At 43.4% G+C, this 71348-nt stretch overlaps 1 protein-coding gene and 1 long non-coding RNA gene across 6 annotated transcripts in view; both read left to right on the forward strand.

Annotated features, from left to right (window-relative positions):
- Positions 1 to 14629: 14629 nt before the first annotated feature.
- MINPP1 (multiple inositol-polyphosphate phosphatase 1) lies at positions 14630 to 44851 on the forward strand. 4 transcript variants are annotated; one of them, XM_031956977.1, is made up of 5 exons: positions 14630 to 14687; positions 21342 to 21539; positions 26589 to 26686; positions 30112 to 30245; positions 40961 to 44851. In XM_031956977.1, the coding sequence occupies exons 1-5, from the start codon at positions 14645 to 14647 to the stop codon at positions 41355 to 41357; spliced, it is 870 nt and encodes a 289-aa protein (XP_031812837.1). In that variant the 5' UTR covers positions 14630 to 14644; the 3' UTR covers positions 41358 to 44851. The 4 variants fall into 4 exon arrangements, with proteins under 4 accessions (XP_031812837.1, XP_031812836.1, XP_031812835.1 ...); XM_031956976.1 differs by lacking the exon at positions 14630 to 14687 and adding an exon at positions 16146 to 16289; XM_031956975.1 differs by lacking the exon at positions 14630 to 14687 and adding an exon at positions 16709 to 17354.
- Positions 44852 to 66719: 21868 nt separating this feature from the next.
- Positions 66720 to 71348, forward strand: part of LOC116422004 — a 7453-nt gene continuing 2824 nt past the window's right edge. The window contains exons 1-2 of one of the 2 annotated variants that reach the window (XR_004232611.1): positions 66720 to 67127; positions 70102 to 70232. This is a non-coding gene — a long non-coding RNA (uncharacterized LOC116422004). The remainder of the gene's footprint in view (positions 67128 to 70101; positions 70233 to 71348) is intronic. The other variant, XR_004232612.1, reaches the window with a different exon arrangement.

Genomic DNA, 71348 nt, shown 5'->3' on the forward strand with positions numbered 1-71348 from the left:
TAATGCTCGTTTTGAATTTTTCACATTCTGAACTGCTCTCCCACCATCTGATACTTCATCACTACTAAATTATTCCTATTCCTTAGTGACAAAATTCCAAACATTTTTTCTGAAGAAACTTTTACCGCAAACCCAATTGTAATATTCTCTTCTCTAAATTGTAATGTTCTCTGGGAGCAGGTTTCTTAGGGAGCTTCTGGAGGCAGCCTTAGCTTCAGTTCAGTGTAATAATCACCTCAAATGCAGCCAGCTGTTAAAGTCCAATCCTTTATTGTCTCTTCCAAAATAGCCTGGTATCTTTCCTTGGTTCCAGAGTTCTTGTTGTTAGTCCTTTGCCTCTGCCAGCTTCGGTCTCCAGCTCTCTCTGAATCTTTTGTTCTGCCCAACTGAATCCTGGCTTCTCAATCTCCCAGAGTGCTCCCAGTGGGCTTGTCCTTTTATATGTTCTTTTAGAGGTGTGAACTCAAAGGTTGACTCCTCCTCTGAGAGTGGGATTGTGGGTTTCTGACTTGTGAATCTTCTTCACTCCTCTCTGACTTGTGAATCTCCTGGACTCCTCTCTGACTTATGAATCTTGTAGAACTCCAATGAGTTCTAAATACATTAGTGAGCTAGAGAACTGTACCATGCTAAATTAGATAACTGACTTAGCACCTTGTAAGAATTCTAACACCCAATCTCAAAACAACCCTAAAAATGAGGGAAGGCACACACACCCCCCAAAAAACCCTACATAAATAATTAGATTATTTCAGAAAATCCTATCTGGGGAGTTCTTAAAATTGAGGGGAGAGAAGGATAAAATAATCATGATTGCCAGGATCAGTATCAGTTATCAGTATTATCAGATTTTCCAGGTGAACTGTCTGACATTGTTACTGGTCTCCATCACAGTTCTAGATTATTGGAATTCTCTTTGATGTGATCTCCCATCCCTTGTCTCTAATGATCCTCCAATTGATCTAAGGCATCTGACACTACAGCCTCATGTGGTTCAGTCAGCATTACATCCTTAATATACTGGCAGACATTAAGTCTCCTTAGAAATGAAGATCCTTTTGGACCTCTGCTCACTAAAATGTGGCAATATGAAGGGAGAGATCTGGGGAAGAATGGTAAACAAGAACTGAACTTCTTAGTTAAACTGATCCTGATTGGTCTGAGGCAAAGAAGCTTTGGTAAGAACAACAATTCCATACTGTTCATCTGGGGCCTGAACTCTATTTGAGCTCCCTTGCTGGCAAGATTGGGGACAGTTGTGGCAATCTTCATCATTACTTTAATCAACTCCATAGTATTCAACTGTTAATTACTTAGTCCATCTGCCTTCTTCCATTACTAGGAAAGACATTCTCTCTCCTCATTCCACTCCTATTATTAATATTTACTATGAAGGATAGTTCTCCTGATTCCCATTTAGCCCTCCCCAGTAATTGGCAGAGAAGCTATTCTAAATGTCCAGAAGTTCCTGACTCCCCAAAACTCATAGCATCTATGTTCGTGTTCATAATTCGCCACCTCCCCATCAGTTTCATCAGAGACCCAAACAAGAGATATTCCCCTTTCTCACTTCCCCCCTTAAAGCAATCTTCCCCTCAGTGATTTGCCCTGCCCCAACCTCAATAGAAATGAGGTTTTGCCTGACAATTTGGGGTCCAATGGATGTCAAATCTAGCATCTCTTCACCCATCCTTTTTTTTTTAATACCACAGTAACTCAGGCATATTAAAACTGCCCAAACTAAAGGAACCTTGGCTTTCATCACAGGGGAAATCATTCTAATAGTTTCTCAAGTCTCAGCTTGAAGCAGGGGACTGTGCAGGTTGGATAAAAAGTTTTTAGAGATGGGCAAAATATTGGTGCATGAGGAGAATTCTTATTACCCTGGTCCCTAATGTATAGTTTTGCCAATATGTTTGTAGGTTATTTATCCTGTTTATCTGTTACCACCAAAGTTCATAATGGATGAGAGTATCATTACCCTCTATTCACCTAACAAACACATCATTAGGCATCATGTCCCTGGGTGCCTGTATATGTGAACACTGCTTTTTAACTGAACTGTTACTGAGCTACCCCAATTATCCACTTAAATTTCACCAACTGGCTGCTAAGGTTTGTATGTGATCTGATAAAAAAGAGCCATAGCTGGCTCCAGAGACTATTTGAGTCTCTCAACTCAAAAGGCACGATTTGCCTGGGCCCGAAGTGGATTGATCATAAGAAGTTGTAGGGAGAAATTAATCTCTTTAAAAACTTTGAAACTGCCGCCTCCAACCTCCATCACATAATTGGGCACTGAGGAAATTAATCATCATAAGGCTAATAACAATCCCCCACTTTATCCAACTGAGAAGAGATAAAGGGCGATCTTCACTGAGACCTCCAGTTGATTCAAATGATTTTTCAAAAACAAATCATTTGTAGGCTCTTTTTGGAAATGGGATAGATTTCTGCCCTTGACAAATGCTAATTTGGTAAGCTGACAAGTACCAAATCCAATTAGTTGTTGTTCAGTCATTTCTATTGCATCTGATTCCATTTGGCGTTTTCTTGGCAGAGATACTGGAATGGTTTGCCATTTCCTTCTCCAGTTCATTTTACAGAGAAGGAAACTGAGGCAAACAGGATAAAGTGACTTGCCCAGAGTCACACAACTAGCAGATGTCAGATTTCCACTCAGGGAGATGAATCTTCCTGACTCCAGGCCTGGCACACTATTCACTACACTTAGCTACTCTACCTCCCATTTAGAACCTACCCTAATTAAGGTATCATTAACTTGTTTCAATTTCTCTTGAAAACTTATAGCTTTTTTTTCCCACACCAAAGGCTGGCTCATCTATCCCTCCCTCCTAAGAGAAGGCATTCCCTATAGAAAGTATCCCCCTGGGGATAAGGAGATACACTAGGGCAGGAGGGATGTGAGCCTCAAAAGAGATAATGCATGTAAACCTTTTGCTAAAACTCAAATATAAAGGCCAGGATTGTTTAGTTAATATTCTTATTATATTAGCCTTTGTATCCCAGCCTCCAGTCTGATTATAACTACATTCCCTGAATTTTCTACTTTTCTCCTGCTGAGCTCAAGCCATGTTTCCAGAATACAGAATTCTGGGAAAGTTTCACAACTAGCTTATGATTGCACATTCATTTAATCTCCATCATAACACTTAACTCTGCATAACCAATAAAACAATCAATCCCTGATTTGGAGGGCTTGCCAATTTGAGATGTAAATACTCATAGTGAAAACTTAACCATCAGCTTCTGGTTAGAGGTGGCTCAGGCACCCAAATCCAGTACCAGGACATTAGTGCCCAAACACTTCTAGTTTGTTGCTTTTAATTCCAAAGAGGCTGATATGGAGCAGACAGCATCGTTTCTTCTTGCATCTTAGTCTCTGTCTACACTGGAGGGACTCAACCTAGAAATCAACAAACCCAACTGGCTTCAATACCTTAGCTTTAAAAATGAAAAAATCATTTTCAACAGTGAGATGATTCTGGCCAGTTCCAATGCTCTTGTGATGGAGTCATCTGCACCCAGAGAGAAGTCTGTTTGGGGATCACAACATAGCATTTTCACTTTTTTGTTGTTTGCTTGCATTTTATTTTTCTCATTGTTTCCTTTTTGATCAGATTTTTCTCATGCAGCACAATTATGGAAATATGTATAGAAGAATTGCGCATTTAACATATATATTGGATTGCTTGCTATCTAGGGAAGGGGATGGAGGGGAAGGGAGGGAAAAAAATTGGAACTCAAGTTTTTGCAAGGATGAATGTTGAAGACTATCAATGCATATTTTTTGGGGAAAAGCTTTATTTTTAAAAAATGAAACATCTACTTGTGTCTGCTTCTAATTGCTTGATTGAGACCAAGTAGGTAGGTAGGATTTATATAACCAGCACTATGTGCTTTAATAACCTCCTCATTTGATGTTTAACAGACATGGGAGATAGGTGCTATTATATCCATCTTGCCAATTGGGAAACTGAGGCAGAGGCTGTGACCTGCCCAGTTATACCATTAAGGAAGGAATTGAATTCAGGTCTGGTTCCAGCTACAGTACTATTCACTGCAGCATCTTCCCGACGCCTTGTTTTGGCAACAGATTTTCCCTATATGACAGAAAGCAAATAGCACTTCTGGTGTCAATTTCTCCCATTTTCAAATTTTGATTGCATCAGTGGGAACCTTTTTATTCCAAAATATTCTTTTAATCGTCCAAAGGAGCTTGCGCGGTGGGGGAGAGAAAACCACTGGAAAAAAGGAATCTGGTTCTAAGTAGCCCATTATTTGGAGTGTCCTTTCTTTTCTCCCTTCCCCCATTTAAGAAGTTGGGGGCAGAGAGCCATTGGAAAAAAGGAATCTGTTTCTAAGTAGCCCATTATTTGGGGTGCCTTTTCTCTTCTCTCTTCCCCCCATTTAAGAGGTTAGGGAGGAGAGAGCCATTGGAGAAAATGAATCTGTATCTAAGTAGCTCATTATTTGGGGTGCCCTTTCTTTTCTCTCTTCCCCCATTTAGGAACCAAAGGCCACTGCAAAACCCCAAAGGAACAAAGAGCACAGCACCCGGCCCAACTGCTGCAGGCTAAGTCTCAATTTGGCTTAGTCAGGAAGGTTGGGTTCTGCTGTCTAAAATAAGCACTCATGAACCACAAAAATCTAATTGCAACTACTTTAATGGTGGAGTTTTACAACGCGTATCACAAGAATAAAAAGGAAAACACAAGAAGCACAAGCCTATCCCCTTCCGGTCAGGAGCCCAAGGAAGCATCCCATGGGGTAGCTGGATGTCGGTCTGTTCTTTCAGGTATGTCACGAGTAACTTATTCACACCCAGAAATACTAAACACGGAAGAATGGGAGCACACGGACACGGCCGTTTAATAAGCTGCAGCTACAAACAGGGGAAGGTGATATGGAGAACTTATCAGAACAGAGCTCCACTTGGCTGCCAGCTCCCGGGCAGGCCCTCCTCCGTCCAAGCACGCCTGGCACTGTGCTGGTGGATGTGGGCTCGGGAACCACAGAAGCTTCCCCTGCTCAGAACCATGGCTGCTTTGGGGGCAGAGGAGCCATGGTCCTGGCGGGCTCCTGCCATCTTCTGGCCTCTGGGAATCCCTGAGGCCTCTCCAGTCTTGGGACCTGCACTGCGGGATCTGGAGTTACCTAAAACTACCAACATTCACCTAAGATCACAGAACGCAAACACACACACACTCACTCACTCACACACACACACAGACAGGGACAGCCATTCAAATGGCTGCATGGGGGCCAGGTGGGAGGAGGGGCCAAGCCCTACCCCCCACCCAACACTGGGGACCAGCTGGAACCAGCCTATGTGATTCCCAGCTGGGGAGATAGAAAGCCCTTGCTTTTGACACCTACTTTGCTCTCATGGCCCAGTAGTGGGGAATCTTTCTTCAATCAACAGGCATTCACTAAGTGCTTACTATGTGCCAGGTACTGTGCCTGGTGCTGGGGATTCCAAAAAAAAAAAAAAAAAAAAAAAAGGAGGGGAGGGGGAAGGAATATACCAGCTCCTACAAATACAGATAACAAGGTCGAGGGAGGGGTCCATCCCCCCCACACACACACACTACTAATGCTACCAAGGGGCAGAGTCACTCAATCCGGGAGCCAGAGATCACCAAGGCATCCAGTCACAACCATTTGCTGAACCAAGGTGGGGTTGGTTTTGGAAGGAAAAGGTAAGGGCAGGAAGCTGAGTTGGGAGAGGGGTGGGCTTTGCAGAGTCCAGTGCCCCCCAATTTTTTCTATATGAAGGGTTCTTAATGCAGATCCACAGACCCACAAAGTGACTTAATTTAGATGGAAACAAAGTGATGCTCTTCTTTCACTAGCCTCTCACTGAACTGGAGCAACTCCGATCCTGAATTTAAAAAATAAATCATTCTTAGGTGGGCTGTACAGCTGCCACCACCTTCCTGTGGGCACTGCCAGGGCATCTTAAGCTCTCTCATCCTCCTGGGTGACACCTGGGAGATGCCTAGGGCAGTGGTTGTGGTGAGAAAAATGAGTTGATGGATTCTAATCTCAACCCTGGCTTCCTTTATCACTTTGGGCAAAATCCCTTAGCTGCTTGGGGACTCAGTTTCCCACCTCTGAAATGTAGAAGAAAAGGAGGGTTGTGACACTTGACCCGCAAGGTCTCCTCCAAGATTTAGGATCTCTGCCACAGTTTTCCTCAACATCGTAGTGGGGGAGGGAAGGGCACCCAAACAATCCCCGGCTCTCGGAGGGTGGGGTGGGATTCATTTTGGGGTGTGTCCCCAGCACCGGGCACAGAACAGAAGCACTTGATGGACGCCTGTTGGATTGAATTAACTAGAAAGGGGGGAGGAGATAACACAGGTGGGGAATCTAAAGACTAAGGAAGGATAGAGACAGAAGCCTCCCGGCAGCCCCAGAGAAGGGGCAGGAGGGAAGGGACGGAAATCTAACATCTACGCCGTCGGCAGGGTCGCTCCCGGGGACACAGCGAGGTGCCCCCTCGTCCACTCGCAGAGGCTCCGCTGGAGGCCGAGAACCCTGAGCAGCCGAAAGGGGAAGAGAAGGAAAGGAAGAGGCCGGGCCACACGAGGGGCCAGGCCGGCCGGCTCGGCAGAGGGCCAGCTTCCGCCAGGCCGGTGGAGAAATCCTGGAGCGTTCAGGGCCAGGGCGAGGCGTCCGAAGGACCCCGGGGGCTCCCTGCTCCCGGACCCGCAGGGAGGCTGGAGCCGCCACCGACGAGGCGCTGCAGAGGCTGTGAGATCTTCGGCCACGCGGGGCGGACGCCGGTCACAGGCCGGCCCGAGGCAGCTGCTCGGCCAGCGAGAGGCCCCGATGGTGGACCTGCGGCCCCCCGGGGTCGCTGCAGTGGGGGCGGGGGTATGTGCAGCGGGGGTGACGCTGCAGAGGAAAGGGTGGGGCCCACATCAGGGACAGCGCTGCAGGGGCGGGGGCGGGGCTACAGCAGGGGCGGCTCCAAAAGGACGAGGACTACAGCGGGGTCATCGCTGCAGGGGGGAGGGGGGCGGTGTCTCCGGCTAAGTACTCGCAGACAATGGGGGGCGGGGCCCGCGCCCCCGCGGAGCCCTCTCTCACTCCCCAAACCCCCGGGCCTCGAACACCCCATCCGGGACCGCCTGCAGGCCTCAGGCCCGAACGTGACCCCAGCGAGGCTCAGCCCCGGGTCCGGGACCACTGGGGGTCTGTGGGCGCTGCCTCCGGGGGAGGGGCGGGGGGCACGGAGGGGGAGGGGCGGGGGGCACGGAGGGGGAGGGGCGGGGGGCACGGAGGGGGAGGGGCGGGGGGGCACGGAGGGGGAGGGGCGGGGGGGCACGGAGGGGGCGCCGGCGGACGGCAAAGCGGCGGCCAAGGGCACGACTGCCCCCAGACCCCGTCCGCAGCGGCCCCGGAAGTGGGGGAGGGGCCGCCGCCCTTCGGAGGCCGGGCAGGAGGTGCGGCAGCGCGGTCCGGTCCCGTCTGGCCTGGGGCAGCAGCTGGACACCGGCATGGACCTCTAGCTGAGCAGGGCTGGACACCCGGCGGGGCTCGGCTTGGCCGGAGAGGGCCGGCCGCCGCCCCGGAGCGCCCGGGGCCGGAGCCCGAGGCTGGGGCGACGGCCGGCTCAGACAGCGATGGCGATCGTTCTGGCTCTAGGCGGAGGCTGCGGAGAAAAAGACCGCAGAGGTAGTGGGAGGGGCGCGTCATGCGCTCTCTTAAAGGGACCGTTCTCTTCTGTCGCGTAATCTACCTTCCCGGGGCCGCTCGGCGCTGACCCTCCGCAGCCGCCGTTCTACAGGGGCGGACAACGGTCTCCATGGAGACGGGAAGAGTCCTTCTGACCTACGCCTTTGTCCAATCCAGAGAAAGCAAGCTTCCCGAAGCCTCGGGCTGGGAGCCGGAGCAATTACCGCCCCGCCTCCACCGGCTCCGCCTCTGTTGCCTAGGTTACTCGTTCCGCAAAGGCACCGGGGTGAGGTTGTCCGCAGTTGCGGGTAATGCTCCCTGCGGAGGACCCGCCTCCGCATTCTGAATGACAGCGCATGGATCCAATGGAATCTAGAGAGGCCCCCAGTTGGGTTCAATAAATCAACACGAAGTTTGAGGGTAAAAACCCCTTCACCTGGGTTCAAGAAACAGAATCAGTCAACAAGCATTATTAAGCATCTACCACGTGACCCTCGCTGTGGTCTGAAAAGACAACCCCCCCCCCCACCCCCCGGAGTGGCGGATGACCTGGCCCTGGACTAAGGGGAAGGCGGACGCTGGCGGGGGCCCAGCTCTGGGAAGGAGGAGACAGCGGGTCGCTTTTCTGGGGCCTCGGAGAGCGCCCTCCCGCAGCGCCGGGTTCGGGCCCGAAGCCACAGTTAGAAAGGCTATTGATGAGCGGGGTAGTGTCCCCGAGAGAAACCGGGATTGTGGAGGCTGCAGCCTGTGCCGTAAGCGCCTCTGCCGAAGGAACTGGGGATGGCTGTCGGGGAAGACACAGCTGTGGTCACAGCTGGCGAGGGATCATCTGGCCGCTGTTGGGCTGAGCCACGGCCGTGGCTGCAAGTCGCAGGCAAATTCCAGCCGGACGTCAGCAGGGGCTTCCTGGAGCTCTCCCAGGGGAATGACAGCACTTTTTGTGGTTATTCCTGGGGGGTAGAGCTCGCCCCCCCCCCCGAAATCTTCAAGAAAAGGCTGACACTTGTCAGTTGTGATGTTGGGGGGATTCCTTTTCCAGTATAAATAAAACCCTGGGTCTGAAGTCAGGAAACTCTGGAAATCCAGCCTCAGACACTTACTAGCTGTGTGATCTTGGACAAGTTAGTTAGCCCCCATTTGCCTCAGTTTCCCTAACTGTAAAATTGGGGTGTTCTGCTTCCCAGGATAATTGTCAAGATCAAATGAGCCAGTATTTGTAAAGTGCTTAGCCCGTAGTCGGTGCAATATACTAATTTTTCTTTCCTCTTAAGTTTCCTTTCAACTCTGAAATTCTATGAGGTCTCCTCTCCTTTCACCCTCCCAGTATTTTTCTTGAAGGTTATTGTGCCTGGAGGGGGCAAATTCAAAGTACTTGAAGAAGATCATGTCCTTAGGAAGTTATACAAAAGACACAGTGAGAGAATTTGGAAAAGCACTGAAGAAATGAATGTTTCACTCCTCCCTGTTATTCTGCCCCATTTGAGGACTTCTTGGTCAGAAATATATAAAAATATAACACAATGTAGGATCAATTTACCCATATGAAAGATAGAAGAGAATTTCTCCATCCTTAAGTCTGATCTGAACCATACCAGGATTTGGTTCTTATTAGCTGTGTTCTGAAGCTAGGTAGTGAAGTGAATAGCATGCTCAGTCTGGAGTTAGGAAGATTCATCTTGAGTTCAAACCCTGCTTCACACTTTTTAGCTGTGTGACCCTAGACAAGTCACTTTCCTCTGCCTCAGTTTCTTTATCTGTAAAATAAACTGGAGAAAGAAATGGCAAACCACTCTGATAATGTTGCCAAGAAAAGCCCAAATAGGATCTTGAAGAGTCAGACTGAACAACTGAACAACAATAAAGAGAAATTAATTGACTCTCTAGTAAATATACTGTGCAGCAATTTTTCCCTCATGAGAAAAGGGTGTGGTTTTTAATCTATATTACCCTATTGGTTCCACACCTCTCTCAAAATGTATGACATATCTAAATGTCACTTGTATCACATTGTCCAGCTCATCCTTCCTCCATCCCCATCTCCCCCTCCCTGAATCCCCTTAGCTAATATTTTTTATTGATTATGCTTAGTATTTCAGCTATGAAATAGATTAAATAGGCTTGCGTTGCCTGGGAAACTAAATGATCTAACTAGATTCAGTCCTCCCTAACCTCATCTCCATTCCCAAACTAACCAACACCAAAGCCCTCTTTTTGCCTATTTGATCCTAACAGATTCTGTTTTCTAGGATGCTAACCTATCTGTTTCTTGTTCCTCAGATCTTAAAGCAGGCTGTTTCCATTTAGTCATCAATAGTGAGTGATGGTTATTACAGTGTATTTCTTCTCTTCATCATCTCCATAATGGGGAAATGAGTAAAAATGAACAACTTATACTGTTGGAAGGCTAAGTCATGAAAGGGTGTATGGGGTAAAGACTTAGAATGTGTAGAATTGTAGAAAGGTCATTCTATTTACTGAGTCTTGGTGTTAGAAGGTGGGAGAGATAATGGAGAATCTGTAAATGTGTACACAAGGCTATAGGGGGAAGGTGTGTATTTGTGTGTGACAATGATAGCTGATTTCAAGCATGTGAAGGATGATCACATGAGAGATTAGACAAATTAATTTGTATTTAATTACTTTGCACATATCTGTCTTCATCCCACTTATATCTATGTTGTATATAAGTCTTGCTTTCTGCTACATTAGAATATAACTTCCTTGGGAGTAGAACTTGCTGCATTCGTTGTACTTGTATCCACAACATGTAGTATGTTGCCTAGCACATAGTAGGCACTTGTTGATTGATTGATGTGTTCTGCCTGGTCTGAGAGGACTGAGATAGGGATCAGGATTAGAAGTTGCAGAAAGGAACAGATAGAGTTAGGAAAAGCTTCCTACCGCCCTTTTTGTAGTGGGAAGGAACTGGAAATTGAGTGGATGCTCATCAGTTGGGAATGGCTAAATTACTTATGGTATATGCACGTAATGAAATATTATTGTTCTACAAGAATGATGAGCAGGCTGATTTCAGAAAAGCCTGGAAATGATGCTGAGTAAAGTGAGCAGAATGAAAAGAACATTATACACACTAACAACAAGGTTATATGGTGATCAACTGTGATGGAATTGGCTCTTTTCAATAATGTGATGATTCAAGGCAATTCCAGTAAACTTGGAATGGAAAGTGCCATCCACATCCAGAGAGAGAACTGTGGAAATTGACTGTGGATCAAAAAATTGTATTTTCACCTTTGTTGTTGTTGTTTGCTTGGTTTTTTTTTCCTTTCTCATGGTTTTTTCCCTTTTGATCTGATTTTTCTTACTCAGCATGATGAATATGGAAACATGTTTAGAAGAACTGTACATGTTCAACCTATATCAAATTACTTGCTGTCTTGGGGAGGGGGAGGAAAGAAGGAGGGAAGGAAAAAATTTAGAGTGCAAAGTTTTTCCAAGGTGAATGTTCAAAACTATATTTGCATGTATTTGGAAAAATTATTTAATTTGGGAAAATGTATTTAAAAAAAAAAAAAAAGGAAAAGCTTCCTAATTAGAGTTGTCCAAAGTGGAAATGGGCATATCAAGAGGTAGTGAGCTGTCATTAGAGGTCTTCAATGAAAAGCTACATAACAACTAATGTTATAGATGGCCTTCTAGGTCCATCGTACCAAAGGCAACAACATAATACAATGGAAAGAGAATTGGATTTGGCTTCAAAGTCTACCACTGCTGCCGATCACCCATAACACCTTTGATGATTTACTTAGCCACTCTGAGGATCACTGATTTCCTCAGTTGTCAAATGAGAAGATTGAACTAGATGGATGGACTCTGAGTTTTCCAGCTCTACCATCTAGAATCCTATGATAAAAGATGAAGTTTGCTTAGAGACTGAAATGAGGTGATCTATAGAAAGGCATTTTGTATTTAAAGAACCAGATACATAGAGATATGACTTTGGGTTGGGTATGAGCTGGGGAGTGCAGCCTCTAAGGTTCCTTCTGATTCTGTGACTCTGGGAAGGGACCGAATATGAATCTCTTCCTGATATGGTTCTCCTCCCTTTAATCTAACTCCTCCAGTGACTTGCTATGTCACTTTGTACAAGATGGTGAACACCTCTGAAACCCAGTTTCTGCTTGTGTGCCCTACATACTTCATAGGAGGCTTGGAAGAAAAAAATAAGGTCACTGATAGCAGAAATCTCTATGAAGATAAAGCATGACGATAAAGCACCTGCCTACTCACCTATGTGAATATTATAGGACACACAAAGTTGTATAAAACTGCATCCCTAGCTACCCTCCAGAAGTTTAGGATCTCATAGATTTTTATGATTTAATTGCAGATGTCTCATTTCTTGGAAAACATAATTAGACTCAGGATTAGACAATCAGACAAGAATTAGACAATTAGAAAAATTAGAATTAGACAAGACAGGAGAGAAAGCAAGGCATGGAGATGTGGGAAAATGACTCTCATGGTACCATGCTGAGTTGATAGATTAGATAGATGGAGCTTCTTAAAGAATAATAGCTCAAGAGAAATCGGGGCTCTGGTGCATGTTCTGGATATTCAGTATGTGGTGTTGCAAAATATTAAAATGTAAGCTCTGTGAAGGTAGGGAATATTTCATTTTTGTCTTTGTACTCCCAGTGCCTGGTGCTTGGGAGGAGCTTCTTAGAGGCTTATTGAATGAATGAGTCTTGTTGTGTGGCCCTTCCTAGAACCGCAGGAGAGGTAACCGATGACTGTCCAAACAAAGGCCAGAATAGTGCCTCTTTCTCCTAGAGGTGAGGAGGCTTCTGGGATCCCAGAGCTGTTTTCAAATATTTTAAGGAGTGTTACATAGGGGCGAGATTAGCTGTGTTCTCTTTGACTTCAGAGGGCAGAACCAGTAAAGCCAGGGGTAGCAAAAGAATCCTCCAAGTTTTGATGCAGTTACCTCGGCTGCTTTGACAGGACAAAGAAGTCTCCAAGGACACATTGATTGGCTTCTCAATGGGTATGTTATGGTGGGGATTCATCCTTTGGAGCTGGCTGAGCTGCTCAAGCCTCTTCTAAGTCTTACACCTATGATGAAGGGCTAGTCCAGTGCCTGGAGGACAGTAGGAGCTGATGAAGTCCTACCCCGAATCCCTTCCCTTGCGCGAAGGTAGTGAGTCTTCAAGGTGAGATCTGAAGCCAAAGCTTTCTGTGCCTCCTGCCCAGTTCTCTGTTCTTACTGCTACCTGACACTCGCTCTACTTCTCCCCTAGCACGACCGAGCTAAAGGACCCCAGGAGCAGAACAGCTGAGAAGCAGCTTGGAGTCAGAAAAAACATCCTGAGGTGCCTTTCCAGGCCCCCCATAGATCTGGTCACCACTGAGATTCCACCAGGTGCTGTGGCAGGAAGGCACCACAGAGGAGTTGTGGTGTGGAAGCTCTACAGCCAGTGGAGAGTTTTTCCATACAAACATCATGGAAAGGCCTTGTGGGCAGGTAGGGATCACAGGGTTCTCACCACAATGGCAGCATCCCAAGAAAAAATCCACCCATTCCTGGACCTCAATTTCCTCATCAGTAACATGAAATTTGAGCTTAACATAGGTACCTTCCAGTTCTGACAAACCAAGAACTAACAATGTTTTGCCTTGTTGAATAATCTGTACTTGAAATGTACCTGCTTCCCAACTGGCAATCCCAGGAGACCAGGGGGCAGGCAGAAAGAGAACCTCACTGTTTCTTGGTATCAGGGCAGCTGATTGCCTAATGTGGCAGCCGTGAGATAATGAAGAAGGCTCCATGCCAAATTTCCTATGACACAGACTAATTAAATGTTTTTCTAGCATCAGTTCATCTTTACAGTTTTGGAAGAAGAAACAGAAATGTGTTCCCAAGTGGACGAGATAAGATCACATCTAAGTCCAATATTTCAAATCTGACATGACAGAAAAACTGCAATTGAGAAAAAGGCTTCTGGGATATGAATATAGTCATGGAAGAAAGTCTGGGAAACTGGATCACTTGGTAGTCGTTCACTTTGCCACCCATTTTCAACCTGAACAGGGAGCTTTATGAGGCCTGTAGACATACAGCCCCTTCTCTTTTTTCTAGAGTTCACTGCTTCCTGCCCTGCTTTCTCCTCATCTTCTTTTAGTGAGCAGTTTCTCCTTCAATTCTTAATTATGTAATTAGAGACTGAAAATAAAAATACTCGTCAGTAGGGAGGGAGGATATTGTGGATGAAACAAGCTCCCAAGGGAGAGAGTCATTAATGGGATCATGTGTCACATAATTAGCCTTAGTCAGGCTAAAAATCCACTTCATCCTCTGAGTCGAGATTAAAAGAGAGTTCTATCCCTCTATTCAGGGATCTGTTCTCTAGAGTTCACTGGACACTGCCTATTATCCAGGAGAGGCCTTTCAGAACTAGTTGCTGTGTGTAGGCGAAATTAAATGCTCCCAGCAGTATGCCAGTGGATCCTGGAAAGCAATTAGCCCAATCTGTGCTGACATGTCCCGGAATGGAGCAGTAGAGTGATGGGTAAAGCCAATAAATAGCTTAGGTCAGTAACAAGGAATGTGTAAACATCACAACCACCCTCTCTCAGATACAATGATAGAACTGGAGATCAATCCCCAATGCTGATCCTGGAGAGACAGGACATGGACTAAAAAGCGTCAGTGGTCAAATGTGGGGCAGGGATTAGTTTGTTTTTGAATCTGATATGCACGTGCACAGACACGTGTGTGTGTGTGTGTGTGTGTGTGTGTGTGTGTATGTGTATACATACGTATTTTGGCCTAGAACTATAATTTTAATGGATTAGGAAATTTCCCCCTATTTTGACTCCCCTTCTCCTTCCCACTACCAGTGAAGACCAGAACTATTCTGTAGCCACAGGGTGTTCCTTGGCACATCAAGAAATTGCCCAGGGCCATGAAGCTAACATGGAAAAGGCAAGAAGTCAAAGCAGATCTCCCCATCTTGAAGGTCAGCCCTTCATTTGTGACATTGCCTGGCCTCTCATCTTTATACATATAGATGCCCAATAAATGTTAAATGGGGTAGTCTGTATTAAAAAAAATTGGGGAACCTTATTGATCCTAGTGCATCTTTAAGGAAATAAAGGTCACAAATAGGAAAGTTAGCCATTATTAAGGTGATGATAACCTGCCCTAGAGTGGTGCTTGCAAGATAGAAGCAGAGAAGGAACATGTACAAGAATTGTTGTTTAGGTAGAAGAAGAATTGTTGTCTGATTGGACAATAGATGGGATTATCAGTGGGGTGAGTTTAAGTGAGGAGCTGAACACGAATGACACCCAGATTAGGACCTTTGGTGACTGAAGGAACCTTGGTGCCCTTGAAAGGAAAGGTGCCCCGGAAAGTTGGAGGGAAGAATTCTATGGGAAAGATAAGGACTTCTATGTTTTGGCCATGTTAGGTTTGAGATGTTCATGGCACCACATCTCTATGTGCAAAAGGCAGTTAGAAATGTGGGCCTGGCACGCAGGAGGGAGATTATGCCTGGATATATACATAGAGTTGGAAAACGTTTGCATAGAGATGTTCATTGAATATGGGAGCCAATCATATTGGAATTAGAACACTCTGTCAGAACATTGCATTTTCCAACATTTACTTTGAAAATATCCCTTTCTAGGCTTGAGGGGTAAGATAATTAATGAAGAAAGCAGACAGATATTAATGTAGTGGGAAGTAGGATTGGTACACCAGAAAACATCTCTTTAAACTCGGTCTTCATATTTGAATCTGAGTTAGCACATTGGTTTAAATCCTTGTTCCCAGTTAAAACCAAATCAGACCCTCCTTTATTATATAAGGTGTCAAAATATTTTAAGGATTAGTAAAAGAAGATGTGCCCTGAGTGTGGCTTAATAGTAATCCTTTACACCATGGAGTGAGCTCACCCTCTGGCAAAGTGTCACTAAGGAGTTTGACTCCCCTTCTTTTCCAGTGCCATCCATCGCGTTCACAATTCCTGTTCTTTGTTGCTGACAAGCGCTGTACTCTGCTTCCCATTACAGCACTCTCATTCAGTGCCCCACGGGGTAGCTGTGACCCCTAAGATTTGAGACAATGGTTTCCCATGGGCCGGAGAGTGTTGTTTGCCCAAGAAATAGCTAACCATGAGCCCTCTCAAGATCTAAGAATGATGATGTTGCGGCCAGCCCCTTTCAGGGATCTAAGTGACCTCAGCACGAAGCTCCACTTTCAGCTCACACTTCTTTTAATCTGATGAGAACGACCCACAATAGGCATGAGCAGACAGATAAGAAGCCAGAGCTGTTAAATATAATAGAGTATATTTTATGTAGCCGCCTATCGAAAGCCTGAGATGGTCCCTTCCAGCCTGACCCTCTGTAACCCGGAAGCCTCGGGCGTCAAAGTAGCCAGCCTGCGGCCCATTGTTACCGTTTCCTGCGGTGGCAAATGTCACTATCACTTGCATTGGCTACAGTTTCCTTTGACAAGGAAACACTATGTTCCGAGGCCCTCGGGCCGCGTGCAAGCTCAGGAAAGCGTCGGAGGAAGAGGACGCGGCGAGCTCCGAACCGTCCAGCTCTGCTAGGTGCAGGGAGGCTGCCCACAGCGGCTCATTCCCTGCGCGTTGGCCTGGTTCCTGGGCGGGGGGGGGGGGGGGCACGCAGGAGCCCTTGCAGGTTTGCCAGGACGGCACCGGGGGCCCCGAGCGGGGCGGGGGCGACAATGCGGGGGGCCACGGGGCAGAAGCGAGGGGGGGGGGGGGGGGATGGAAGGCCGGCTGCCCTTTTTCTCACTCGTTCAGCGGGCGGGGGCCCTATCCCAAACTAACAGCCTCCTATCGGGGCCGCGACTCTGGAAGCCCACCTGGGCCCGCACCCCAGCGTCGGGAAGACCCTCCTTTCTAGAAGGGGCCGCGCGAGGCGGGGCGGGGGCGGGCGCTCCGGAGCCCCACACCGCCGGCGGCGTCCGTGCGCCTGCGCCGCCCCGGGCGGCAGCCGGTTGGCCCCGGGCCCGGAAGGCCCGCCCTGCCCCGCGGAAGCGCCGGTGCGGCGAGAGAAGCCGGTCGCGATGCTCCCTCTGAGCAGGCGGCAGCGGCGGCCGCGGCGCTGGGGGCTCGGGGTCCCGGGCGCCGCCGTGCTGCTCGCCTGCGCCGCTGCCTGCGCCCTGGCGGAGCGGGCGCCCGCGGGTGGGGCGTCGGCGCTAAGCGCCTACTTCGGCACCAAGAGCCGCTATGAGGACGTGGCGAGCCCGGGCCCGGCGGCCGGGGCGCCCGCGGGCCCGTGCGCGCCGCTGCAGCTCGTGGCTCTGGTGCGCCACGGCACCCGTTACCCCACGGCCAAGCAGGTGGGCCGCCTGCGGGCGCTGCGCGCGCTGCTGCGCGCGGGGCCCGGGCTGACGGGCGCGCTGGCGGCCTGGCCGCTGGCCTACGAGGACTGGATGGACGGGCAGCTGGTGGAGAAGGGCCGCCGCGACATGCGCCTGCTGGCCGCCCGCCTGGCCGCGCGCTTCCCCGCGCTGCTCAGCCGCGCCGACCTGGCCCGCGCGCGCCTCGTGACCAGCTCCAAGCCGCGCTGCGTGGACAGTGCCGTGGCCTTCGCGCGCGGCCTCTGGGCGCAGCTGCACCCGGGCCTCCCGGAGCCCGAGCCCGAAGGTAGGGGTCCGCTCCCCGAGGCCCTGGGCGGGGGCAGCCGCGGGGGCGGCACGCCCCTCCCCGCGGGTAACCGCCCCCCCCCCCCCAGCCCCGCCGGACCCGCGGTCGCGGCCCCCTTCGGCCGGAGGGGGTGAGGGTCAGAGGACAGGACTTCAGCAGGCCTGGCGCGCGTGCCTTCCTGCCCCGCTTGTCGCGGGCGTTCGGGCCTAGCGCGGGGCCGGGCTGATGGGTGAGTGGAGGGGGCTCCTGTCCGCCGGCCCGTTGTGGAGGCGTGAAACACACTTGGGACATTCTGGCCAAGGCGTGCCGCGGCACCTCAGTCTAGAGCCCGCTCCAGAGCCAGCCCGGGGGGAGGGGCAGCGGGACCGGGGGCCCGGCGGGGAGAGGACCGGGGCCCGGCGTTCCATCCCGACGCTTAGATTCGGTGGCCTCGGCTTAGGAACCTCTAATTCTTTTTCCTCATCTGCAAAATGACTGTAATTTAGTGAGGAGACGCTGAGATCATCGGCTGCCCTGTTCGCGAGCTTGTTTTGAGAAAGCTGTAACACTAGTAGTTATTAATGGATGAGAACTTTATGGATGAGAAGACCGAGGCTTAGGAAGAGGATTTTTAGTAGTAGTCATAATAAACTTTGAATCTATGATCTCATCCACCTGGCGCCTCTAGCAAGCGGCTTCCACCCCGTCCAGGCATTTTTATCTTCCCCGACTTTGTCACTGCCCCATAACTTCTCCGTAGACGACCTTGGGCTTGTAATTAAGAGCCTTGCTGTGTGGTTGGGTCATTTGTGAGTCTCTGAAAGGGGCCCTGAGCACTAAGTTTATTAACACGTTTATTAAATCAAGAAGCCACTGAACATTTTATTAAGTACTTTGGGCCGGACGCTGTACTAAGCATGGAACTTACAAAGGGGAGAGAAACAGGTTGCTTGCCCTCGGCGAAGGTCTCCCCACATTCTGCGGGCGGAGATAACAGCAGTACCTAAGAGAGAGAGTAGATGGGGAGCAATGCTAGAGATGCTGGAGCCGCAGGGAGCTGCTCTGAGCTTACATTCTTTCAGGAGACTGGGATAGGAAATGAAAGAGAATTTGAGAGAAGAGCAGCCTTACTGAGGGGAAGAGAGAAGGTGGGAGAGGAGGGGAGCCCAAAGGGGAGAGCAGGATTCCGAGGCAGAGGAGAACGACTCAGTGTAGTCATGGAGGGCAGGCTGCACCAAGGCAGGAGGTGACAGCTGGAGGATCACGGTTGAGCTGGGCAACGGCTTTGCCCAAAAAGTGAGGGCCTGATGAGTGTGAGAAGGGATTTGGGAGCCAGACTGGGGCCTTTCTGGTAAAGCTGGCAGATGTAGACCCAGACTCTCAAGGGGGGAAGTCGCCTGCCTCAGGCTGCACCCTAAGTACAGGAGCTGGGATGGAAACCCAGGCCTCCTGACTGCCAAGTTCAGTGTATTGATCATTTTACTTGAACCTGCATTTTTCCTGTACATGTATTAATCTCACTCCTGACACTTAACACTTTGCCAGCTTCTCTAGTTCATTTAGCCTTATCTGCTCTATTCCACCTTTGTGCTCTGCTAGTTTTATTGGCTATAAGAAGTTCCAGTATGGGAAGATGTGGGTTATCGTGCTGTTTCAGTGTTTGGTCCTCCACCCTTTAGGATCAGAAGCTGCTTCTGCCTTGAAAAACTGCCCCGTTGATGTTTTTTTTTGGAGGAAGTATGGGTGATGGTTTCATCTACTAGCTCAGTGCACCATTAAGTACCATTGAGGTTAGTCGTGAAGTCAACCTGTGGCTGCCAAGCCTCGTCCTTTCTCCCTTCCCTCCTCAAAGTGGCTTCCTTGCCTCATACCAGGGCTTCTGCAGTGGCTTTCTGATTGGTTTTGGCTTCAGGGTCTTCCACTCTGTGCTCCATTATCCACTTAGCTGCCAATGACCTTCCTAAACTTCGGGTCTGACCGTGTCATCCCACTTCTCAGTACCTTTCAGCGGCTTTTCATTACTTCCATCATTAAATGTAAAACCTCTGCCTTTAAAAAGCTTTTATAACCTGATTCTTTGCTACTTTTGTCCTCATGTCCTCCCATTCTTTGCCCCTATCCCCAGATTCCTGGCACTTTGACTGACTATCCCCCTTCCCTACTCCCCATTTACCACCTCTTGGCTTCCTTTCTGACTCAGGCGGTGCCATCCCTCTGCTGATTATCTCCAGTTTACACAACTGGGTGTAGACAACTGTTTGCAGTTTTCTCCCCCATTAAACTCGGCTCTGGATTTTATTGTATGTTTTGCCCTTTCTTTGTGACCATGGTACTTGGCAGTAGTTGAGAGAACAGTTTCAGATGAATGATAAACCAGACTGCTGAGAGTTCAGAAAGGGAAGGGAAAATAAGTGGAGGCATTGAAGTCCTTCTCAAGAAGACATAAAGGGAGAAAGAGAAGAGGCAGAATGGGGGGGGAAGGGGGGTCAGATCCAGAGGTTTTTTTTTTTTTAAAGGTTGGAGAAGATAGACTTAGATGGATTTGTAGGCAGCAGCAAAGCAGCCAGTATGATACAAGATAGGATGGAGGGAGATCCCCAGAGGAGGGGTTTTCCCCTCCCTACATGTATAGTCATGCAAGACATTTCTGTTTTGCTCATGTTGCAAAAGAAAACACAGATCAAAAACTAGAAAAATAAAGTAAAAACACCCACAATACAAGTTCATTCAAGCTGTGTTAAAATTCCACCCCTTCTTTCTGTGGAGGTGGGATAGCATTTTTCATGACAGGCCCTTCAAAATTGTCTTGGATCTTTGTATTGCTGACAATGGCCAAGTCATTCATAGTTGATCATCATACAATGTTGCTGATAACTATGTTCAGTGTTCTCCTGGTATCCTTCCCAGCACTTTGTATCAATTCATGTAAGTCTTTTTTCATGAGCCATCTTGCTTATCATTTCTTAAAGTACAGTAGTATTTCATCACACCATCCCAATCACAGTTTTTGTCAGGTATTGAGTTCTTGTCCCAAAAGTTTTTATTTTTCTATCTATTGAACATTATATTACTATACCTTTTACCTACTATATATATTATGTACCTAATCTATTCCACTTATCCTGCACTCCATTTCTCTGTCAGGATCAGATTGTTTTGATAATTAGTATCTTATATATAATACAGTTTGAGATCTTCATGGCTAGGCCACCTTTACTTTTTCCCCCTTTAATCTTGATAGAAAAAGAAATCATCTTAGGGAAAACTGCTTTCTTTTTTGAAAAAAATCTATTATTTCTTGAGAACTACTCAGCTTCCTTGTTGCAATTAAAGGTCTGGGATCTTTCCTTGTTGCCAGAAATGAAGGTGATGTTAATCTTATCAGGAATGAATTAATATTTTTATATCACTTTTGTCTTTGAGCTTATCAGTAAGAGCTAGTCACTGCCTTAGAATTCCTGGTAACTAAGAAAGGAAAAGCTGGTAAATCATCTCTGGTAATGTCCTCGGTCTGGAGGCCATAAAATCTTTACAGCCCCAACCCCCAGGAACTACCAGGGAGATGACTGCTTCAGCAGCCCCAACCCCCAGGAACTACCAGGGAGATGGCTGCTTCAGCAACCTGTTCTAGAACAGCAGGTTTTATCCTGGCCAGATATCGAGGTAGAACCTGCCATACCCTTCAAAACTTGTATTTCCATGCCATGCTGAGACATTGAGAAAAGATTGGTAGGGGAGCATCTGTCTGTTGAGAGTACATAGCTTATATGATCTCAGTGCACTCCAAAAGCACCTCACTCGTCTGTTTTGCACCAGATGAATAAATAAGCCACAATTATTACAAATGGAGGGATTGTTAAATTTCCTACCTTGAGCTCTTCTATCAGCTGTAAATATTTAATCCAGTCATTCAAATAAATAGGTTATTGGCTTTCACTGTTTACACTGAAACTATTTTAATTGTCAGTACCTATTTGTAAGACTTGCCTTTCTTGTTTTCTCTTTCAGATATGGAATTTGGGCCACCTAAGATAAATGATAAACTTATGAGGTTCTTTGATCATTGTGAAAAGTTCCAAGTTGAGGTGGAAAAGAATGATTCAGCTCTTCATCATGTAGAAGCCTTCAAAAATGGACCAGAAATGCAGGAAATTATTAAAAAAGTTGCAGCTATTTTGCAGGTGCCAACAAGTGATTTAAATGCAGGTAAGGTCCTTATTTATATTTGTTTGCATTTTAAATATCAAATATTGTTAATTTTCTACAATGAGCAAGGAAGCCTGCAGAGCTAATCCTGGCTTTTTTTTTTTTTTTTTTTTTGGTCATTTCTTCATTCATTTATCTACTTATTTTTAAAGAGCACTTATCCATTCAATTAACACACATTTATTGATCCCTTATTTATGCAGTAGCACTGTTGTGAGGGTCCAGGGAGGCACAAAGAGAAATAAGACGGCCTTTTTCCTTAACGAGAGTAAATTCTATTAGGGAAATATGGATACATATAAATGTAGCACAGAGATTAGGGTGTTACAAATGAGCAAATGGAATATAAAATGTCCTGAATCTGGAGTGTGAGGGGGAGGAGATATCTAATGGGCAGTGTTTGCAAGGAAGAGCCTGAGTAAGCCTTGTAGACCAGAAAGGATTGGATGTTTAGGGGGCTGGGTAGTGATCCAGTTGGAGTGCTTAAGCAGTGGTAGAGAGAGAAAAGATTAGAAATCTGTGATTGCCATACCAAGCAGTTGGTTTTTAGACCTCCAGTTTTGCAGTAGTGTCCTGTGTTAATTAATGTGGAAGAGATAAGAGGTAGAGACATCTTTTATATAGTCCAGGGGGTAGGTGCTGAGTATCTGAATTGTGATGATGTTTGTGTCCCCAAAGTCAGGTGGGAAGATCAGGATCTTTATGAATGATTTGGGAAATAGAATTTGATAGTTGTTTAGGCAGGTGGATTAGAGCAGAGGAAGAAATCAAGGATGACAAGGTTATGAGCAAGTATAGATAGTGGAATGGTAGGGCCATCATTGATGAGGGGAGGAAATTAGAGATAAGATGATGCAAAGGTGAACTCCAGATAAAATACTTTGAGAAAAAGGCGGAGGGAGAGATGACTTTCCCCACCACTTAGTAGTATTTTATTTTCTCCAATTACATGCAAACATAGTATTCAGCATTCACTTCTGTAAGACTTTTGAGTTGCAAATTTTTTTTTCTCCCTTCCTTACCTCTCACCTCTCCAAGACAGCAAGAAATCTGATATAGATTATATATGTACAGTCACTTTAAACATACTTCCATATTTGTTATATTGTAAAATAAAAATCAAAACAAAAAGGAAAAACCACAAGAATGAAATAATTTTTAAAAATGTGAAAATAGTATGCTTTGTTCTATATTCAGTCTGCATAATTCTTTCTCTGGATGTAGATAGCATTTTCCAAACCAGTCTTTTGGAATTATCTTGGATCACAGTACTGCTAACTAAGTCTGTCATAATTGATCATCACAATTTTATTGTGTACAGTGTTGTGGTTCCATTTACTTCACTCAGCATCAGTTCATGTAAGTCTTTCCAAGCTTTTCTGAAATCAGCCTGCCCATCATTTCTTATAGAATAGTAGAATTCCATTACATTCATATACCACAATTTATCTAGCCATCCCCAATTGATGGGCTTCCAGTCGGTTTCCAATTGAGAGATGACTTTGAGCCTGGGGAGTATGGGAAGGCTACTTGGAGGTTGTAACACTGAGCCTGGCTTTAGGGAAAAGGAAAGATAGCACTAATTAGAGATGATGAGGGTGATCCATGACAAGTGTGGGATTTGGCAGGAGCATGTGAAGGGAGATAGTAGGAAAAAAAGTTAGAAAAGTTGGCTATTTATAAGATGTTCCTACTTGATAGGCAGTAAGACATCACGATGGGTGGTGGAGTACAGAAATATTAAGGTTGGAGTGGTAGATTAAGATTATGATTTGAGCAAGAGTGGGCAGTAAGAGCTGAAAAGGGCAAGAAGACCAGTGAGGAATTTATCATATAGGAGAAAGTGATACTGAAGAGGATCCACCTTTCTAACATGACTCTGACGTCCTGAAGGGTAACATGAGGAAACGGGTTTTCTCTGTGAGGTGCCAAGGAATTAATTCCCAACTATAAACAATTACTTGATAGTCATTCTCAAGAGTTCAGACCCTCTAATTTGGAATTTGTTGCAAGAGTGGAATTTTAGTTCAAAGGGGACCAAAAAAACTTAGAGAAGATAAAATATTTTGAAATCACTTTGATGTGACACTCATTTGCATATCAGCGATAGTAAAGTTCAATAAAGGAGTTTCCTTATCATCAGCATCCTCTCATTCTGCACGTACAATTTTGAGAACTCCCTCTCCTTGTTCCAATCCTCTCACCTCTTCCCTTTTATTAAATTTTGTACTCGTCTAAGACCATGGGATCTGGAATCCATGCTGTTGTTATTATTTATTACTCTTACTCCTAACGGAGTCACCTAGCAGGGATGTTTCAGAGGTAAGATGTGAATCCATGTTTCCCTGACTTTGTCTTCTTCACCAGACTGCCACTGGGTGGCTCAAGCTTTTCCTGCCCCGGGCTCTTTTCTGAAGTTAAAAATTATAGGAATGGCTGCCAGCCTGCATTTGTCAAGGAGGTTTCTTCAGTGGAATTTCTCTGTATCGATGAAATCATCACAGTGGTCAAAATGCAAAACCAAACCCCAAAGTACTCTATTATTATATTCTAGAGACCTGGTCTCTTTGGAGTGGAGAATCCCCCCAGTAATGACAATAATAGTTCTTTAGTTCTCCATTGAAGCCAGCCTCCAGGGTTTTCCCTCACTGTGCTAGGAGAGCATGAACTACCTCTACAAGGCCCCTTCCCTTCTCCTTCTTCTTTCTCTCACCCCCCCCCCCCCCCCCCCCCCCCCCCAAGCTTGAAAAGCAGAACTATCAGCCTCAGGACAATCTGTGGACAGTCAGCTATGCAGGATCATGAAGAAAGTTCTTTTGGCCACATCTGCTTGTGAAGTTGTAAACTGAGGGCACTAGGCTTTCGGGCTCTAGAAAAAAAAATTTCAGATACAGATTAGGTGATATTTGATAATTCCTAGCAACATGTAATTTTAGGAGAACTGTCACCTAGAGCAAGGATTTGGGCACAGCACTCCTGAACTGGGTCACTGGGATTGAGAAATGTTTAATGTCATAAATAATAATGCCCCTGACCACAGATGATGTTAATGTGTGATATCCCAAGAAAATGTGGGCCCACATATTGGACCCTTATATATAGTTTAATGACCCTTTTCCTCTTTGAACTTCACAGCACTGATATACATGATGTTACTTGGCTTTCTCCCTCCAAGAAGAAACACTCACTGTTTGCCCTCTCAGAAACACCACCCCTTTCCCCACTGTAGCCCTCTGAAACTATTTTTCAAAGTTTAACTGTTGTTTAGGAATCAAAATACGGTAAATATATTGAAAGTAAAGTAACTATTCAATAGTTTGACTGCTATATAGGGAAGAATTTCTTGTACAGAATTTTTTCCTTTGAAAATCCTAATATAGGGCATTAAAATGTTTTTTAAAAACATTTCCCCATTTGTCATGTTGTACAAGAAAAATCAGACAAAAGGAAAAAACCATGAGAAAGAAAAAGCAGACAAACAAAAAAGGTAAAAGTACTATGCCTCTATCCACATTCAGTCTCCATAGTTCTGTCTCTCTGGATGTGGTTGGCACTTTCCATTCACAATCTATTGAAATTGTCTTGAATCACCACATTGCTGAGAAGAGTCCCTCAAAGTCCCTCAAGATCGTCACATGATCTTGCTGTTACTGTGTACAATGTTCTTCTGGTTCTCCTTACGTCCTTACGTCACTCAACATCAGTGCATATAAATCTTTCCAGACTTTTCTGAAATCAGCCTGCTTATCTTTTCTTATAGAACAATAATACTGCATTGCATTCCAGATTTTTATTCAGCTATTCCCCAGCTGATAGGCATCTTACTCAATTTTCAATTCCTTGCCACTACAAAAGGGGAGTAGCATTTTTGTAAATGGAGAAATTTTCTTTCTTTCTTTCTTTCTTTCTTTCTTTCTTTCTTTCTTTCTTTCTTTCTTTCTTTCTTTTTTACATAGAACTGTGTGTTTATCATTTTGTTCTTTAAATGGAATTCTACCTGTATATATAACTACTCCAGTGTAAATATAAAAATGGCCATTTTTGGACACTTATTTGTAAAGTGCTATAAAGTTTATTAAGTGCTTTGATGACATTCCCCCACCCCCCAGGTCGAATTTAATACATGCCAGCTGGATAAATAAAAACGTTTTTTGTATGAAGAAATACTTGAGATAATTCTAGAACTCAAATCATTCTTGGAAATGATGGTAGGGGACTGACTCCATTTACTTTGGTTTAGTCCTGAAGTGAAGAGGATTTGGTAAATATGAACGAAATGAAGTTCAAGTGAGGATGTGATAAATGCACTTATACGTTAGGTCTCATTTGAAAATGAGAAACCCGAAGTCCATAGATGTTACAGTTTGCCCAGCTATATGCCCATCATAATTCTGACAAAATAGACTTGTGAATATTGGTACTTCATATAATAAAAACCTCACAAATCACAGTCTATTAGTTGTTCTTTTTTCTCCAAAACAACACATTATACATATGTTAGACTAAATAAGTTGTCAGTAGATCAGCAATTTAGAGACAAAAAAATAAGTCAGAATAGGGTGCAAATTTTCAACATTATAACTTTCTTAGTAATAAAAGACTAAGTCATTGAATTTTTAATTTTCATTTCTGATAACTTTCATTTTCTTAATCACCCCTATTCCTCATCATGGTAGTTTCATTGAATTCCTTCTCCCTTCTTCCTTTTTAATTCTATCTTTGATGACTAGCAGATATATCTTCGAAATATCTGTTTTTGCAGATAACATCTTGATTCAAATTCTCATCTAAACTTGACCTGTTGTAATAGTCTCTTAGGTGGTCTCCCCCCTTCGTCTCTTTGTATGTGTGTCTCTTTCTCTCTCTCCCAGTAGATCCCAGTAGAAAAAAACGCCTTGCTTTAGTACAACTTACAGAATCGTAGAATTTCAGAATTGGAAAGACTTTAGTGATCGAGTCCAACCCTTTTATTTTACAAAGAAATATTGACATTCCACTTTTTTAATATCAAAAAATTATAACTCAAAACATTTTGCTTTCTTTCACCAGATTTAATCCAAGTTGCTTTTTTTTCCTGTTCATTTGACCTGGCTATTAGAGACATTCAGTCCCCCTGGTGCGATGTCTTTGACACAGATGATGCTAAGGTAAGTGTTAATTTTGCAGTTATGTTAGTTGCTCAGGCACAACTTCAGTACTGAGAGACATTGTGAGAAGCTTGATTTAGTGCTGGCCAACTTGGAACTCAGTATTCTGGTAAAGAGACCTTTGTGCTTCTGCTTCTTTTCCATTTAACGAATGGGTCTTCTAAAAAGGGATTCGAATGAACAGTAGTATATGTGACTTATTTTTGACAGCTGGATAAACTAATTATTAAATAAAACTTTTGAGTTCACTTTTTTCTCTTCTATCTCTCCATTGAAGAAACACAAAATCTTTATCAAATGTGCATAATCAGGCAAGATATACCCCATTTGCCATATCTCCTAAATGTTCTTTACCTCGGTGTCAGTTGGTCAATAGCAGCATTCTTCATCTGTCTTCTGAAATCACTTTGATTATTGTGTTGATCAGCATTCTTCATGCTTTTCAAGTTTTTTATCTTTACAGTGCTGTTTTTGTATAAATTGTATTTCTGTTTCTATTCACATTTTTCTGCATCAGTTCTTCCCAGATTATTCTGAAACCGTCCTTTTCATCATTTTTTATAGCACAAGATTCCATTATTTCATATACCACAATTTGTTCAATCATTCCCCACTTAATGGACAAACATCTCTTTCCTCCTTCCCCTTAGTTTCTAATTCTTTACTGTCACAAAAAAGAGCTACTTTAAATATTTTTCTATATGCAGATCCTATTTTTAAAAAACAATTTTCAATAGTATTTTATTTCCCAAATACATGTAAAGAGAGTTTTCAACATTCATTTTTGTAAGATTTTTTGTTCCAAGGGAGAAAGTTATTTATGGCCAAAAAAAAAGTAGGGAATATTATGACATGCAAAGTGGATAATTTTGATTACATTAAATTAAAAAGGTTAAAAATTAAAAACCAATACAATCATGGTTAAAAGGGAAGCAGAAAGCTACAAAAAAATTTTTACATCCAGTGTTTCTGATAATGTCCTTATTTATAAAATATATAAAGAATTGACTCAAATTTGCAAGAATACAAACTATTCCCTAATTGATAAATGATCAACTTATGTGAACAATTTTCAGACAAAGAAATTAAAGCCATTTCTAGTCACATGAAAAAATGTATTAAGTCGCTATTGATTAGAGAAGTGCAAATTAAGAAAATTCTGAGCTATCACTTCATACCTCTCAGATTGGCTAAGATGACAGAAAAAGATAATGATGAATTTTAGAGGGGATGTGGGGAAACTGAGACACTACTACGTTGTTAGTGGAGTTGATTCAACCATCCTGGAGAGCAATTAGGAGCTATGCTCTAAAAAGCTATCAAATTGTGCATATTCTTCAATCCAGTAGTGTCTCTACTGGGTCTCTATTTCAAAGAGACCTAAAAGAGGGAAAAGGACCCACATGTACAAAAATGTTTATGGCAGCCTTTTTTGTGGTATTAAGAAACTGGAAATTGAGTGAATGTTCATCAGTTGGAGAACGACTGAATAGTGGAATATTATTGTTCTTTAAGAAACAATCAGCAGTATGATGTCAGAAAGGCCTGGAGAGACTTACATAAACTGATGCCAAGTGAAGTAAGTAGAACCAAGAAAACATTGTACACAGCAACAGCAAGATTATACGATGATCAGTTCTGGTAGATGTGGTTCTTTTCAATAGTGAGGTTTCAGAGCAATTCCAATAGATTGTGATGGAGAGAGCCATCTGCATCCAGAGAGAGAACTATGGGGACTGAATGTGGATCAAAGCGTAGTACCATTCCCCCCTTTTTTGGTGGTGGTGTTTGTTTGCTTGTTCTTTTTTTCTTTCTTGTGTTTTTTCTCCCTTTTGATGTGCTTTTCTTATGCAGCATGACAAATATGAAAATATGTCTAGAAAAAATTGCATGTGTTTAATCTATAGTGGATTGTTTATTGTCTGGGCAGGGGGAGGAAAAAAAATTGGAACACAAGATTTTGCAAAGGTGAATGTTGAAAACTATTTTTGCATATATTTGGAAAAATGAAAAGCTATTCTATAAAAAAACAAATCAAAACTATTGTTCCACAATTTTTTTCTTCCTCCCCCCTCCCTCTCCCTCCCTCTTCCTCTCTCCCTCTCTCTTTGTCCCTTTCTCTCTCTCTCTCCCTCCTCCCCCCTCTCATCTCCTGTTCTCAAGACACCAAGCAATCTGATATTGGTAAAATATGTGGTTTTATTAAATATATTTCCATATTTGTCATGGTGTACAAGAAGAGTCAAAAGGGGAAAAAAGATGAAAAAACAAACAAACAAAAAACTAAGTTGAAAATGCTAAGTTTTGATCCATATTCAGTTTCCATAGTTCTTTTTCTGGATGTAGATGGCATTTTTATTGATCCTTTTCATTTGAAAAATAGTTACCTAGGATTCAGAACATAGTTTCCCATAGAAACTGTGTGTTAGAAAGGAAAGTGAGGTTTTTCAGGGCAGCCCATGAGAGCCCATCTAACCTGTAACATCACTTTACTAGTTCACCACCAGGTGGCGAACGATAGTCTGTTAGGGCCTTGGGGGTTTTCAGTGAGTAACAGGGAGCCTTGGAAATATTAAAAACAAATATATCCGGATTGCATGAAGAGACTATAGAAGAGTCTGGCAGCGTGGGGTGGTGGACCACTGTCCAATTGGCCGGGAACACCCGAAACAAGTCTGCTCATACAGAAGAACCTCGTACAGATGAAATCACAGGTATCCTCAAGGAAAAATACGGTAACTGTTTTGCATTTGGATCTCAGCTGTGTGTACAGCAATTCTAATGGTCCGGCCCAGCTGCCTCAGGCAGGAAGAGAAATCAGTGGATAAGCAGGCCAAACTAGAAGCAGCAGCCAGGAAGACAAACTCACTCTCCAAAAGTTGCCTTTAGTCTTCAGTATCTGGATCGATTCTTTGACTGCACAGTAGATTTTTGGCTTCCCTTCTTTCCCAAGGTAATGGTGCCTAGAAGTGTTCTTTTGCAAATGATTATTACTTCTGTCTCTCTGTCTCTATCTGTATCTATCTATACATACGTACACAAGGCTGTACCAGAGGTGATTGTAGAGACTGAGGGACCTCAGATTGGACGGACACAGCTTAGTTATAGTTACTTTTAATATTGTTTCAATCTGTTTTGATTACAGAATTGTAATCCATATGCTATATCATCGTTCTTCTTTAAGATTATGGTTGGTAGTCTGACCTGAGGTTAAGCAGAATGGAGCTGCCCTATCCAGGAGGGTCTTGAGAAGAGTCTTGTCCCTGCCTTAGTGAGGCAGCAGCTCCCAACCTCAGCACAAATTTGCAGCTTAGCCCCTTCAGGTGGGTGTGCTGCTCAGGAACCTGCCAATAACTGGTCTGTTAGGGAGTAAGTAACTGTGATCTTGAAAAATAGAATGGAGCTTTTAAAAATGTGCCTTTCAGGTGCTGGAATACCTGAATGACCTAAAGCAGTATTGGAAGAGAGGGCATGGCTACACGATCAATAGTCGATCCAGTTGCAGCCTCTTTCAGCACATTTTTCGTCATTTGGATGAAGCTGTTGAACAGAGACAAAGGTGAGTCAGTTTGAAAAACAAGGAATGCCTCAGTCATTGTCAGTCTTACTCTGGCCTTTTAAGGAGATTATTTTGTTTTATGTTTGTTTTATTGTTTGTTTGTGTGGTTGGTTGGTTTTTTGAGTTGCCTATTTAGCTAACAAAATGTGTTAATATCCAACAAATGCACACGTGCATTTGTGACTATTTTTTTTTTAATTTAAGATGCCTTTGAACTTTATTAGATAATCCTTTGAGATTATTCAGTGTAAATGAAATGTGTGCTCTGCCCCCTAGTGGTTATTAGATGGTCCCTTACTGACAGCAGTGGGAATTGAGACTGACATGAGAGATCTGTTAAGTCACTCCTTGAGAAGCAAACTCACTGGCCTAGATCTTGGTAGAACTCCAAGAAATCATCAGTTCCTAGAGAGGAAAGTGATAAGACTCAAGATTATATATGGAGTAGCCAAGGAAGAATTCAATTTGAGAGCCTCTGACTCACAAATTTTTCTTTCTTTTAAAATTAAATAATCTCTGGCCTTGTAGAAATAGGAAAAACAACACATTTCCTCATCTTCTCCCTCGTTAGATAACACCTTTTTGCTAAGGAGACTGGAGATTTTCAATTTGGTGGGTTTGTCACCTTTCCAGAATATGGCTGTGTAAATCAGAGTCCCTGCTCCTTTGTACCATTTTTAGGAGGAGCCTTGAAATGGATGGGAACATTTTTTCATGTGCCCTCCACACACACACCCTCCCCCTGGTTGTATCTAGTTGTGTGTGTCAAGTACTAGTAGGTAAGGTCCTTCTCATCTCTGCCTCCAAATTGAATTTTTTGTCCTTCTTGTACAAGTGCCCATTCTCCAGGCCTGGCTCTGGCTTCAGCTTTATTATTTGACTGAGAAGTAACTCAGTAAATTCAAAGACTCTGTGTGATCAGGCTTTGGCCCAAAAACTCTGTTGGTGACTTAGAAATGAAGTCCTGTACCTTTGAGCAGTGAATTACTCAGAGAAGGAACAAACAGCTCAAAATTATTGTACTCAAATTTGCAAATAGCATGGGAACATTCGATTTTTTTTGTCTTTTGTTGAAATAAAGATAATTTAAGGTTGTATTAAGAAGTTGGGGCATCAAACCCTATTAGCACGATTTTAAAAAATAATAGCTTTTCCTCTTTGTAGTGGCTAGAAACTGGAAATAGAATGGATGCCCTTCAATTGGAGAATGACTGATAAATTTGTGGTATATGAAGGTTATGGAATATTACTGTTTACTGTTTTGTAAGAAATGACCAGCAGGATGATTTCTGAGAGGCCTGAAGAGATTTACATGAACTGATGTTAAGTGAAATGAGCAGGACCAGGCGATCATTGTGCACGACAACAACAATACTATATGATGATCAATTCTGATGGACCTGGCTCTCTTCAACAATGAGATGAACCAAATCAGTTCCATTTGTTCAGTAATGAAGAGAACCAGCTACACCCAGCAAAAGAACTCTGGGAAATGAGTTCTTCTGTTTTTATCATGCTATGAAAGAAAAATCAGATCAAAAAGGAAAAAAAACAAATGAGAGAAAAAAACGAGCAAGCAAAGAACAACAATAAAGGTGAAAATACTATGTTATGATCCACACTTAGTCCCTACAGCCTTCTCTGGGTGCTGATGGTTCTCTCCATCACCAATCACTTGGAACTGGCCTAAATCAACTCATTGTTGAAAAGAGCCAAGTTTGTCACAGTTGACAACAGTTGTTGTTGCCGGGTACACTGATCTGGTTCTGCTCACTTCCCTCAGCATCAGTTCCTGTCAGTCTCTCCAGGCCTCCCTGAAATCCTCCTGCTGATCATTTCTTACAGAACAATAATATTCCATAACATGCATGCACAACAAATTTATTCAGCCATTCCCCACTGATGGGCATCCACTCAACTTCCAGCTCCTTGGCACTACAAAAAGGGTTGGATATTAACACATTTTGTTAGCTAAGTTTTTTACATGAATAATGGCTCTAAAAATATAAGCATTGTGTGTTTCATTATTAATATTTTACCTTTTTTTTTTTTTTTTTTTTTTTTTTTGCTGAGGCAATTGGGGTTAAGTGACTTGCTAGGTCACACAGCTAGGTAGTTAGTGTCTGAGGTCAGATTTGAACTCAGGTCCTCCTGACTTCAGGGTTGGTGCTCTATCCATTGCGCCACGTAGCTGCCCCATCATTAATAAAGTGTAAAATACATATGTGAAAAATTAAAAGTAACAATTTTTCGACTCTATAAAAATGCTCCTTGAAAAAATATTTTAAAAGTCATTAGAAATACCATAACGCCATCGTTAGCCTGCCTGGCTTTCAGTTTTATCATGTGGAAACTGTCAGTCCCTTTCACATCTAAGTCTGCTCTCCCATGACTTAGGGGTAGGATTGGGTGTTAGGAAGTGTTCACTGTGATTAGTGTGTCACTGGGGCTTTAAAAATACTTGGTGATTGACTGGCTGATTTCATTGTTCTGGGTAGCTCCTCTATCAGGACTGATCAGGGTTACAGTTTTCTGCAATTTCGAGTTTTAGGTATAGTTCCTGGAGGCACTGAGAAGCTTCCAGGACCTTCCCCAAGTCTTGCAACAATCTTGGTGTCTGAGAAAGCGTTAGAAGGTACTAGCATTAGGGAGTATTGGAAAAGTGGGATTTTGTGACACGTGAAGGAAGCCAGAGACAACTACCCATTTATGAAAGAAGTAGAACCTGGGGGCTGGCCTCAAGGGTCATTGCATCCAAGCCTCTCCTTTTATAGGTGAGTAAACAATCCCAGAGAGGCCACAAAATGAATTATGGAGAGGCAGGATTTGAACCCAGCTCCTTGGGCTCCAGAGTCAGCACTCTTTTGCACTGTGCTCAGGTGCCAAGTGATTTTTGTCTTTCTGCGAAGAGCCGTAGCACTAGGAAAGCCTGCCTTCATTGTCATTTTTAACGTGTTTGATTTATAAAGATTAAAAGTTACTAAGTGCAAGGAAACAAAAAGGACTAGGATAAAGGCTAGGGCAAATGTGATGAACAGTAAGGTTCTTAACAGCTTTTTTTCCATTATACAATTTAATATCTAATAGACAAGAGGTTTGAGTCAGGTGAAAAAGAGGTGACTTTGGAACACAGCATCTGGAAAGGAGGCACTTGAGGATGGATGCTAGATGAAGTGGTTATGGACCCGGGGAGGGGCTTCATGAGGCTGATGAGCAAGTGGCTGATCTTTCAGGTCACAAACATTTTTTAGAGCTCCAGGAAGTAGGAGAGGGTAAAGACAGGGACGTCAGCAAAGGCGCCTTCTGGCCCGACCTTTCTTTACCCTGGCAGTGAAAATGGGTCCTAGAAAGAGGGAGCAGCTACATTCTTGGGGTGGAGGTGGGGAAGCATAGGGAAGGTGCCTTCTTTCCTGTTGGTTTGCACATGACCAACTTAGAGGCTCTGGAATCAGCTGGTGTGGTGGGACCTGGAGGTAACAAGTGGTTTTAGTCAAATTTGTATAATCTAGTTGAGAGTTTCTGTTTTCATAATGAAAAGTGATGAAATAATCCTCTACTATGAAGTTGTGTAAGATTTTAAGTCTGGGAGAAGATTCTGGGAAGGTGTGGAGTAGGGCAGAAAATTGCAAGTTTTCCAGATCTCCCCCCCCAAACCAGACAAAGCAAGGCCTCAGGGTGAACGGCTCCTCCTGAGCCTGATCTGAAGAAAGCTACAAGGAGGTTTGACCTATGTGAATTGTAAACATCTCCAGGCTAGTTCCCTGAAACAGTGAGTGCAGAGGCCTGAGGTTAGTTGGGTTGGGAGACTGCCCCGGCCCGACCCCAGGCAGTGGCCTCTGAGTTGGAGAAGACTGAGGGAACTTGCTCTGATAAGGGATGCCAGGCCCAGTTGTGCTGCTGAGATGTGACCCTGGGTGAGAAAGAATCAGCACTTGGCTGGGAAGTGTGGAAGCAGGGGGGCAGGATGCCCTGGCTGCTAAGAGAAATGAGCAGAACCAGGAAATCGTCGTACATGGCAACAAGAAGACTATACGAGGATCAATTCTGACACATGTGGCTCTTCTCAACAGTGAGGTGATTCAGGCCAGTTCCCATGATCTTGTAATGGAGAGAGCCATCTGCCCCAGAGAGAAGACTGTGGGAATGAGTGTGAATCAGAACAGAGTATTTTCATTCTTTTTGTTGTTTGCTTGCATTTTTTTCTCATCCCCCCCTTTTGATCTGATTTTTCTTGTGCAAGATAATTGTATAAATATGTATACATATATTGGATTTAACATATATTTTTAACATGTTTAACATATATTGGGCTACTTGCCATGTAGGGGAAGGAGGTGGGGAAAGGGGAAAAATTGGAACACAAGGTTTTGCAAGGGTCAATATTGAAAAATCATCCATGCATATGTTTTCAAAATAAAAAGCTTTAATAATAATAATAATAAAAGAATTAAGAAGCTAAGGGAATTGGGGTGGGGGGGGATAAAGAAGGGATTTTTAGAGGGAACCCTACTCATATCAGGTCTGCATTAAAGAGAAAACAATATTTACAATTAGAAGGGAATAAAAGTCATCTAACTTTTAAAGAAATAAGACGGTGAGGGAATAGGATAAGGAGAGGTATGGAAGGGTATACAGATTAATAATGTGAATTAGATAAAAGTGGAGAGAGAGAGAGGTTAAGAAAGGGATCTTTTGAGGTGGAGTAGGTTAAGTAATGGGAAAGGGAGATAGAAATAAAGTAGAGAAGTCAGGAGGAATAGGAAGTGACACACAAACATAAAATAAAAATCAGAGGTAGAATTTATGTGAAAAAAGGAGGGATAGTAATCATGACAGCAGACAAAGTTAAAGCTAAAATAGATTTAATCAAAAGAGAAAAATAGGGAAACTACACAATGTATCAACCATATTAATCAGCATTGTTTTAAACTATTAAAAATAACTAGACAGTATGAGGTTGGAATATTGCTGTGGTGTAAGAAATGAGTTGATAGCTAGAAAAATATAGAAAGATTTGGCCTTAAGAAGGAAGAGGTTATCCACCTTCAGAGAAATGGAGGCCCAATAAGTATAGTCTGGTCTTACATAGATGCATATGAATGTGTATGCATAGATAAGTATATAGAGATCTAGTTGTGTGTATGGGAAAGTAGGAGTGAGCTCTGTGTGTTTGTATGGTACAAACATCAGCAAACTTGAAGGGAAAGAAATGCTTTTCCTTGAGTATATCAGGAGCCCAGGGGAAGGTGGGCTTCTTTGCAGGGAGCAAAGGAATAATTGTAGGAATGGTTGCTGGAAGTCCTTTTCCATGTGGGGTCTTCTGTCCAAAGAGCGAATGTGTAAAGCATTTAACATACCTGAAATTGCTCGGTAAATACTAGCTGCTGTTATTATTATTATTATAATCCTTGAGAAGGGCTCCCTGGGCTTGATAGAACCTTTTGCTCCCCCTGGGAGCCCTTTCAGGTCCCTGGCTGGCCTGTGTGCTCTCCTGTAGGCGGCAGCCTGGAGTCAGAATCCTAACAGGATTGCTGTTTTATCTCAGATCCATCAAAGCTGGTACCTTGCCTGGGTATCATTATCCTGAATTTTCTAGACATGGTAGTTAAAGGAGGTCGGGGCTGTCTGGCTCATGGGGAGTTCCATCGCATCAGGGAGATATCTGGTCTTTAGCCTGGAAAGTTGAAGATCCTGAAAGCGTAGACATAGATGTTTGTGGTTATTGTAGCACCCGTGTCCAACCACTTCTGCTCCTTCTGGGATGCCGGGGCGGGTCTGGTTTTGCTTTTAGTGACACGAATGATTTTGCTCTTGAAGTTCAAGGAAGATAATGTTCCCCCATCCCGTGCCCCCAGAATTGTGCATGTCCTTTTGCTCTCATCGGCTCCCTTGGCTTTAGCTCCTACTCTCAGTTGTGCCAACTCTACCTGGGCAGCCCTGGGCCCCTGAGCTCCATTCTCAGCTGCCTGCCTGAGGACATTGGAACTTGATGAGTTGAATCTTTATTTCTAGATTATAAATCTCTAAGTACTGTATGCGCTGGCTACCTCACTGGCTGGAGGATTTGACCTTAGGAGGAAATAAAGCTTCAGTTTGCTCTGAGTGCTTGTCTCCCTGGCAAGCTGATTGATGCTGTTCCTGTTCCAGAACTTTTTGAATTTGAATTTGAATTTGAAGCTTTTTGAATCTCCTTGGTGTGGCCAGGGATCCAGGTTCTGGACCTCACTTGCTCAGCTTCAGACACTCGGAACTAGTTGAATTTCCGAACTGGATCTTGGGAGAGAGAGCTGGGAGGCTCCGAGGCCACTGGTCCCATGTTTTCATCATGTAGGGGAAGGAGCTGAGACCAGAGAGGTGACCGAGAGTGGGTGGGATTTGACTCTCTGACTCCAGTTGCCATGATGTTAGGGTTTCTGAGACCAGATAGACCTGTGTGTATCTGGCCATGGAGCTCCTCTTGTTTTTCCTTGAAGACCATCAGGAAAGGCCAACATTTGTTCTCAAGGTTCTCCCTTCTATTTTGGGATTGATCTGAAGGTTAGACGGGTTGTCTTCAGCTCAGTCTCAATTGGCACCTCGTGCTGCCCTGTGTAGAGGTGAGAATACCTTACATCTGTACTTCAGATGAGGGGAGGGGACAGGACAGCTGGGAGGCCCTTGAAGAAAGGGGATTTTTTTTCCCCTAGAGCTTTTATGCCGCTCCATTCCTCTGGAAACGAGGGCTTCCCGGGAAAAGCACTTCATGCAGTGTTCTCGGTTCCAGATTTCGTGTAAGTTTGAGATTTGCTCTTAGCGGATTAGTCACACTTAAAAATGAGTGGGATCTACAGAAAGAGCTGCCTGTGCTGGTTCTTGGTTTTGTTCTTTATTAGCTCATGCAATTATTCCAAGAATTTGTGTGATCTTGGGCTCTGAAAGGCTGTTTAATCTTTGTGGGTCTTACTTTTAAAAATTATGGAACATTAGTTACATGTAAAAACCACACACATGCACATACACTCTCTCTTTCCCTTTTTCCTCTTTTTTTCTTTTTCTTTTTCTTTTTTTTATTATTATAATAACTTTTTATTGACAGAACCCATGCCAGGGTAATTTTTTTTACAACATTATCCCTTGCACTCACTTCTGTTCCGATTTTTCCCTCCCACCCTCCACCCCCTCCTCTAGATGGCAAGCAGTCCTATATATGTTGAATATGTTGTAGTATATCCTAGATACAATATATGTGCAGAACCGAACAGTTCTCTTGTTGCTCAGGGAAAATTGGATTCAGAAGGTAAAAATAACCCGGGAAGAAAAACAAAAATGCAAACAGTTTACATTCATTTCCCAGTGTTTTTTCTTTGGGTGTAGTCTTTTTCTTTCTCTTTCTCTTTTTCCTTTTCCTCTCTCTCTCTCTTTCTCTTTCTCTCTTTCTTTCTCCTCTCTCTCTCTTTGTCTTCCTCTTTCTCTTTTTCCCTTCTCTTTCTCCTCTCTCTCTCCTAGGCCAGGAGTGGTTTCTTGGTTGAAGTGCTGATTCTTGTTTTTTGCTGAGTTTATGGAATGAAGGTTGGGACCCTCCTATGAGTCAAGGATTGGTGGGGATGATTACTGCAGTTTTATTTTATTTATTTTTTTACTTTTCCATAGTTATATAGAGAACATAGATATGTCTTGTATTAGATTTCACTTTTGTCTAAGGAGAAAAGTGAATTTACCAGCCTATCCTATGTTTGACTATGCATGTATTCTTAAACTTTTCTCCCTTGTGTTTTAATTTACATTTTCTCATTTTTGAGTCGAGAACTTTCGGAACTTTCCTAGGACTTGTAGTCAAATGCACTTTTCATTCTGACGCTTGTGGTCTCTACTTTCCAGAACCGCAAAGTCAATCCAATACAGTCATGTTTAACGCTGTCAGAATGTTTGACGGTCTATTTAGTTTGGGCCCTCTGTGACATGAAGACCAAGAATAAGTGAAGTAGATCTGAGTAGCTGCTTGGATTTGTGGGTGCCAATCAGAGCTTCCCTTCCCTTCAGGTGAATAAAAAGCCCCACTGTGTGCCCAGCACAGTGCTTAAAGACTTGGAATGCGAAGGAAAAAGCACACCTGCCTCTGTTCACATTTCTCATTAGAGATGACTACACATAGGAGAATTCAGCTGAAGGATGGACTGAGAAGGCCCACTGAGTCCTAAGAGGGTCACAGCAGGCAGATGGCAGTGCCAGGAGCCTGAAGCACAGTGCCAGGCAGATGTGAGGCCCATGAGAAAGAGCATCCAAGCAGTGGAAGTAGTCCTTTCCTGGGGTTTAGGGAGAGGGAAAGCAAGGATTGTCAGCAGGGAAGGTACTCCATGGTCTGGTTTCCTCATCAGTGAGAATCAAATTGGGTCGTAGTGCATCAGCTCGCACAGTCAGGGTCTGCTGGGTGTATGATGCCAGTCATTGAGGACAGGGCTTTCAGGGCAGGAGTCAGCAGGGCCGGCCGTGGAGTCGGGAAGATGGGCCCCTGCAGACAGGTCTGCTGTAGAAAAGCCTGACCCTGTCCTTGCTTTCTAAGTCATGGCCACATTCTTAATTTTAGAGAGAGATAGAAGGCTTTGAATGTATGGCCAAGGATAACGTGGGCTATATTCTGTAAGGGAAAAAAACAGGCTTCTTGCTATTACTCAACACCTTATTTTTATTTCAGCTTCATTTCTAAATATAGCCTTACCACAGTCCTGAAAGCTGTTTTTGTAACAGCATGAATAAAAAGGTCAGCCATCATTTTTTGGCCATGCCTGACATTGCATGCAGAATCACTGCGTCCTTAGGGGCACATCTGCCTGTGTTCACTGCTCTGAATTCTTCACAGTCATTGTTTCTTCAGTTACGGTCACATTATACTCATACCCCAGTTTGTTTAGTTTTCCTCCAGACAATGGACATCTTTGGTTGTGGCTGGAGCTGCTTCACAGGGATATTTCTGGGTCGCAGGGAATCCAGGAGCTTTGGAAGGTTTGGAGCAGCAGTGCCATCGTATGTATGGTTTTGTAGTTTCTGCTGTCTGCTCAGTTTCCTTTTTATTTGGTTGTGAACAATCTGATTAGTCTCATGGGCTTTTCCCTTTCTTGCTCCCCAAACCTATTTCCTAAAGTCTTCACTATCCTGCTTATGTCCATTTTTCTGTTGGAAGTGACCGAGTATCAGGGTCTTTTTAAAGATGATTTTGGTTTTGGAGTTAATTTAGAGGAACAATATCAAGTACAGGTGAGGAAAATGTCATTCTGGGGATAGTTAGAAGGAATGAAAGAGCCTCTGTTTACAATGAGCTTTCATTGGAATGGGGGAGACAATGTAGATACGAATTTAACCCACACAAAGTAGTTAAAACATAAGGTAGTTTGGAGGCTTCAAGCTACTTGTAGAAGGAAAAGAGGGAGGTCAAGGTGGCCAAGGAGGAAGTGCCCAGGCCAGAGCCGGTGAGGAGATATGGGGTTTGGAGGCTTAGTGGCCTCGAGGAGCCGAGAAGGACCAGTTTGACTGGATCGTGCGGTGGAGGAGGCTGCCAGGAGGGCCGAGGCTGGGGCGAGAAGGCTGTGTGCACGTGATATCTTGGAGACGGTAGGAAGCCACAGGAGGGGGTTAAGGAAAATCATTTTGTCCTCTGGCGAGGGATGTCAGGTTGCTGGGGTGATCCAGGCAAGAGCCTGAGCTAAGGCAGCTGCCGTGGGAGAAGTGGGGGGGGAGGGAGGGGGGGAAGGGATGTCAGCTACCAGAGCGGGGAAGGCAGCAACAGCAGGATTTAGTGTGGGCTGAGCAAGAGTGCAGATCCCCAGACGGGGCTGAGCTCTGCACCTCAGACAGGGAGAGGCGGGTGCTCCCATGGACAGAAATAGGGAAATTCAGAGGGGAGGATTTTGGGGGGAAAGGTTACTTCTTAGTTTGTTTCCCTTACCAATGAGCTTTGCACTAGAAAGACAAGAATAAAAATGGCTAAGAGGGGGCGTGGCAACTGAGAGTAAGCAAGGAAATAATAGGCCATTTCACTAACGTTGGAGTTGGTCTCTGGGCGCTGAAGTACCTCCATAGGTCCTGAAAGACCTGGAAAGTGTGATTGCCAGACCTTCACTTGGCACTTGTTGAGAGGGAGAGGAGATGCCACGGCTGGGCAAGGGCCGCTGCCCCTGATTTTTAGTGCCTCCTTTAGGCCGGGGACCCGAGCACTTTGCAACAGGATTCTAGAATGAGTGGTGGAAGGCACGGGGAGTGAGCACCCAGAGAAGCAGCAGCGGCGGCTTTCCCTCAGAACCCATCTCGATTGGAGGCCAGCAGTCCTGCCCGTCTGCTAGCATTGGGCTCGGGGGCTCAGCCCGGGCGCCCAAGAGGCAGTGGGTCTGTGGACGCAGGTGCTGAAGGCTGGGACTCCGGGGCCCACGGCTTTAAAGATGCAACCGGCCCGTCTCCTTTATAGAGACCCCAGATCCCACCGCCGGGGTTTGTGTGAATTGGTCCCTTCCCGCCTCCCAGTTGGGGCTCTCCTCTGGGGCAGCATGCAGCTCACTCTGCTTGGCACCCGGGAGGCCTCTAGAGGGCTGTAGGCCAGGGAGATGGGTGGCCCTCACATCCCTGGAAGTCTCCCTGCCACAGCTGGGCCTCGGAATGCCCATCCGAGGCTTTGCTTCGGCCACTGCCCCGCGCCCCCTGTGCCCAGCACTTTTCCTCATGATGCTTTCTCCCTTTGGTTTTCCCAGGTCCCAGCCCATCTCCTCCCCAGCCGTCTTCCACTTCGGACACGCGGAGACGCTGCTGCCGCTGCTCTCTCTGATGGGCTACTTTAAGGACAAGGAGCCCCTCACGGCTCACAATTACAAGGAGCAGACGCAGCGCCAGTTCCGGAGCGGCCACATCGTCCCCTACGCGGCCAATCTCATATTTGTGCTTTACCACTGCGAGCGCCCTGAGACGCCGGCCCGCGAGTACCAGGTGCAGCTGCTCCTGAACGAGGAGCCGCTGCCCTTCGTTCACTCCGCCGAGACTGTCGCCACATATCAGGAGCTGAAGGAGCACTACCGGGACGTCCTGCAGAGCTGCCGCTCGGACCGGGACTGCACCGTGCCCAGTATCAACATCACCTCTGATGAGCTGTGAGGGACTGTCGTGGCTCCAGAGCTCACGGGTACGGCGCTGGCGGCATAAACCGCAAGTATTTCTGACTTCAGAGAAGTGGGTTGTGAACCTGGAATTTGTTGGTGGAAAATAATTTTGTACCAAGATAGTTGGAGGAAAAAAAATTTTAATCATAATTGGTGGCCCGGGCCACATCCAATGCAATGTTTACAGAAATGATTTCAAATTTTATTGATCATACAGTCCTGGCTGCTAAATTTGATTTCAGAATGATACTTGAAAATGCTGGAGTAACCAAATTATCTCTCTAGATTCAGATGCAATGAAGTCTAGGAACTCAGCTCCTTGGATTTTGCGGACGACCTCTCAAGCCTTAAGCAGGGATAGTCTTCTTGGAGGAAAGGGTTAAGAAAAAAAATTAATCAACTGGAATTATAACTTTCTATGGAAGGTAGCTATATTTTTCTCTAATCGAGAGCTGTTAAAACGTTAAACATTTTATGTCTGATTTAAGACGACATTTTGACTGACAGATTTAGAAATAAGCTCTGTTTGTCATTAGTATCCCTATGGCGTGTTGACACTCTGGAGACGAAATGCTTTGTGGCCTCTCAATAAGTCCTTTCACGAATGTGATGCCAGTTTTACATTTATAAAAATGGAGGAATAGGATGGTCAGGATCAAGTCAGTTTCCTCATTCCTTTGATTAGCTTTCTTCTATTCTCTTATTTTGTACCCCTCCTATCATTATTAGCAGAAACAGTTTATTTGAAAAAGGCTTTATGTTGCCTGGTCTAGCTCATTAGAATTGTAACACTATGCTGAGTGCCATGAAAGTGTTTGTAAGAATAATATTGATTATGATGATGATAATTCTCTTAATGACTTAGATACTAAGTGAAGAATTATCCGATCACCTGAACTCTGTGTGATTTTCTGCTCTTTGCATGGCAATATTCCTCTCCTTTGAAGGGATGGAAGGAGGAAGGTAATGGAGAAATGGTGAAGTAAGAGAAATTCAGACATCAGAACATTATATTAGAAGATCAATTTTCTTAAATAAAATTAGATCTTACATATTAAAACAGATTTTTAATCACATGAGAAATGAACTCTTTTCAAGTGAGAAACGGCTTTTTCTGAACATTTTGTTAACCTTATTGGATTTCGGTACAGAAAATATGATTAATTTAAACCACCAGTTAATAAAATCTTTCATTTTTAATAAGTGAACAGATCAAAACAATCCCTATTGTAGACATGCGAGTCCACACACACGATACACATGTACACACATGCACATGTACTCCCATCTACACCCTCTCTCCCTGAAATCCGGCCTTCTAGATGAAAGGACCCCAGAGTCTCTGAGTTCCTGCTCTGATACACAGGCTGACCTCCCATTGTTCTGGGCAGTTGTCAATCAAGCCTCCCAGAAGTCCGACCCTGCCAGGCCAGAGATGCAAGTAGGGAAGGAACTTGGACTCTGATGGGGGAATGTGGGAAAGGGAAGTGTGGATTTGTCTTCCTGGAGGACATTTCCATAATGAATCTTCCTTACTCTGAAATAATAGAACGTCCTGTGTTCCTCCCAGCCCCATGTGTGTGCTCACACCCACGGGGCTCGTATGTGTGTCACTTGTTAAAAGAGCCCCTTCAGGGCAGTCCCACATGCATTTGATATCTGCCCCAAGCCCGTGGAACACGACTAGTGTAAATTGGGATAGGGTGTGTAAGAGCTCCACGTCCCCACACACAGCCTGGGTCAGGGCACGCCTCCATTTCTTAGAGCCGCCTGTTTGTTGGGGTTCAGGAAGGATGGATTCTCAGGTTTGGGGGCAGCCCTGGCTACTGAGAAATCCTGTTTTCCAATCATCCTCAGCTAACTAGAACATTCTGTTCCCAGGGCATTCTGTTCAGATATTGGCTTGGGGAACAGATGAAGTGAAAGAATTAAACGCACTTTCTTCTCACGCCTGCCTTGACTTTCACGTCCTTTTGGTTAGCAGCATCTCTCAAAACACATCCTGGTGAGAGATGGGTTTTTGTTTACTGAGTGCTAACAGCTTATAAAAATAAATTAGAATTTCAGGAGATAATGATTTTCTAGGTTTCCAAAGTAAATAAATGACAGAAGTATTCAGTTTAGCATCTCGATGATGGGAAGAACACTGCACCTCGAGGGAGGAGGCCCTAGGATTGGGTGCCGGCTTTGACCCTTGTGTGTGTGACCCTGGACAGATCACAACCCTTCTCGGAACTTCACTGGGCTCAGATGTCCGAGGGGCATCCTAGCAGATAGCTTCTTGCACAATTGTGGAGGAAACACCACAGCTGAAGGTCGACAGAAAAGCGCATGGTAGCCCTTGGGATGAGGCTGGCAGCTTGGAATGGCTGAAGAAATATAGCTTAAGGATGACCTTTTCAGGCACAATCTGAGATTTTTTCTGAAGGATCTTGATTGTCCAGAATGCTCATGAAGGCAACTTCATTTGATGTGGTCATTTTGTCCTCAGGAGGGATGTTGTGAAATCCAGGTGAATTTTGTGTTTGCCAATAAATTTAATCTCATGGGAAAATGATGAAAGGTGTGATGTGAATATAATTTTGTTTTAAAACGCGTGGACAGCTTTGGATCCAGCGGTATTTTATTTAATGGGACTGGCTGTTCCCAAAATCCTTGGACCAAGTAGGAAGTTGAGGTTTTACGCTGCCCTCGCTTAGTTGGAATGACCTGGGAGTGTTTATTTGAATCAGCCCCTTTAAAGTGAGCTTGGAGATGCTTACTTACAGTGGGTTAAAAAGAATCTAAAATTTTCCACAAGTTGTTTGACCTTAGGGTCCAGTAGGACAGCAGAGTTAGCGTGCTTGCATTCATTAGCACTCGATTTTTTTGTGGGGAGAACAGTGAAATGGTGATTATTACTGAAGCCGCTCCTGTTCTAGGAAACTCGGGAGGTTTTTGGCTGTGGTGCTTCTTCTCCCTCCTCTTGGAAATGACTGAAACGGGAGAATTTGGGGATGAAAATTAGTGAGGCTAAGTGAGCATGAGCTACTGTTGCCATGCTGCATCGGGGGAGCCGAATGTGATGGTGCGAATGCCCCCACTGTGCTTCTGGAAATGACTCTGGTCCAATCTCTTATCTTCATCTCTGTTTAATGCGAGACTTGGAAGTGCACTGAAGTCATAGTCAGTGAACACAGTGTACTGTTTACCAAAAGAACAAAGCATGGGCCTTTGTTTTGTTTTTCCGTGTTTATACTTTGATCGTTGTGCAGATAATCATTTATGTTAACTTTGTGCTTCAGCTTTAAGTTTATCTTTCAAAATAAAATGGATGTGTATTTATTGAGTCAATTTAATATCTGGGACTTTGCAGAGATCCATGTCACCTTACTGACCTGGAAGGCAATAGAGCACTTAGGTGGTATCTATATGTACTTTGTAGTGATTGGAACTTACCGTCTTTTATAATGTGTAAACTTAAAAATAAATGTTTTGTTTTGAACTATTGTTTTTTCTTCATTGGAATTGTTTTCCTTTGTGTCTTCAGAATTTTATCCTTCAGCATCTCCCAGTTCTCCTGGGCAGACTTGTCTTGTAGAATTTTGATCCACGGGGTCCTACCTATCTTTCTTTCCAAGTAGGAAAAAAAATAACAAAATTTAACTGTTTAAAAATATCAAGGAAATTAATGGGGGGAAAAAAAGTGAAAGAAGGTGGCCTAGCTGTTATACTAGATCTCAAACTGTGTTCTAAAGCAGTAGTGATCTAAAATGGTTCTGGCTAAGAAATTGAGTGGAGGAATCATGGAATAGATTCGGTACACAATATACAGTAAGTAATGGCTGCAGTAATATAGTATTTGGTAAACTCAAAGATCAAATCTTTGGGGACAAGAACTTTCTATCTGCAGGAAGGGGGAGAGTGATAGAAGAGAGAGAATATTGAGGAGGGGGATGGCAAAATGCTTTTGAGAAGGGCTAGGGTGAAAGGAGAGAATAAATGGGGGAAATAAAGTTAGCAATAGTAATTAGGAAAAAGAATTTGGAAGCAAGTTTCTCTGAAGCCTTCATTTATCAAATTATAAGGAACTTGAGCCAGATGTATTAAAAAACAAAACAAAAAAACCAAAAACCATTCATCAGTTGACTAATGAGCAAAAGATATGTGCTACGCCCAAAGGGCTATAAAATCCTGCATGTCCTTTGACCTAACAATACCATTACTAGGCATGAATCCCAAAAAAGATTAAAAAAAAGGAAAAGGAAAAGGACCTATATGTACAAAAATATTTATAGCAGCTCTCTTCTCAGGGCAAAGAATTGGAAATTGATGGGTATCCATCAGTTGGGGATTGGCTGAATACATTGTAGTAAGTTATTGTGAAGGAATATTATTGTTTTATGGGAAATGATGAGCAGGATGCTTTCAGAAAAATCTGTCCAGTCCTCCATGAGCTCAAGCACGTACAAAGTAATAGCAACATTGGGTAATGATCAGCTGTGAATGACTGCTATTTTCAGCAATACAATGATCCATGACTAGGCTGAAGGACTTAAGATGAAAAATGCTCTCCATACTCAGAGAAATAAATGATTGTATCTGAATTGAAGCATACTTTTTTTTTCCTACTTTAATTTTCTTGAGGGTTTTTTGGGAGGATGGAGGATATTTCTATTCTTTTTGATAGCATGATGTTTATGGAAATGTTTTACAGTACTTCACATGTGGCTTCTTAAAGGAGGGTGGGAGTGGGGAGGAACGGAGAGAATCTAGAGTTCTAAGTTTTTAAAACAAATGTAAAAAATTGTTTTATGTGGAATTGGGTAAAACAATAAAGATATTAAATTTTAAAAAGAACTTGCAATCCAAGAAAACTGGCAAAAAATCAGGTATACACCAACTTCTCACACACATATCCAGCAAGGTAAGGTCAAAATGGGACCATAACAGGTGATATCATAAATAAATTAGGAGAACATGAGACAGTCTACTTGTTTCTTGCCTCAATCTATATATTTTCCTGCCTTTCAGACACCAGGACAAGCACTCTCAAGGATCTCTCTCAATCTCTGCTTTTATTAGCATACACTCTGCTTGATTACACAGAGACAGACAGTTTATGATTATATATCAGCATGTGTGGACGTGGGGGGAGGATCTGCTGACAAGAGCATACGCTGTTCCTTCCCTTTACAAAAGAAGTTTGAAGGGAGAAAAGGCCTGTTTCCCTGAACACGAGTAAAAGAGATGCAATTGCTACTGTCTTATTTTTTAAAATATTTTAATTCTGGTTGTATTCTGCTGTTGGGGGGGGGGGGGGGACAGGAAATTTGGAGAACATACATACCAGTGAAAGTGCTCCATCCTCGGCCAGAGCCTTTTTGAAAACGCAGCTTTTGTGGAATTTCTGAATGGTAAAGACATGGAGGGTTGAGTGGTGAAAATCCGCAGATTTCTCTGCTTTTATTTGGGGTTATTAAGGTTAGCCTCAGCAAAACTGCCAGATGACTGAAAGAACAATGTTATGTAGCTCCTCAGCCCTAGAGGGGAGACTTAAGAGAAGACTTAGGAGTTATGGATGAAAACAGCTAGATTTGGATCTAGACCTAAGGCTGAAGGCTGCGGCATCCAAAAAATTCATAAAAGAGAGACAGTCTTAAGACAAGAGTGGGGGAGTCAGGGAGAGAAGTATGATACTTTTGCCTCTGGGGATGCTTCTAAGGGATTATTTTCTTTGATAGTTCTTTTTTTCCCCCCTCTCCTGATTTCATTTTTTAATTTTTTTTTAAGGATCCCCCCCAGTTATATGTAAAAAAAATTTTTAGCATGCATTTTAACAAGATTTGGGATTCCAAATTTTCCTCCCTCCTTCCTTTTCTCCTCTCTTCCTAAATAGTAAGCAATTTGCTCTAGGTTATAAAATTTTTATTTATTTATTTTTTTAGCTAAGTGACACAGTGAATAGAATACTAGCTCTGGAATCAGGAAGACCAGAGTTCAAAAATAACCTTAGCCAATTCTAGTTGCACAATCCTGGGTAAGTCATTTAACCTCTGGCTCAGTTTCTTCATTTGTAAAATGAAGATAATAATAACCTACCTCCCAAAATTGTTGTGAGGAGCAAGTGAGATCATTGTTATTATAATTATTATTAAGTCCAGAGCTATAAATAGCATGCCACCCATGAACAGTTTGTGGCCCACAAAACTTCCAAGTGAAGCCTGAATCAGATTAAAATATAATTGAGAATTTTTAAAAAGTGATTAAATAAAAATTACAATAAAATATAGATAATACATGGTTTCCCAAGTCAATGTGTGACCCACAGGAATCTCTCAGTGGCCTGTGCTTCTAGATGAGCTTGCCATTCCTCATCTAGGTCCATCTTCCATTTTCTCCCAAAGAATTATAAGAGATAATATATAAAACCTTTGTTAAACCAAAGAACCTAGAGCCACAGCATCCTTATCTCCTATTTAGTCATCTTGTCAAAAAGGGAAATGATATTAATTTGACCTGGTTCTTTGTAAATCAGCCTGCTCATCTTTTGTCATTGTTTGTTTTGTTTCAACATTACATCTACGGATCATTCCTACTTTGTGAAACATTTTTTGTAATGATCAGGTAAAACTAATACTACAATAATCATACACACTTCACATCTGTAGCTCCCCACCACCCCCATTTCTACTAAAAAAAAAAAATCAAAGAAATCCACATATTCTCTCTTTTTTATTCCCCCAAGCTATTAGGACAAAAAAAAAAAAAAAAAAAAAAAAAGGAAAAAACTCTTATCACAAATAAGCAAAACATTTCCTCAAGACACATATATACATACATATATAGATATACTCACACGTGTAAGTATGTATGTATGATTATTTTTAATGATACATTTTAGAATTCTCCTGGGAATTGAAGTTAGGCTCACTGTCCCATAGGGGAATCCTGACCTTTTTTTTTTCCTGCCTTGTGAGATCTCTCCCATTTTCATAATTTTGGGCCAGTCAATGGTTCCTTCCATACCCATAGATGTAAATCATCTGAGTTAACTGACTTGAAATGATGAGGGGGAGCTCACTAGGTTCCCTCTTATGTTCTCCTTATTTATCTTGGGTATGAGCTGTCGGTTAAGTCATTTTTGTTATTTTTTCCTCATTGTAAAAATCATTCTTCATAGAAAATGCAAAACTAAAATGGACTCTTCAATCCAAGTTTCCATAATCCATCCATTGCAAGTAAATATCTACTCTTAAAACAGAGCTTTTTGTTGATACCGTCCCTTGTCATCTTTGACTCATTCTGGGCTTTAGGTTGGCTGACTGACACTCTTTTTACAAGTCTATGTCACAGTTTCAAGTTCATGTTCTGTTACAAGCTTTGCACCCATCTGTACATTATTTTTAAAATTTAGGTCAGTTCATTCCCTGTGTATCTATCTATATGGCCTCTTTAGAGAAAAAAAAAATTTTTTTTCCTCAGTGGAATTGTTTCTTGTGTCTTGGAGTCCTTCTAGATAGGCTTTTCCTGTAGAATTTCGGTCCATGGGATCCTATCTATTTTTCTCTGAACACTTTGAATTCAGAGCAAAAGTGAGAAAATGAGGGGATTGTTTTTGGAATAGGAAAGAAGATGCTTGGGCTCTCTTTTTTCAGTAAATTAGAAAATCAGTTCCTCTGTTGAAAGGGAGGGGGTGCTCATGAGTAGGCTGAGCCAATATAAGACAAAAGACAATTCTACTACCTAAACTGATCCAATTATTCAGTGCCATACCAATCAAATTACAAAAAATTATTTTACATAGCTAGAAGAAATAGCAAAATTCATCTGGTCAGGGATATGGAGGAAATTAATAAAGAACCTGAAGCAAGGTAGCCTAGCTATGCCAGATCTCAAACTGTATTCTATAGGGTAATCATCAAAACAGTCTAATACTGGCTAAGAAATAGAGCGATAGACACAACAGTAGATTACTATAGTAATTTAGTGTTTGAGAAGCAAAAAGATCAAGGTTTTTGAGAAAAGAATTCACTATTTGACAACTGCTGGGAAAACTAGAAAGCAGTTTGTCAGAAATATATAGACCACTATCTCACACATAATGTCTGCCAAAATGAGGTCAAAATATAAAGGGTGATACAGTAAGCAAATTAGGGGAGCATGGAATAATTTACCTAGCAGATCTATGGATAAGAAGAAGAATTTAGGAGCATTACTAGATATAAAATGGTTCATTTTGATTATTAAATTAAAGGTTTGCATAAATAAATTCAATACAACCAAGATTAGAAGGAAAGAAAACAGGGAAAATTTACAAGTATCTCTGATACAAGCATCATTTCTTAAATATATAGAGAACTGAGTGATTTATAAAACTATAATCTTTCCCCAATTGATAAATGGTCAAAGGATATGAACAGTTTTCAGACAAAAAGCAAAGCCATCTATAGCTAAAAAAACATTTTAAATCACTACTGATAGGAGAAATGCAAATTAAAACAATTCTGTGAGGTATCATCTCATACCCATCATTAGCTGATGGAAAAGAAAATGGAAATAATGTTGGAAGGGATGTGAGAAAATTGAGACACTGATGCGATGTTGGTGGACTGATAAATTGCATTTTGGAGAGCAATTTGGAACATGCCCAAAGGGCTATAAACTATATACAGCCTTTGATCTAGCAATATCACTATTAGGTCTGTATCCCAAAGAGATAAGGGGAAAAAATGGGCAAAGGACCTAATTGTACAAGGATATTTATAGTAGCTCATTTTGTGGTAAAGAATTGGAAACTGAGGAAATATTCACCCATTAATTGAGGAATGGCTGAACAAGGTGTGTATGATAGTGCTATATCATAGCATATGATATACATAGTGCTACTATAGTGCTATAAGAAATGAAGAGCAGGATGGTTTCAGAAAAACCGGGAAAGACCTACATGAACTGATGCAAAGTGAAGTGAAGCAGAACCAGGAGAACATTGTACAATGATCAATTGTAAATGATTTAATTGTTCTCAGCAATACAAAGATCCAATGATAAATCCAGAGAAAGAATTGATGGAGTATGAATGCAGATTGATCAAGCTTTTTCATCTTTCTTTCTCTCTCCTTTGTACTCTCTCCTTCCCCTCTTCCCTCTCTCTCTCTTTCCTTCCCTCCCTCTTTGCCTCCCCCTCTCCCTTCCATCCTTCTTCTCTCCCTTTCTTCTTCTTCCTTCCTCCTTCTCGCCTTCCTTCTCTCCTCCCTCCCTCTTTTCCTTTCTTCCTTCTCTCTTTTTTCCTTCCTTCCTCCCTCCCTCCCCCCTCTCTCTTTTGTCTCTCTCCTTCTCTCTCATCTCTTTTTATTTTTCTTTTTTTCCCCACAAAATGACTAATATGGAAATATGCTTTGCATAATTGTACATGTATAATCAATTTCACCACATCAAAGAGAGGGAGAAGAGAAAAACATTTTTAAAAAATTACATGCTGAAAAAAATATAAGAAAGAAAGAGGACAAGAGGTGGTATAGGAAGTTTGATGATTGAGAAAGTCTAGAATAGCTGAGTCAATCAAGGTAGAGTGGTCCTAAAGTAAATTGAGATTATGTAGTATTAATTTATAGTGAACACATTCAGAGTGTCTGAACCACACCTCAAGCAGGATTTACTCACAGATGAGCAGGAATGGTAAAGTTAAGATTGTGAGGATAATTCAGATGAGAGGTTTGGCAAGCTATTGCTGGCAATAACATAAAGGCTAAGGGATTTAAAGGGAGATGATAGTGTATGACTGAACTACCAAAACATAGGGTTAAGATTCCATCTACTTCTGGCTTTTGTGGGAGTAGAAGGATAAAAGCCAAAGATGAAAGAGTTGGACTAGGGAAGTAGGGGAAGTAGGGGGAAGGTTGAATTTAGAGGACATTTTGAAGAACGATATTCAGCCCCTTGGTGCCAGAAGGAATTTGCTGCCATGTTGAAGGAGGGACTCAGAGAAAAGGAAAATGCAGAAGATTGGAGAGATTGGGAAATAGAACCTAAGGAGACTCAAGAAACAAGGCAAGGTAAGTAAGAAAAGATAAGCAGAACAATTATGAGAATTAAATCTAAAGAAATTAAGGGCATGGGAGCTTGGTGCTGTCCTTCATTCTCCAAGGACACCAGGGAGGTGAATCCAAGACTTGCAAGTGAATTGAATTGGAGAGAGGGAGGGCTGGGCAGTCACCAGATCATCTGAGTCCAGTGGCCTGATACAGAGCAGGATGACTAGAGATGGCCCTGGATATAGTGGAAGACCTTGGCCTTTTTTAAGCTAACATAGTCAATGGGTGTCAGTTTGACTGAGGCTGCACCCATTCAGTGATTAAAGCTAGGTAAGGAGACAGAAAATGACTTCTTTTATTTAGTTAAAAAAAAAAAAATGATTCTGGTAGGGAAGACCCTCAGTTTCTGGCCCAAACAGAAAAAATTGCTATTTACATTTACTCTGTGCTGAAAGCTAAGTGATTGGGGAGCTTTTGAAACAAAACCCAGGGATTTGAATCAGGTTGTCAAGCCAATAAGAGATATTAATTTGCTTTAAAAGATTTCAGGAAGGCTTATACTTGAGATATTAGCAGGCAGAAGGGGTTTGGAGGCTCGAAATCTCTACCATGAAGGAGTCTTGATTTGCATGTCTTGTGTAATGTTTGCATTTCTGCATTAGGGAGATGACTCAACTGTTTTCCAAGTGTAGGTAACCTTCCTTCTGGTGGAGAAGCTGAAGGGACTTGGCAAGAATGCCCAGGGAGAAGGCAGCGTTCCCAAAGGAAACTTAAGGAAGGCTTCAGTGGTTAAAAAGGGAATCTCAGGATGAGGAAGGGAGACTTGACCCTTGTGAGGAGATAGAGAATGGGGCAGATGTTACACTGAGGAGGAAGGGCAGGGACAACTAGAGAGTTTGTAAACAGATTTGAGTGGCTTCTTGGAGAAGAAGGGGCTCTGTGCTCTAAGGAGGAAGAAGCTACTTGTCCTCTGAGAAAGACCTCTTAGAGCCACTGATACTTCATCCATCAAGGGTCAGAGGACAAAAAGAAGAGTCTTTAGTGATTGATGTCCTTGCTCAGGAGGTAGGTGCCAAGGAAGCCGTCTGCCCACTGGATAACTGTGCTGAGCATCTCTTACCTTCTGGGTCCTACGTCCAGGAGTAACAGAACCTGTCCAGATATCCAGAATGATACCAGCCCCCCCAAGGCTAGTGATTCACATGGGTGCAAGTGGCTTCTAGAAAGAACCCTTGTTTGTTTAAAAAAAAAAAAAAAAAAAAAAAAAAGATAGGCTCATGGGAGAAAATCCAGGAACTAAAGTAGGGTAAAGGTAGAGTATTTGGACAAAGATTAAAGAATGGAGAAACAAAGTGATTTTGTTTCTTTGGAACATATACTGCAGACCAGGAAGACAGAAAGAAAGAATAGATCAGGACCTTGGGAAACAGATCAGGAAGACAGAAAGAATAGATCAGGATTTTGGGCAACAGACCAGGAAGACAGAAAGAAAGAATAGATCAGGATCTTGGGCAACAGATCACAAGTCTGGCGTGATAGAGTAATGATAAAGGACTTCGGTTATCCAGCTATATGCTAGAGTCCTCCATCTGCAAAAAGAAGACTTTCTTCTTGACCTATTTTAGTCAACCTTCAAAACCAACCTTTAAAGTCCAACTTCAAAAGGTTGGAGGGATCATAAAGTAAAAATTATATTCTGGATCTGGCCCTCACCCAAGCAGAGGAATTTGTTTCTTGGGGAGGGGGGTGTATTTTTATTATTAAAGCTTTTCATTTTCAAACATTTGCATAGATAATTTTTAATATTCATCCTTGCAAAACTTTGTGTTCGAAATTTTTTTTCTCCCTCCCTTCCCCCCGCCCCTTCCCTTAGATGGCAAGTAATCCAATAAACATATTCAATTCTTCTATTCATAGTGAGGAATCTGTTTCTAAAGTGGAAATGATAAGCATCCTGGGAGGAAGTGACCTAGAACTATTATAATAAGTAAAAGAGGAGAAATCGAGGACAGTATGACATACACGCTAGATTTTGAGCAAAGCCTGTTTCAAAGGAAAGATAGGTAGGATCTCATGGAGTAGAATGTTGCAGGGTAAGTCAATCCAGCAGGGATGGGACGCGGTCAAGAATGAGATTCCAGAGTCCCACGGGAAAGCCGCTCTGGTGAGGAGGAAACGTGGGATTTGTTGGAAGCGACTCATGTGAACCAGGTGGCTGGAACTGCTAGGTGTGGCGAGGTGTTGCTGGGGGTGAGGGTAACAGGCCTTCTTCTCTTCAGGATTTGTTCCTCTAAATGAGATGGTTAGATACCAGGGTTTCCAGTGGACTGTGAGCTCCGTATAAGTCAGCAGTGTGACACGGTGGCCCCAAAACCCCTAGGATCCTGGGCTGTATTGTATGCAGGGGACATTCCTTCCAGGCGAGGGCGGTTACCCTCCTTCTCTGCCCTCTTCGGACCTCCTTTGCACTGTTAGGATCACTTCTGGGATGTGTGGTTTGAGAAAGAAGTGATAAGGATGTTTAAGAAGGATCAACCAGAGAATGGTAACAGGGTCATGACAGCCTTTCAGGTCAGGTCATTGAGGCATCCGAGGACCTGGGGATGGTTAGCTTGGCGAAGAAAAAACTGAAAAGGCCATGTTAATTGTTTTAAAGTGATCTGGAGCTGCCAAATAGAGAAAGCTAGAACTGTTCCGTTTAGCCTCACCAGGAGCAACAGGTCCAAGTGGCCAAAAAAAGAAGAGAAAAGGGAAAAAAAGCCATTCTTGGGGTCCAGAAAAGCTTCTTCAGAACTTCCAGCTCTGCAGAATTGGAGCAGGACTCCCCTTTCCCGGTGACTCCTTTTTGACCACAGATGGGCTGGACTTCTCACCCCCGAGGTCCCTTTGAATTCTTAAGAGTCTAAGATCTGTGATTCTGCTAAGACCAAGGGGGGAGGAAGAGCAAGGAAGATGATCTGGGTGGACAGGAAAGGGTGGAGACTCTGCAGGTCACAGTAAAGTTCAAGAATCCTCTTAGAAGAATGGAGTGGAAGAATAAAGTATTAAGGAAGTGATGGTTAGAGAGAGATTTTCAAGATTGGGATCATGCAGTGTTGAAAAATTATCCTTGCATATAACAAGCTTTAATAATAAAAATATAAATAAATAAACATTATTTCCATATTTGTCATTTTGGGTCACATAATTTTAGAGGATCCTAGACATGATAAAAACAAATACATGAAAATAAAATAAGACAGAAAAAGAAAAAAAAGATTTAGGATCATGTGGGTAGAAGTATTGTAGGTATACTAAGGTAGATTTGTAGAAGAAACTCCCTCTGGTCCCTGTAATTCAGCAACGGAGGACCCTGTTTTTGAGGAGTTCCACTTCATACAGTTCTCCGAGATGGGAACTATAGGGCACCTCTAAAGTCATCATTTAACCATAAAATGCACAAAACCAATTGCAAACAGGACATTATCAGCCCATCACTGTCCATTGAGGCAAGAAAACCAGAGCAGTGACTTCTGCTTCTAAGCAGACTTGGTGTTTCGGCTATAAATTTTTTTCAATGTTTGGATTTTGCTGAGCGTTCTAGGAGTAGAGATGATTGAACAACTTTTGCCTTTCCCCTCCTTCTCCTCCGGCTATTTACGGATGTCAAAACTGAGTCATTTTGAAACATACCATTCAAAGTCATTACGCAATAACCCTAGTTACTCCTATCTGAAAGTCTACAAGGGAACAGGGATCATAAAAAATAAATAAGGTTTTTGCCTGGTTGAGTAAAAGTTAATGAGCTCCTGCCCAACTGTGATATGCAACTGGACCGCCAGTCCCTCAAGGCAATCCATCTGTATGTTTACCTCTCTGGGTGGAGGTGAGCTGAGCCACACTTGGACAGTTAGGAAGACCAGGAGCTAGGTCACATGGGAAAAGTCCTTCCATGCGTTTAGTGTTCCAGAGCTGACAACAGTAACTCTCTCCCCCTCAAATGATCCCGTGAAGATTTATTTCTTAAATGCTCAGTATTGTTGTATGAGTGTGAATCATGGAATCAAAATTATGGGTATCCCAGATGGCAAAGGAAAGAGACTTACTGGGTGTAAATATGATGGAGTATATTAGAGATAAAGAGCTGTGAATGAAAACTGGAAGAAGTGAATTGGGATGCTAGGGAATGGATGTGGATCAGAAGAATTGGAGAGAAGAGATGGATCACCCAAATGACTATGCTCAGCCGGCATTTAATATTATTGAATTCATAAACTGGCCATTTCTAAGATATCAGAAAAATAAGAGAGAGAACCTTTTGCCACAGTGGGTGGCTACTCTGTGGAGAACTTACAAAAGGAATGAATAGTAATATTTTTAAAACTACTTAAAGCTTACTATGTTCCTAGGCACCAATAAGACAACTGGTGATCTCAAGGAGCTTTCAGTCTAATAGGGGAAGACAGCACATGTGGAGTAGTGGTAGCCCTGATGACCGTGTGATAGAGCACTTGACCAGCACCAGAAATGGTAGAATTGAATGACTTAGTATTTGCAGGGCTAGAAGTGTGTGGTGTGTGTGTGTGTGTGTGTGTGTGTGTGTGTGTGTGTATGTGTGTGTGTTTACTGTTAGATGACACAAGACTAAAGGTTCTCTTTAGAATAGTCTGGCACATTGTGCCAGATACAGAGAATTCTCCCCTGGGGGTGCCCAGGACCCAGGTCCCAAACTGGAGTATGAGGGAGAAAACATGGCATGAAGACAACCAGAGAGCTGTGGACTAGACTCACTAGCAATAAAAAAAAAGTGGGGATGCGTTTCCCAGTGTGCCAACTGATAATGTCTACATCAGTGAAATCATCTGCCAACCATTGGTTCAAGGTTTCTCCAGGTTATAAGTTAAAATTTAATATCCTTGTCTGTTTTTCAGATTCTGTTGGGAAGAATTCTTCTCCAGAGCCACATCGCCGTGTATTGTGGTTTCTTAGAATTTTAAACGTTTCTTCATTTTCACAGACTTGATGGTTGTGAAATCTTCTAAAAAGAATGCACATCACCCAGCTCTAACCAAACTGGTTATGGTAATGGGATTGAGACACCTGAGTTTTCTCCATTTTTGCTGTTGGAAAGTCCCAAGGACACGGAAGCTTTGGGTGCACAAATCGAGGCGAGCGGGAGGGACAAGGGAGCACAGGACGGACAGATTACTTTTGGCATCCTACCCAAATATGTTCCCTGTACCATACTTTGTCCATGTCTCATTTATATCCTCCATACAGATTGGCTCTCGGTATTTGGATGCAGATGTGAGGGAAGGGTTGGTTGCATTGTTTGTTTTTGCTGAGTGCTGAGTCCAGGCACAGAGTAGGTACTTAAATTGTTATTGGCAAAATCGATGAATTTTTCCAGATAGGTGAAACAAAGTCCACGGCCACGAGGCCCACTGAAGTAATACACGTGAACTGCTTTGTGAGCACTCTGACAAGCGTTGGCTTTTGCTAGATCTCTGTCACCTTGGCACATTTGAAACCTGGTCCCTTTCTCACCTCTTCCTTCCCCCTTTGACCCTGCCTTGCCCCACCCTCACTATTCATTATGCATCTAGGGAAAAGTGAAGTAAGCAAGAACCTGCTCTGAGATGGGCAGTTCCTCTGATAGAGCCTGAGGAAGGTGGGAACTCTTCCATGGTCCGGACTCGGTCAGAAGCTTTTCTTATCCTCCAGCCTCTTCCGCTCAGATAGCAGCCCCCAAAAATAACCCGAGTGGAGGCCGCTTTCCCCTTCACAAAGTGCTTTGGGCAGATGCCCCTCACTGCCACCCTGTGAAATAAGTACTAGAGGCTTATCCCATTTTACAGATCAGCAAATTGGGTCTCAGAGAGGGCAGGTGACACATCTTTAAACTTTGAGAACAGCTGAGACCAAGCTTTTCTTTTCTTTTCTTTTCTTTTCTTTTCTTTTCTTTTCTTTTCTTTTCTTTTCTTTTCTTTTCTTTTCTTTCTTTCTTTCTTTCTTTCTTTCTTTCTTTCTTTCTTTCTTTCTTTCTTTTTTTCTTTCTTTCTCTTTCTCTCTCTTTCTTTTTCTTTCTTCTCTCTTCCTCTCTGTCTTCCTCTCTCTTTCTTTCTCTTTCCCTGCTCCCTCCCTCCCTTTCTCATCCTCCTCTTCTTCCTAATTCTAACTCTCCTTCTCCTTCTCTTCTTTTCTTCTACCTAATTCTAATTCTCTTCTTCTTCTAATTCTTCTTTTCCTCCTCCTCCACCTCCTCCACCACCTCTTCCTTCTTTTTGGAAAATTATCAGCTTCAAGGTGAATTCTGTTTCTGGGCCTGAAATTGTTAGCATGGGGCAGAGGGAGATACGAGGGAACTTGTTATAGACAATTAGTAATTCAGATGAGGGATAGCATGAGCAGCTCCATAGTCAAGATTGGGGGTCAGAATGACTGATGGGATACACCATCACACTTCTGCCAGTGCCTCAGTAGAAAAGTGCCTCCTGCTGCTCCTTGCTAGTCATCCATAGACAATTGAGGCAAAAAAATTTGGCTCATGAACAAGACTTCCACGTGTGCATTTGACATACAGTCTGATTTCAGGTCCCAGTTTCTCAGCTGTGTTTTCACATAGGAACTCAGGGAAACTGTGTAAGAAGAAATTTATGGAGAGAGTGATGACCTGGGCGATGGCCCACCCTGTGTCAGGTTATGATGCCAGAGGGTTCTCTCCTCCACTCCGTCATGTCCAAGAAGGATATTGTACCAAAGCTGGACTCCATAAACTTGCTTTTAAAAAACCTTTTGATAAATGTATCTCATTATAATTGGTGCAGTCCTGTGTTTTATGCATTTAAAAACACAATCTTCATTAGAGTGCCATAGGGTCCTAAGACCAAATGAAAATAGTTAAGAACTTCTTGGGCTAGTATTATATTACTCTATTCCACTTCTCTCTTTGTAGTACAGGGACACAGTTCTCTTTTAGATGTTCAAGACAAAAGCCCCTTTCCCTGCTTGCTCCAAATGGAGAGTCACAATAAGGCTCTCAGTCTTCATAGTTCCCTTCCACTATAGAAGGAATTCTTCATTTTTGTGTATCCTGATTCTTTTGACCTCTCATTAAAAACATATTTTAGACAATTGAAGGAAACACAAAATTTCAGTTGAATTAGTGAAAATAAAGGTGCCATTTTTCCCATCCAAATTCATAGATCTCAAATTAACAGCCTCTGCATTAAATGCTTATTACATACAAGAAAATCACTGATAATAAGCAAAGTAAATAGTAAAACTGCAAGTGGGGGAAAATGCAGATTAGATTAGTAATAGATACTGGGTCTATATCTCCAGGAAATCATAAAGGAGAGAAAAGGACCCACATGTGCAAAAATGTTTGTGGCAGCTCTTTTTGTGGTAGCAAAGAATTGGAAATGGAATGGATGTCCATCAGTTGGGGAATGGCTGAATAAGTTATGATCTATGAATGTAATGGAATATTATTGTTCTATAAGAAATGACCAGCAGGATGATTTCAGAAAGATCTGGAGAAACTTACATGAACTGATGCTGAGTGAAACGAGCAGAACCAGGAATACATTGTACCCAATAACAGCAAAAATGTGCAGTAGTCAACTGTGAAAGTCTTGGTTCTCCTCAGCAGTGCAGTGATCCAAGGCAATCCCAATAGACTTTGGACAGAAAATGTCATCTGCATCCAGAAAAAGATCTAAGGAGACTAAATGTAAATCAATACAAGCTCTATTCACTTCTTTTTTCTGTTTTTTAAAATCTCTCCCATGGTTTTTCCCTTTTGCTCTGATTTTTCTCTCCAAACATGATATATTTTAAAAATTGGGCAAAGATTACCTAAGAGTCGATGAGCTTTTAGACCCCAAATTGAAACGAAATCTCAGCTAAATCAAGGAAAGCATGATCTCACCCATTCATAACCCTGTCTGGAGGCACAAATACTGGAAATCAAGGAGACACTGGGTGCAGGACTTGCCTTCACACGTGTCTGTGGCCCCCGTGAGGGCTTCCATCTGCCATTCCAATTCCACTCTTTACTGTATATCTTCTCTCTCTTGCCTCTTCCTTTCCCCCTCCCTTTCCTCCAACCATCCAGCATCACATTCATGGATGTCTCGGTCGGGTGAGAAGCTGTATTTCCCTTGGAGCATTCAGCACACATTGACTGTCATAGAGCTATCTTTGGGAATTGCTTGATCCACGACCCTAAGTGAGAATTACATATGGAAAAGCCTGGCTCACAAAGGAGGAGTGAGAAGACTTGTAGTTTATACAGAAACTTCATGTCTCTCCATCATATACATTTTCTTTGAAAAAATAGCAGTTAAGTGCTGAGTGGCCATTACTGAACGTCTTTATCAAAACCAAAATTTATTAGTTGGGAGAAGGCTTGTTATCAAGGTGAGCGTTATCCGTGAGTAGGCCCTGTCCATGGAAACTTAGACTGTTGATTGGTTTGCACTAAGATGAGAATTTTTTTTTAAATAAAATGGCCCAATAATGAGAAAAAATAAGGTAAAATGGAAATCACACTGAAGCATTTGAAAAGACTAAGACACCAGAGAGGTGATGCCGTGACATGGAAGTGAATTGGATCTAAGTGAGAGAGGGCTGGGCAAAGTCACCTGCCTCTCTTTCCCCTCCAGAGCCATCTGGGTGCAGTGTCCGGGATGACTGGAGATGGCTTCCCAAAGCAGCGGGAGATCTTGGCCTTTTGAAGCTAAGGGCTTTAAGTGGTTTCGGTTTGACTAAAGCAAAGCAGAGGAGATAACGATATCCCAAAGAGGAACAAAGCAAAGCAGTTGAATTAGGCCTAGGATTTATGGAGACAAAGAAAGATTACAAAGCTTTGTGGGGCATTTACTATCACTTAAATGATACAAATACCCAAAGAAACAGCAAACAAATGAGAATCTTCAAGGACTTTACACCTGAATGGACAAAAACAACACTTAAGAAAGCTGAAAATTCCTAGGAAGGAAGGGAGATAAGCAGCTGGGATCCAAGTCCACAAAGGCAGAGCCAACGGGAGAATGGAGGTTGGGTTTACCAGATGGAGACTTCAAGCAAAGCTCACCTGAGATAAAAGGGGACCAGCACAATGGGGGACCAGCACAGAGGAGAGATGTCCCAGCAGGTACCAGGGACTGAGCATGGGGACAAGGTCCAGAAAGTCATGAACATGGGGTCACTTTACAATTTTTGTTTGCTCAGCTTTGGCGATCGATTGCTTAACTGTTTTTCTTGGTTACAAAGAACACACACTTGTGTGTAAAGAGAGGTGGGAGGGAGGGCTCTCTCCAGAAATCCCAAGGGAATTGTGATGCGATTTTCAGCAGGCCCCCACCACTGGCTCCTCTCTGGTCACTCTCTCACTGTCTATCCAAGCAGGAAAAATGGCGGCTGATGAATCTGTGCTTCAGGGCTGCCGGAGGCTCTGCTGAGGGAACTGAGACAGTTGGGAGGGGGAGAGACCCAGGATTGGGGGAACCTTATTAATACTGGAAAGGGTGAGCAAGAGAACCTTAGTGGCTCTCTCACTTAGAAAAAGTCTTTTGGAGAATCATTTGCAACTGAATTCAAGGCCTTCTTGATGAGGGCATTAGTGGTAATATTGGACTGTCACAAGGGATACTCAGTTTCCCAATGAATTGAAAGATGAAGAGAATATAAGATCCCACTGTGCTCCGGTTTTGCTAAGTAGGAAAAGTCATTTGATCGAGTAGAACAAATCCTGCTTTCCAGGCTTATTTCCACAAGGTCCCTCTCCCATCCCCACATGACAGGAGAGCGACCGTTCTGGACTCCAAGAGTGTGTAGCAACAGCTCCAAGCTTCTGATTATAAACACCAGGCAGGAAAATGTATGTCACCAGAGGAGATCCGGCACAGAGTGCGGAGAAAGAGGGTACCCCAGGTCTGGGGGAGACTCCTCTTCGGCTGCTGTGCCTTCTGAAGAGACCACTCCCCTTCCACATGAAGGGAAGACCAAGTGGGTCTGATTGTGTGTGCATCTGGACAGAGCCCCTGCAGGCTTGTTCCACAGTGCATACACTTGGCCCAGGAGGTATAGAGTGAATGGTGCTTGGGAGAGGCTCCCACCTTGAACCTCCTTGGACACGGGGCTGATATTCTGGCAGCGAGAGATGGAGTCTCCCGAAAAGGAAACACGAGTGTCACAGAGAATGATGGAGAGGCTTCGGTGTGGGTGTGAGCAGCGGCCACCCAGAACCAGGGAGGGAAAGGGAGAAGGATGGCCCCCGGGAAATGTGGGAGAGGGAGGGGAGATGAGCCGACCCCCCAGCCGGGGAAAGGGCTGGGCCAGGGTGCTCCTTTCAGTGTCGGACGAGGGCCTGGGGAAGGAGGTAGGCAAGACCGACACAGGACAGATGGACCTGGAAGGGCCAGGGTCTTCGGGGCTCAGGGGATTCTGCACAAATGCTCTCACCAGGCCGCCGGGGTCTCTCCAAGGAAGCTGCAAGAGCTTGTAGAGGGGGGGTTCAAGTGAGAGTGGGATGTTTCTCTTCTCATTCACACTCACGCGCAGGTTATTTCTGTGATTCTCATGATTGCTGATTAAGTGTACACACTTACACAAGTGTATACAAATGTATTCACTTCTACAAATGTGTGCACAAATATGCACTGTACACATGCACACATGTATAGGATGTCATGGTATATCACATGCACATGTGCACATCCATGTGTATACATGCGCACATCTGTACGGGTATTTATGTACATGGTGGTATAGCGCCATTGAGAGAAGATTGGCCTTGGAATCAGGCTTCAAGTCTTACCTCTGAAACAGTCTGTGTGACTATGGAGAAGTCACTTAATTTCTAAGAGTTCCGTATAACTCTCAAGATCCAAGGTCACTGTCTCCATCTGCAGAGGGAATTACCACATTGAGAATGGGTCACACGTGGGGACCAAAAATAAAATATTGTGTAATTATCTATTTAACTATTTTTTGATTGTCAGTTTCCTGAGCTTTGCGAGAAGTCTCCCCAAAGTAACAGGAAAGACCTTCCTTTAGACTTTTTTTTATTTTACAGTTTTATATTTTGTGGATGCCCATGAGCTCATTTAAACAGGTCCCATATGTCAGCCATGGATAATAAACTCGGGGGGCCAGTCATAGGCTAAGGCAGACCTTCTCTATAGTCCTACGTGATGTCCCCGAGGGCCCTGAGGCAAGGGATGGCACCTTGTCACCTCACCCGTTAAATGCTGGACAACCTCAAGAAGGGAGCTGACCTCCCCAAAGTGGGCCCTCTCAAGGGCAAGGGCCCAGATGGAGCCATCACGTCCTCTGCCGATGGAGGCCAGGGCTTTGCAGCAGCAGAAGATTGCTTAAGACTGAGAAACTGTGTCTGCCTGGGAGAATCAAGAGCATGAATCATGAGGTGGGGACAGGATTTGAAGACGGTCTCTCCTCATTTTAATTGAGGATTACTTACTGTGGGCACAAAGCCTTGAGGTGCTGAGGAATTAAAGGGAACCAAGGATTTGTGGGTAAGGGGGAAAGAGGGCAATGGAGGGAAGGAGGAGGAAAGAGAGAGAGGGAGGAGGGGGGAAGGGAAGATAGAGGGAGGGAGGGAAAGGAAGGAAGGGATGGAGGGAAGGAGGGAAAGGAAAGAAGGGAAAAGAGAGAGGGGGGAGAAGAAGAGAGGGAGAGAGGGACACAGACAGAGATAGGAGAGAGGGAGATTTGTCTCATTCTCATGCTGAAAGGATGCTCTGCTATTTTTTTTCCATTAAGATGTAGAATTTAGAGATAGGGTAGGACTAGTCCTCCTGGTCATCTCCACTACCTTGCAAAGGCTGAGCTTTCTCTGTAGCGTATTACTATCCTCTCCGTGGACATCCCTGCTCCTGTAAGGTTACAACTCATCCGTGGCTCGTCTCCCCTGTGGTTCTTGTCCCCGTCCCCCCTGTCTAAGCCATCCCAGAAGATTCACCGGAGGCACTTTCTTTAGACCTTTTGAGACTTTGTGGTTGCCTTGTAGACTTTGGAAAACCCATCTCCCCCCTGCCTTGGCATGGCACATTCCCGCCCCCCCCCATTTTCTTGATGACATCACATATCACTTGTTGAGTGCAGGCCGTCACTGGAAATATGCTGCAGCTGCTTGAGCCCAGCACGCATCTTGCCACTGTGCCTTGGAGATCCTTAACCGTCCACCATCTTAGGAGATATTTATCTTAAAAAGACGAGTCTTTACCTTGATGATAATGAGAATCTGAGTCATCTTGGTCTGCTTGGCCCCAGAAGGCAGAACCAGGAGCCAGTGGGGAGAAGCTGCCAAAAGGAAGCGGGTTCCCCCCTGACCAGAGGTGTTCAAGCACGATGGCCATTTGTCAGGCACCTTGTAGCTTTTTTGGGGAATTACCACAGACCGGTATTCTCCCATCATGCTCTGAAAATGTCCAGACTCCCTCAGGTGATGAAATATTCTGGAGCCGGAGCTGGTCAGTTTTCTAACCAGTGTAACATGGGATCTCAGTTCCCTTCTTATAGAAACATGTTGTAACAACCAGCGGTCCCTTTGAAGGAATTCTGGGATTCTCTGATGTCACATTCTGGGAAGGTTCCCCCAGATGCTCGTGAGCCACATGTTTTGGTGTAGTCTCAATGGGTATTTTCTTGGTTCTGTGGGATGCAAATAGGATGGGTGTGACTAGGTATGAAACTGGGTGGTTCTGAGAAGTGTGTTGTGCTTAATGTGTAATAGAGCAAAAGATAAGAGCCATATGGAATCTTCCCATCATGCTCAGTCACTTAAGAGCGCCAGCCAGAAGAGATCGCTGAGGCTTTTGGCTGAAGGCAATCCTAAAAGTTTCACCTGCAGTTCAAATGCTAGATAAAAATAGAATTCGATTAAGGATTCTACACAGAATTGTCCCTTGAAAGGTGACATCGCAGAATTGTCAGACAAGTGCCTTGTGGTGTCAACCTAAGGATATTTCCTTTTTCTTTGAAAATCCATTTATAGAGAGGTTTGCTTTGTTTAGTTTTTCTGACAAGGGATATTTTTTTAATGGATTTTGGAGGCTCTGATTTCCATCCGACAGGAAGTCACCCCATTTTAGGAATTTTTTTTCCAATATGATTCTGACTAAGGAACTGTCCAGAGAATTTCTGGGGCGATCTCAAACACAGGACCAAGTAAAAGATCATGTGCAAGCTTCTCTGGCCCAGCCACCGGACTAGAGAAATCAAGGAGCACCTCCCATCAGGCTCAGTGGTGGTGGGTGGGATCTGGAAATGGAGGGAGGTAAAGACCTGCCTAAACATTCACTCTGTCGGCCTGAAAGTACTGCCCACATGAGCGGTTGCTAATTATTATTATAGTTAAATTCTTCCTCCATTCCATCATCACCACGTGGCAGTGACCTTGCCTTGCTGAAGCTTCTGTCAGTAGAAAGCAAGCTCTGGTGATGAGGCAGGCGGCTCTGGGGCTCTGGATGCCGCAGAGTCTCTCACACGAAAGCCTCCTGACCAGATCTTGGAAAGACTGGCACTTGACTGGCCACAGCATGGCACAGGGGCTCCCGAAGCTACCGGCCAGCTCCACTGGGAACAGCTTCTAAGCCCCCTTCAGTCCCCTCTATCCTTCCATTTCCTTCCACTCTTCCTATTATCTAGTCAGAGCTAGTGTGTCCCCAAAGAAAGTGTTTGATTACAGAATCTCTACATTGGAAGGGATGTCGGAAATCATTGAATTTAAATTATACCCACATAGAAATGCCCTGAAACATTATAGACCAAGTGCCCTGGTCATATTCTGTCTTTCTCTCTCTCTGTCTCTCTCTGTATGTCTCTCTGTTTCTCTGCCTCTCTCTGTATGTCTCTGTCTCTGTCTCTGTCTCTGTCTCTGTCTCTGTCTCTCTCTCTCTCTCTCTCTCTCTCCCTCTGTCTTTCTCTCTCTTTCTCTCTCTCTTTGTCTCTCTCTCTCTGTCTCTGTCTCTCTCTCTCTTTCTTTCCCCTTCCCTCTTTCTCTCTCTCTATGTATGTATGTGTGTATGTATGTACACTATCTACTAACATAATAATAATTATATTACATACTCTGGTTAATTATGTATATGTCACAATAACAAATTAGAAGATTCATTATCAAAATATTTAAAAGAAGGTAAGATACTTTAAAAAATAAGATAAAGGATGTTCATATTGAAAAAGATGACTGAGAAAATATTAGGAACTAGTGATCTTACATCTCTAGAAAATCTTTCTAACTGGCCTATGCATAATCAAGGGTATGCTCGATGAAAGTAAGAGGAAGGAGCCAGCAGCCTTTTGCTGATGATACACCGGGTCACATCTTCATAGTCACACAATTGACCAAGAGACAGAGAGAATACAAGATCTTGTTGGGTTGATTGGTCCTTGACTTCCCTCCTCTGTCTCTCTCTCTCTTTCTATTTCTCTATGTGTGTGTCTCTGATCCTCTGTCTCTGTATCTCTTTATCTCTCTTTGTCTCTCCCCTCTCTGCTCTCTCCCCCTCTCTTCTTTTCCCTCTCTCTCTGTTTTTCTGTTTCTGTGTCTCTGTCTCTCTCTCACCTCAATAGAGCTGAACACGACCTTAAGCCTGTCCTCCAAGAAGTGTCCTATAAGGTGTTAAGATCATAGAAGATTTTTCAGCAGATACGATGCTCCAACTGTGGGCCCAGTAACTACAATACACCGGGGCCCAAAGGCTGGCTGCCATGATCACGCAGGATGTCTTGTCCCTTTGCACAGGTGGCGTTTTGCTGATAGCATCGTGTCAGTGTCTTCTCCGTGAAGAGGCTCGGCGTGTTAATGCACAGAAGAAAGGCGGCTGGATGAAGAATGCTGATTTTTCCTGTTGGGTTGGGCAGCCATTTGAGTTAGTCCACTGGTATCTGCGCTTGGACACACGCTTCAGGTGGGTGGTGAGCTGGCCCTAGAATGGACACTTCTGGGGGCTTGTGGGAAATTGCTCAGTGCTTTCAGTGATTCCCAAACTCCCTGCTAAAGCCCATCTTTTCAGCCCCAGTATTGTCCCATGATTCTGGATAGTTGTGAGTCATGTGATTGAGGGAATGCCCTACTTTTTGAAAAATCATGATTTGAAATGTCAAAAAGGATAATAGAAAGACACAGGGGGAGGGCTGTGAATAGCCTGAAGCATATTTTCAACAAAAATTTGGCCATATTGGGGCAGCTAGGGGGTGCAGTGGGTAGAGCACCAGCCCTGAAGTCAGGAGGACCTGAGTTCAAATGTGGCCTCAGACACTTAACCCTTCCTGACTGTGTGACCCTGGGCAAGTCACTTAACCCCAATTGCCTCAGCAAAACAAACAAACAAACAAACAAACAACAACAACAACAAACAACAACAACAACAACAACAACAAGCAACTGCGCTATAAGAAATGGTACATAAGACTGTTAAGGACTATGGCCAGGTGAAGGGTCAAGTCAATTCTCCAAGAGCCTCCACAGCTGTGAATCATAAACTTGAAGGAGCTGCGGGGGCAGCCGTTGCTGACACAGGTGTTGCTTGTGGACTGGAATGAAATAAATAGGAGGCAGAGGGAGGCAGGCAGAGTTCTCTCACTCTCCTTGTATCATGTCACCCTCTCACAAGAAGGGGTCCGTTCTCCCGGTCTGAATTGGCAGCCACTGGCAGGTGGCTCCCATGACATCTGGCAGACACTAGAAGGTGGCTCCCGCGGCTCAACAGAAGACATCGTGAGTCCTCCCAGAAAACGAGGTGGGTCAGTCGCAGAGAAAGAGGGAGGAATCGAGGTGTTTCTGGCAGAGGCAGTCGTCTCATGTTTAAAAATCAAGGCGCAGGCTATTGGCGTAAATCCAAGCCAGTTCCAAGGACTTATGAAGTTCCAGAGAAAGAACTGGTAGAGTCTGAAAGCAGATGAAAGCAGGCTATTTTTCATCTTTTTTGTTGTTTTTTTCCCCCCACAATATAACTAACATGGATTTATATTTTGCTATATTTCATATATATAATGTATATCAAATTGTTTACCATCTCAGGGAAGGGGAAGGGAGGGAGGAAAAGAATTAGGAACTCAAAATAGTTTTAATGTTAAAAAATAGTTTTAAATACAATTGGGGAAAAGAAAAATATTATTTTAAAAAAATCACAGAAAGGATTCTGATTCTCTGGGTAGCTCTTTTGTGTAAAGTATCTAAGGGCATGGACAAGAATCACCTTTAGTGAAAGGCATAAATAGGTTTTGATATGTTCTAGAAAAGACCATATCAACAGTCATAAAGTCATGGATTCACTCAGTCTGTAACTTAGCGATGTACCAGCTTTTAGACACAGAGGACATAAAGATCCCAAAGGAGAATGATTCTAACTTCTGAGGAGCTTACGCTCTATTGCTTCACCAGAATATCAAAGGAAGGGTTCTGGTTCAATCTGCCTTGTCAAAATGGCAGACCCTAATGGGCAAAGACCTTTTTAGCCTTGTAAAGTGATTTGCATGCAGTTGGTGCTTAATAAATGCTTTATGTGTTGAACTGAATGATTATCAGATGTACTAGAAGATTTGACTGATGAGGGCCTTATTTGACTGATGAGGGCCTTATTCCTAAAGCAGCTTATTTTACTTTGGAACAAATCTTGAGATGAGGAAGCTTTTCCATACATCGAATTTCTCTACATCTTCCTCATTTCTCAAAGAGCTTAGTGTTTGTTTGAAGAGTGACCTTGAAATTCACGGAAGTGGAATAATGCTTAACAGTGTGTGCAGCCTCTATGGTCAGCTCTGGCAATTCCACATAACTGGATGGTGACACAGTCTTGCCAGTTCATTTTCCACGGGCTTTTCTTTAGTCTTTTAACTAATTATTTTTAACAGGAACAATTTCCATTTGTAAGAAAAACCAACTCCTGCCCAGTCAGAGCTGCTATGATGCTCAGAAATTGGAGGGGGGGAGTTTATTTTTCTTTCTTTCTTTCTTTCTTTTTTTTTTAACTCTCTAAAAGCTTAAGTTCTTTTTTTTTCCCCAAAAAACTTTATTTTCAAGACACATGCAGGGATAATTTGACAACACTGACCCTTGCATAGCCTTGTGTCTCAGATTTTCTCCTCCTTCCCCCCAACCCTTCTCCTAGATAATTCAATATATGTTAAACATGTTAAAATGTGTTAAATTCAATATGTATAAACATGTTTATATAATTCTCTTGCTGCACAAGAAGAATTGGATCAAAAAAAAGAAACTAAATGAGTAAAAAAACAAAATGTAAGTGAACAACAACAAAAAGAGTGAGAATGTTATGTAATGGTCCACATTCAGTTCCCACACTCCTTTCTCTGGGTGTAGATGGTTCTCTGTCACAAGATCATTGGAAGTGGTTTGAATCATCTCATTGTTGAAGAGAGCCACGGCCATCAGAATTGATCATCATGTAGTCTTCTTGTTGCTGTGTATAATGATCTCCTGGTTCTCTGCTCACTTCATTCAGCATCAGTTTGTGTCAGTCTCTCCAGGCCTTTCTGAAATCATCCTGCTGGTCATTTCTTATAAAACAATTATATTCCATAACATTCATTCATATACCACAGTTTATTCAGCCATTCTCCAACTGATGGGCAGCCACTCAGTTTCCAGTTTCTGGCCACTACAAAGAGGACTGCCACAAACATTCTTGCACATGTGGGTCCCTTGCCCTCCTTTATCTCTTTGGGATAGAAGCCCAATATAAACACTGCTGGATCAAAGGTACAAACAGTTTGATAACTTTTTGAGCATAGTTCCAAACTGCTCTCCAGAATGACTGGATCCTTCACAGCTCTACCAACAATGTATTAATGTCTCAGGTTTTCCATATCTAGGGGGGAAACTTTTCAAGGAAATGTTATTTTTAAAGTTTTCAATCTGTGTGTCATTTGAGCTGCCAAATGTTACACATTAAAGACTTGGGACCATTACTTCTCAGTGACAGTAGAATTGGCCCTTTTGCTGCATGAATTTCAGTATAACTTGTAATTACTCTGGTGGTTGAGAATTATGTTCCCAATTTCCTTCCTCCCTAATTAATTTAATTTAAACATAAGCACCTAGATATTGAGATTCTCAGTTCTGATGATTTGGTCAATTATTTATAATCAGTCAAACTTTGTAGCCTTCATCTTTCCCTTCCTTCCTTCTTTTCTCCTTCTTTCTCCTCTCATTCTTTCCTTCCTCCTCACATTTCATTTTTCCATTTCTTCTTTTTTCTCTTCTTCCCTCCCTCCCTTCCTTGCTTCCTTCTTTCCTTTGTTCCTCCTTCCCTTCTTTCCTTTCTTACTTCCCTTCCTACCCTGGGCAAGATAGGAAGACAGATAGGAAGGAAGGAATGATGGAAAGGAAAGAAGAAAAAAGAAGGGGACAGATATGGTACTGATTTTATATTGGTTCTGCTTGAAGATCTCCAGGGTGGTGAAAGCTTCTACTTGATGTCCCCTTCCCAACCTTCCCTTGCCCGCTGCCAAGGCAGCCCTTCCATTTTGTGACAGAATTATTTGAAAGGTTTTCCTTACATGGAGCCAGAAGCTTCATCCCAAGAACTACCCAAGAACTCAATAGCTCCTTGTTTGGCTCCCTTTTGACCCATTCAATCACTGAGTCTAGCAATTTGTCGCCTGCCCTGGTAGACTCTCATCAATTCTGGACAATGGCAAGCCTCATTCGTGGTCTCTTCCCTTTTTGCCCCTCTCTGCTAAACTCCGCAGCAACCCACTTCTCTCCTTCCTGCCCCATCCTCTCTGGGACGTCCATAGCCCATCCTCAATGTCGGGTCCAACCTGGTCTTCTCTTCAGAGATCCCCTCGGACTTTCTGAGGATCCACTAGCGGTGAGTGAGGTGAGAAGTGCCAGCTGGCTCCTCTTCCTCCAATTCACATGAGCAGTGTTTGACTTGTGGGTGTCTCCTCGGTGCTTTCAGCATTTAATGTCCTATTGTGTACGGTACAATATGCTGGGCACAAGGTGTCCATTGTTTAATTAAAACACTGTTCCTGGCCCTCACTTTTATAGTTTGGGGAGAGATAGTAAGTTAAACTGTGAGACAGAATATTGCATGATATGTATACATAGAGAGCTATATATTGGATTATGGCCTGGAACTTGGAATTTTCATGGGGTTGAATGAAAGAAAGTAGAGTTTTATTTCAGTTGGTTTGTTTCAAATCAATTTTATTTCAAGTCTTTCAGTAGGTGGGAAGGACTTCTTAAGTTACTAAATGTGAAGACCAAGTTAGCACCTGGATACCTTAGAATCAGCTGGAGTCGGGATAAGCAAAAATCCTTGGTCTTTATTCTTGGTCTTTAGGGGTAGAAGTGAATTGGATAGACGAAGGATCTCCATGACTTCTTTTCTCCTCGTCTGCCGCCAAAGTGACCCTGACTTGTCTTACTCCACCTCCTAATCCTTCCCACAATTCTCTCTATACACCAATTATGGAACCAGCACAGGATAGTGGAAAAGGCCATTTTCTAAGCATATGCTAATATGTCCAATTGGTAATTAGCCTTAAGTGTTAGGTTGTCCAGCCCCAATGCATCAACTCAGTTTTAGCCTCTTACAACTAAAATCCCACATCTAAAGGCTGTAGAATTAGGGGGAAAGCCCTTGGATTTGGAGGGGGAGAATTCAGGTTAAGTTCTGTCTCATTACTTAGACCTTGTGCGTTTCCCCATCTGTAAAATGGGTAAAGAGTGTACTAGACAGCTTCTTTGACCTCTTCCAGATTTATTATTGTGATTTTTTTAGAGGGGGAGGAGATCTCAGAAGCCATTTGGTTCAGCCCCTTTATTTTACATATCAGAGCATTGAGGTATTGAGAGAAGAAATGGTTTGCCCAAGATCACCCAAGAAATAAGCATCAGAGCTGGTTTCTGAACCTACATTCTCAGGCTTCAGTCCCCTGGATCTTCCTTGGAGTCACACAGAGCTTTAGTGACTGGCTCATAGGCATGA

This window comes from Sarcophilus harrisii, chromosome 2 (genome assembly GCF_902635505.1).
Source record: "Sarcophilus harrisii chromosome 2, mSarHar1.11, whole genome shotgun sequence".
Taxonomy (NCBI): domain Eukaryota; kingdom Metazoa; phylum Chordata; class Mammalia; order Dasyuromorphia; family Dasyuridae; genus Sarcophilus; species Sarcophilus harrisii.

Coding starts and splice junctions, on each gene's coding strand:
- MINPP1 (XM_031956975.1), top strand. CDS start 16,772: ATGCTCCCTCTGAGCAGGCGGCAGCGGCGGCCGCGGCGCTGGGGGCTC. Junction 26,687..30,111: donor TTGACACAGATGATGCTAAG/GTAAGTGTTAAT, acceptor TGTGCCTTTCAG/GTGCTGGAATACCTGAATGA. Junction 30,246..40,960: donor GCTGTTGAACAGAGACAAAG/GTGAGTCAGTTT, acceptor TGGTTTTCCCAG/GTCCCAGCCCATCTCCTCCC.